Genomic DNA, 72,089 nt, shown 5'->3' on the forward strand with positions numbered 1-72,089 from the left:
TACTCTAGTAGATAGTAGAGGGTGCAATTTATAAGAAGTGTTAGTCATTAGTGTTAGTAGTTTGTAGCTAGTACGATGGGGTAAAATAACATGGCATGTGCACTCAAGGTGCATTACACGATTTATACAATGAAAAAAAGTAAGAGAAGGATAAGAATCTGCACAATTTGATGGAAACCAGAAGATGGAAAGGGAATTTTCTACCTATCTCATATAGTGAATGAAGTGGTTGTAGAACTCTGTTGGTGTGGTTTTTGTGATGGTACCACTTTTTACACCTTTTGGTGGTACCCTTTTAAAAAAGTGGAGACGGTAATTTTTTTGCAGTAAAACTAAAAACTTGTCGGACTTTATACTTTTAAATTCTACATGAAAAAATATATCCATTGGTATATAACATGGTATTTTATTTTACATGTAAAACATAAAGATGGGGCTTGTAAAGTGCTACCAAAGGAGTTTCCAAGACACCCCTTTTTGGTACCACCAATACATGCTTTGGCCCAATTGCAAGTATTTACGTAATTAATTAAAGATATTTATAAAAATAAATGCAATGAATGACAAAAATGTGTACATAGGCTCTTGAATAAAAATAGACTATACACACAAATAGGCGATAATATAGATCCACTTCCTTTTTTGGCTCTCCTAGCTAATAATAAGCTAGAAAAGGATTTAGATAAATATGAGGAAAAAAAATTCAACACAAACACACCTATGTATAGTGAAGAAAAGGTACTATTAAGGTGATTTTTCTTGGGTCAGGTGGCTCACTACGGCAATAATGGAGAGCTGAAAAATGGCTATCATTAGCCCTCCCCCAAGATGATGGTACATTCATGTAACGTCATGAGGAACCTTTTCCAAAGAGAGTGGTTCTGAGTACTCTGTGATATTTGGTCCCTTGAGAGGATTTTCATTGTGTGGCTTCTTGTCACACTCATGCTTCATGCAACAAAACTTACATTAGATAGTCGCTCTTTGACAGTTATTCGGTAGATCCTTTGGTAGAAGGCGACTCAAATAGGGATTCAGGTGATACCCGTTAACCTTCCTAGAGTTGTCTTTACCATTCAATTCCATAAGATGATAGTAACTTGAATTGAAAGCCTTCTTGACTATGTATGGCCCCTTCCATCTAGTTTCAAGCTTGGCATAGGAATGATTATCAAGTCGATTGTCATATCTTAGCACAAGATCTCCTTCCTTGATGCCTTTGTCCTTCGGTTTCTTGTCGATCTTTTCTTTTTCTGTATAGCTTTTCTCTTGTAGCATTCGTAAGCTGCTTCTCTTTTCCACTCAAGTTCTACTAAGGTAAGAAGTTGATACATCCATGCTTCTTGATTATCTTCTGTTGTTTTGCTATGAATTTGCATTGTTGGAATGTTGCGCTCGATTGGCTGCAAAGCCTCTTGACCATACACCAAGTGAAACGGCATAAACTCTGTCTCCTCCCTATATGTGGTTCAATATGCCCACAAGGCACCATCCAAGAAGTCATCCCACAATTCTATCTTGTTTTGCACCATCTTTCTAATGATGCTTGCAATGGTACCATTAGCCTTCTCCACCAAACCATTTGACTATGGGTAGCAGGGTGTGTTGTGACGATGTAGAATGTGAATCTCTTCACAAAATTCTATGAGTAAACCCTTCGTGAACCTTGGACCATTATCAGAAACAATCTCTAGAGGTGTGCCAGATTTACAAAAAATATAATTATTGACAAATCTTCTCACTATTTTTCCATTTACCCTTGCCACACTTTGAGCCTCTACCCACCTAGTGATGTAATATACAGCCACTAGATATACACCCGACAGTTGTGACAGCTTTTACACCAATGTTGGAGATCCACATGTAAGCTTGGCGAAACATATCCCGCAAGCAAAATCTTCTTCTAGGTTAGTTCCTGGGCAAAATGACCACCACATGCCTCTTCATGCAAACCTTTTAGAATGGCTGGAATTTCGTCGATAGTTGGTACTCTTCTGCACACTTGGTCCTTCCCTCTTTGATAGAGGGAGACTTCTAGGAAGAGATAGAAACTTGGCTTCTCATGAGTCTCCTCTTTTGAGCTTTTGTGAAGTCTTGTGAAAACTCGCCCTCCAAAATGTAGCCAATAATGGGAACCAATGACTCCAATCTTTGGTATCTTGGTTGCTTGATAGATGTTCCTACCATGATGACGTACCTTTTGTTCTTTCTCATCACACGTAACTGCTTGTTGTGCAAGTTAATGAGTATCTTCATTCTGCTTCCTAGGAATATGATACAATTATAGTTCTTCAAATTGATTAAACAACCTATGAATGGAGTGAAGTTTTGTCCTTAGGCTTTCATTATTGCATGCCCAAATGCCTAAGATTTGCTTCACAATGAGAAGTGCATCCCTCTTTATCATGAGGTGTTGTATACCTTGACTAATGCACATCTTCAAACTATGAAGTAGTATGTCGTACTCTGCTTCATTATTGCTAGTTGAACCTGGTGGTTTGACCTTCTCTTTCATGACCACCTCTCCACTTGGGTTGAGCAGCAACACACGAGCCCTCCCCCCTGCTTTTCCTATGGGTCTTTACTTTAGGAACCTTAATATCATTTTTATCGGGCACCCTATAAGTGAGAAGCCCTGCCAATTATGCATGCACATTATCTCCTACCTTGAAAGAGTATTGGAACTCTTCCAACTCCATAGTCCACTTAGAGATCCTAGTACTAAGATTAATTTGATATGACACCCAAGGGAAAAAAAAATTTGCAGTGAGAATTACAAAAGGTTTTGGTAGCAAGTAGGATCTAAAATTTCTCACTGCAAACATGAGAGAAAGCATCATGAGTTCTGCTTTTATGTAGCCTCTCTCCAAAGCATTGATGACCCTACTAACAAAGTAGATGGGTCGCAAAACATCACAAATTGTTTCTTGTTGTAGCAAAACAACACCAATTGTTTCTTTTCCAACACTAGAGCTAACAAAGAATGTGTACTCCCAACAAGGAGGCATAAGTGTTGGTAGTTCTAATAGAATGACTTTGATGTTAAAAAATTATTCTTCAAGCTTATCAAACCAAACAAACTCAACTTTTTGTGTCAATTTTTGCAAGGGGTGAAGTAACGCTGAGGCTAAATGAACAAAGCGTGAAATATGCTTCACCTTTTGAATGAATAAAATGAACTCCTTTAGACTATTGGGTGATGATAACTCAATAAGAGACTTTGCCTTTGAAGGATCCACTTTGATGCCTTTGTAAGAAACTTTATGACCAAGCAAGATCACTTCATCCTCACCTATGTGGCACTTGTCAAGGTTAAGTTGACCTCCCATGTCATAGAGTTTCTTCAAACCCTCTTCTACCTTTTGTAGATGCAATGATTTTGAGCTATAAATGCAAAAATCATCAATAAAAACCCTTCCAAATAATGCTTGAAACACCATGTTCATGAAGTTTTGGAAAGTTGCAGGAGCATTTGTCAGGCCAAATGGCATGACTATGAAAGCATAAGAACCCCAAAGAGTGATGAAGGTTGTTTTCAATTGATCCTCTAATGCAATACCCATTTGAAAGTAACCTAAATAGCCATCACACACAATGTACTTCTCGTAACCAGCTACCTCGTTTAGTATCTCATCCTAAAATGGGAGGGGAAAGTGATCTCCTTTAGTTGCCTCATTTAGTGGACGGTAATCCACACACACCCTCCACTTGCGGTTCTTCATAGGAGTGAAAACAACGGGAGAGACTCACTCTGAATTCTTCACTAGATAAATGAAACCTGTTGCTAGAAGATTTCTTACCTCCTTGAGTAGAGATTGTTCCTTGATGACTCCTAGCCTTTGTAGCTTTTGAGCCTTAGGTGTGGCCTCTGGCTTTAGCTCGATCATGTGCTAAACATCATCTACTCCATGCACGTCGATGTAGTAATTAGCAAAAATCCTAGGAAATTTCCTTAACACACCTTTGAACTCCTCTCTTTCATACTTTGTAAGTGTTGTAGACAACATAAATTCTGACATTCCTTTATCTTCCACATTATGGTTCTCTTGAGAACCTACCTCCTCCAATCCTTGAAAAGAGGTCTTTTGGTTGTTTGGATTAAACCTCACCCCCATGACTTCAATGGAAGACTCCTCTTTTGTAGTGGTAACTCTACCTTCTTCTTCTAAAGTGTAATCAGTCCACTCTTCCTCCATCTCACTTTGAGATGATTCTTCATGGAGCTCCTCTTGACATTGCTCCTTCATGTCAGAGAGAACCTTCTTATGATTTTCATTCCTGCAAATCAACTTTCCACTTTCCCAATACTGCAAAGCCCTCATCCTCGTTAGCCACGGTCTTCCTAGGATAAATCGATAGCCACTTCCCTTGGTCAACATAACATAAAAATTCACCACCTTCTTAATGCCAAAGGCCTCCACAAAGACATTTTTACAAATGCCTACGCACCTAGCCTTGCTACGTTTTTCCATCGTGACTTTGATTTCAGGTGTCTCATGGATGTGCATGCCTAGTCTTTGCATGAGTCCCTCTATCATGGTGCAAATTTATGCACCCCCATTCACTATACCTTTCCTAGCTAATCTTCCTTTGATGTAAAAATCTAGGAGAGGTGTAATATCCTCATTCATTTCAGCTTGTAAATTTTTACAACAGGCACACACTCTTTTACCTTTCTCCTAGTGCTAACTGCGTTTGTTAAATCCCTCCTAACTTGTGGACCAAGAAGCTGAGGCCATGAGATATCAAGAACCTTGCCTCTCATGTCTTCCATTAGGTTGTATGGAGCCATACGATGTCGAAGAGGAAATTCTTGGAGGTTGATACAGTGTCGAGCCCTTTTGGATTCCTTGGTCTCCTTCACCTTATTCTCTCATACATGGTCACTTTGTGACGTGACTCCTTCTTTCTCCATACCTTTTCCACGGCCACACTTGATGCCATTTTCTTCCATGTCAATCTCATTTGAATTTGTCATATCTACCACATGCACATTTAGATTTGGCAAAGGTGGAACTGCTTCCATTTCTCATGGCAGAGGTGGTCTTACTCCATTTGGCCTTTGTGGAAGCTGTGGTTGTTGACTAGTTCCTTCATTGCATTCATCTTCGCTGGGTAATTCAAGTTATGTCTCCCTGGCTCCCCACGGGGCCAAGAAAAATTAAACATCCCATGTTCAGATTATTCGCAATTCCAACATTGCAAAAGTCTCCTAGTTCATGGCTCTCACTCCTCAAATTTCTTTGTTTGTCCCTTGGGACCTACAGCTTGTGCAAGGTGGATTGACAAGTTGCTTAAGAATTCATCTAACTTTTCAATTACCTCCACGATTACCTCAGGAATCTCTCTAGATGTTAATGCTTGAAATTTTCCCTTAAATATAAGACCCTAGTTTCAGTTGCATCAAAGGTAGCAGGGGCACCACCTTGACTTTTATCTTGAGTGCAAAAAAGAGACCGACTATGAACCTCTCCTTCTTTAGGAACTTTGCACCATCACGAGGGTTAGCACATACAGCCCAAAGACGTATAAACTCTTGTTTATACATGTAGTAGTCATCTAAGTCTTTTTTGTTTGTGAGAAACAATGTCTTGCCATAGCTTTTGAGTGTTTTTGGGGTCAAAGAAACATCTCTTGAAATGATCAACAACTTCCATAAAGTTTTCCTTAACACGCTGAGATAGATAGTCAAACCAAGTGCTAGAATCTTTTCTAAAAACTACTTCAAACATTTCTAAGTATTTAATATCTCCTATCACTCTCTTTATGCAGCACACCATTTTGAAATTAGCTAGAAATAGCTTGGCATCCTTGCCAGGCTCTCCAAAAAGAGAGAATATCCTAACATTTGGCGTTGGGCCTCCATTGAATCAATTTCAAAGTGACAACACGTTTTGTTTTTCTTTCTCAAAAAGACTTACACAATATTTTTTCTAAATTTCAATCTATTCTACAACAAAATAAAAATATGCACATCAAATGATCTATGATAATCAAGAAGAGGTAGGATGACAGGATTTGGTGACGCAAGAATTTCTCCTACTCTTTGGGCACCAAACATGAACATCAAACGTTGTTGAAAATGGATTTTTCTACTAATTGCAATGTTTATTCTAATGTGTGGAGTGAAATGAAAGGGAAAACTCTCTATTCATAGGCCATTATCCATGGCCTATACATGTCCTAATGCTTAAAGTAACAAAAAAATATAGATCCAGCTAATATCGTACCTATTCAGAGGCAAAGTAAAAGGATTTACCAAAGTGTTTATCTCAGCCAACCTAAGAGGACCTAAAATCTTACAAATTACACGTTGAAATCCCAACTTAGTACTAACAATTACGTGTATCTTTTGCCTTGCAATGGGAATGAAAGGATCATACAAACTCTTGTGATTCATGCAAGCTACTTGATTATTCTAATGGCTAAGTATTCACAACAACATACACGAGCCCTCCTCCATGGGGGCACCAAAATTGAGGCGGTCCTCGGTGGGCAACAAGAGGGGCGACCTCTAAATACCCCTCAAGGCTCCTGTGCTGCTCTATTGGGGTTGAGGCAGCCACAAAAAATAGAAACCACAACAAACCCATAGCTAATAAGAAGTGAAGGGGCACCACCTAGTTAGAGAGCGAACTAGGACGCCGAAGAGGAGAGTCCCCAAGAAATACAAGCAAGAAGAAAGGGTACACTAACACTAATATCAAATGCTACAATACACACACCAAACACCTACAGAGAGAAATATTTGTGCACAAATTAAGCTTCAATTAAAATGATGGACACGGGTGTATAAACAACTTGGAGGACAGTCAAGAGACACAATAGGGTTTGATGATGTTGCGATCTACACATTATCTTAGGGTTATGGGAACCCTCTCACCATACAACCCTCTTATAATGTTTTCGCAAGCAAAAAAACAACCACAAGAGCTCTTGAGACACATACAGCCAAATACTACACAAGAATCTCAAAATGAAAACATGTCACCTTAAACCAAACGAGATGAAGTTTCCAAGCGTGAATTGGAGATACTCAAGAGATTTTTGAAATGCGGTCACACCCAACTTATTGATCCAATTGATGTGCAAGAGTAGATACAACTTTGATTGGAATTTATAAATATTACACAAGAATCTAGAAATGAAAACATGTCACCTTAAACCAAACGCGATGAAGTTGCCAAGCGTGAATGAGTAGATACAATTTTGATTGGAAGTTATGAATCATTCACTTCCTTGAAAGGCTACAACTAGCTCAAGAAGCTTTTCTATACACCACAAGCAATGGTGTATAGAGAGCTCTCTCTCTCTCCCTACAACAAAGATGGCAAATGGTACGCTCAAAGTAGTGATCAATAGTGTAGAGATCATTTTTACAAAGAGGAATGGGCTCTATTTATAGGTTTTTGAGAGCCTTGATTAGGATTAAACCTAATCAGTTTTATTGTCAATACAAAAGATCATGAAATATTTTTTATTTTCAAAATGGGAGTGGGTCTTCATTATCCCTTGAGTCACATGGATGTGGGCTCAAGGGGAAGAATTATTGAGAGAAAAGGAGAGAGAGGTGAGTAACTTGGAGGTGCCTACTCTAGTAGATAGAGGGTGCAATTTACAAGAAGCGTTAGTCATTAGTGTTAGTAGTTTGTAGTTAGTAGGATGGGGTAAAATTACATGGCATATGCACTCAAGGTGCATAACATGATTTATACAATGAGAAAAAGTAAGAGAAGGATGATAATATACACAATCTGATGGAAACCACAAGATGGAAAGGGAAATTTCCACCTATCTCCTCTAGTCAATGAAGCGGTTGTAGAACTTTGTCGGTGTAGCTCTTGTGACCATGGAAAAGTTGAATTCTCCATGATCAATCTCCTCCTTTGCTAGATGTTGATCTTGGTTATTTGTTGATATTTTTGTTTTTGTGAAAGGATGAAGAGTGTAACATTTAATGTACTAGTAACTTGTGTGTAGCAAAATTGTTAAAATAGTGAGAATTTCATTAATAACAAGTTCCTAATGAGCATAGAGAGAGTACTTAATTTTAGAAATCAACCTAGAAATTTATACCTAGATAATTTGTCATTGACAACACTTGAAAAGAGAGAGAAATAGAACAATTGACAACAGTTGAGGACCGGATTTACATGGAGCCAGTCTCCCCTCCATAGATGATTTGTATTATAGCTTGTCCCATCAAAGGAGACTTTTGTACAATACAATTCTTGTGTTTCTTGATAAAACTTGTTGGTATAATGAATATGGAAGCTTCATGCACTGAATATTCTTAAAAACACACCTAGTGTCCCTAGCCTCAGTCCCAAGACCTCACACACCTTTGAAAATGGTGAGAACTAGTAGGGAGTGAGGAAAGATTGAGAGGAAGAAGGTGTATCTTACGTGAAATAAGTATTCTCCTCACATAATCACTCTAATACAATAGCTTAGCTTAGTACTTAGCATGGTAGAGGAGATGTGCATGCCATTGAAGCTTGGCTCTTGGTTGGATTTTCATCCATAGCCAAGAGTTGCTGGTGTAGGCCTCTACTTCTCAATGCTTGGAGAAGGAGATGGAGTTCCTCTTGCACACATGAGTTGTGTGTGTGTGTATGTGGCATTGTGTTAGAGTAAAATGCAGCCCTCTCTCTCATCTTGGCCGACCCCTCTTGCTATTTGCTCATGATGGCCTCCCATTGGCTACTGTAAAGCTTAGCCAATTACAAATTAGATACATAATTGATAGCTCTTTGTCAGGTGTCCCCCTTTTCCCTTTTGTGAGAGCTTTAGGTAATTAAGTATTTCAATTAAACTCTTATTGGACCTCTTAGTCTTCTAGCCAATAGGAATCAGGCAAGACTTAAGTTGTTGGATGCTCATTGGATCCCTTGGTAGACTGTCCAACAGTCTTCTAGGGAGCTTAATTTCTAGTGGTTCTTTTATCAATCATTTTTTTAAATTGATTAGACTAACTTTACTCTATCCTAATTCTCATTGGTCCACCTCTATGTCCATCCAATAGGATTTGAGGGGAGAATGGGAGCAACTGGTCTAGGAGCTTGACATGTGTCCAGTATTCCCTTTGTGTAAAGCTGGAGCTTTGAAGTGTGTATGTGTGTTTCTCTCTCATCCCTTACTAAAAGGGCTCGCCCCCTCCTTCCTAGGGATGTGGGAAGACTTTTTAGTCTTCCCATGACCATTCAATTTTCCCTTTGCTTTGGCCATTGGATAAGTGAGTTAATTTTTGGAACCTTAGCCTATGGAAGTCTAAATGGAGCTTAACCTTAGGTCTATTAGGCCCCATTGAATCACATTGCTCTTTTGCATATTGTCCCCCTTTGGATCTCTATTTCCCCTCCTTTGAATCCCTTACAGAGACCGGTCTAGTAGCCTTACCAATATTATAGCTTTTACTCCCTTGGTACTTCCCCATATTAAATGACCAGTTTCACATGAGAAAATAATTTGGGAGTATAAGATATTAGTTTTTATGACATTACCTTTCTCTTGGAATCATAGTCGTCCTCGACTATACGGTAGAGAAGATAATTCTAGTCATTAGTCCATTCGATAGCGGGTAGAGGATCCCTATTTTACCCTACGATACCATTTTAGAATGGATGTCTAGTCCATTTGGTGCTTGAGAGCCTTGGCTTCCGCAAGCATGTCTACACTTTAGTCTATATCAATCTTCGATAGTAAATTGACAAACTCTACTTGGTGTTCAGGAGACGTCCTCCCCACAAACATGATCCTAAGCATGCATACTTATTAACATGTGCGCATAATAAAGAAAAAGAGAGTCTTGTAAGACAATTTTTTTTCATTTAAACATATTTACATTCGCTTACTCTAGGGAATCATTGTTACAACATTGACAAGGTTTAGGTTACCCTTTAATTGTATGCCTTGCATCCATCTAGCATCTTCAAAAGGATAATGTTTAAACTTGAGAAGATATCATCGGATAGTCTTACCACCTCATAATACCTTGTCTTTGTGTCGGCAAATGGACTGGGGCTATAACACCTAGTTGTGTGCTTTCAGCCATTCATGGTTCACACACAATGTTTGGCAAGTTCCCAACCTCCCACACATGTGACCTCTTCTTGGTCCTCGATCTCTGGTAGGTCTTCAATAATTTCTTCTTGAGGTGGCTCTCCTTTGTAATGTGACACGACAGGGGAGAGCGAAAAACATTGATATTGGTGAAAACAACAATTTTGACTACGTGCTTACTTTACAATCTATAGCCAAATGATATTTTATTCAATAATTATTACTAAATACATATTTAATGTATTTTGAAGAGAATATATTTTATGCCTCAATATCTCGAATTCATTTGTGTACGACTAATACTCTCTATTTCATAAACTATTCAGCAATCTTTTAAACCATAGTTAGCAAAAGATCTAACCTATAACATTCTTTCTAACTTTAAGAACTTGGAAAAATAGTCCTATTACATTCTCCCCTTATCAAAATTAGCTATGTACTCTGAGTTGGAAGGAGGGGGAATACATGGTAGGTCATCAAGAAAAACATTTTTGAACTCATCAAGAAGCTCTTCCACATACTCTGAATTTTTTTATTTTATTTTCTCCTTCCTTATTTTAGCTTCATCTTTTAACTCGTTTGTGAAAGTTATAAAAGTCTCACACTCTTATCTAAGTCACCTTATCAATTCCATGGCCAAAACTAGATTTAGAATCTTTTTTTTTCCACAAAGAGTGTGACGATCATCATCAAATGATTAAATATTGATTTTTCTTTCTTCACAATCAATAAAAACATGATTTTCAATCATCTAATTGATACCGATCATTACATCATGCATATCCATAATTATGATATAAAAATCGTCTTTATGCTTCCGACTGTTCCAAGAAAAAAAACAACAACTAGTTCTTTCGTGAAACTTTTTTTAGCACTAGTTAAGTCCACAAGTCTTTTAACTTCTCAATTTAATTTCAAGTTTAATTTCTCAGTCAACTTAGACGATAAAAAGCAAAGAATACTATCCAAATCAATTAAGAAATTCAAATTTAAATCTCAACTTTTACGCATAAATTCGATCACATAAGCTTTTAAAGGACGTACGAAAGGCATAAAGAATCATAAACAAGGGCTAGATGACTTACCTTTATCATTCACATCGCCAATAGTCTCCAATTGAGCCATCTTGGTAGGTATTTCCTTATAATCGGTCACTTTGCTCGAGCATTCAAAAGTCTAGTAGTCTTGTTCTCCATATTGAAAGCATATTGTGAAGATTTGATTTCAACACACTCTCTTAAATATTTGCATATCTTCCTTATGCCATCAAACTCATTGAGCTTGACTTTCATGAAGAATTATTTGATCATCGCTCCTCCAGCATCAGAATCCTCATCATCATCAACAATTCTTTTTTTGCTTCTTCTTCCTTTATCATTTACTTCCACTTTCATCTTTTTCTTTCTTCAATCATTTCTCGTATTCTTTCATCGATGTTGCAGAATCAAAACTACTTTGATACCACTTGTGAGGCGACAAGGGAGAGCGAAATACATTGATAATAAAAAATACAGAGTACACATAATAAATAGATGAAATAAAGAATCTGTATGGATGTAACATAATCATTACAAGAAGATCATAGCTCGTTTCATAACCTCTCGATCACCCCCGAGCTATCTTAATCACATTTTCACTCTCACTCTAAATCTCAATTTCATTCTCAATCTCAATCTTGTGCATAATCTCAATCTCAATCTCAATCACACTCTCACTCTCAATCTCAATCACAATCACACTCTCAATCTCAATCTCTTGATGGGAACAACTATCATAATTGGAATTGCAACACGATCACAATTGCAATATCATGACACCTTGCACAGATCCTGTTTCACACATTGGTTTTTCATCATCTACAAAATAGCCAAAAGAACATACCCGTGCAACCAAATCAACATGATAATCAAATTCGAAACATCCTTTGATATATAGATATGATGATTGAAATTAAGCATGCACTAGTGAGGAAAATCTATGGCTAAACTACTTTGATAAACTCAAAAATACAAAAAGCACAAACAGACTATAAACATTGAACTACACTATGGACCTAATAATTGTGTACAAATGTCATCCAGTTGTGCAAGCTATTGGACAATTTGAATCAAGCTGCAAAAAATAAATGTGAATAGTTGAACATATTGTCTTGCAATGAAACATCAAAGACTGAAACTGCAAAGTGTATAGTGCACGTCATGCAGAGGTACCATACAAAAGTATGGTGGAGAGTTGGCAATGTGGTCTCTCCAAAAATTATAAAAAATGAAAGTCGTGCCCTTCCCCTAGCGTCTATGTGTTGCACCAAGAAAATGCATAGTAATGGGGTGTTGGATACATATAACGAACCTTGTAGTATTGTCAAGCTGAAGTCGTGGTTGTACAATTGAAATGTCCACTGTTGTGAATATATATATGAGCTGTTTCCAACAAAATTTATTAATAGAAAAGAACACGTAATGCTGGAAACAGTGCACTTTAATTATGTAAAAAAAAATGGCAAGGGAATGGGGGATGTTGTCTGTTGATCTGCGTTTATACGTGTGCAGGTAGATGTTGAGTCTCAACTCAATCTCTCTACGCACACGTCCATGATCACGTAGCTTTGTCCCTTATAGCCATGATATCCTTTTTCAGTCTCCCTTGCACGCAAGTGTTATCCACCATCTCGGTTTGTCAAAAATTCTATGAGCAAAAAACTTTGTTTTCCATATCCGCAGAGAGAGAGAGAGAGAGAGAGAGAGAGAGAGAGAGAGAGAGAGAGAGAGAGAGAGAGAGAGAGAGAGAGAGAGAGAGAGAGAGAGAGAGAGAGAGAGAGAGAGAGAGAGAGAGAGAGAGAGAGAGAGAGAGAGAGAGAGAGAGAGACCTGTCGTTCGGTGCTTGTTGATTGAGAAGCCGAAGCCGAGGTGCAGCAGAGTGAAGCTGGTGCTTTTTCAGAGTGCTAGATTCTTTTTCACAGCATTGGATGCTCTTTTCATAGTGCTTGTTGTTGCCTTGGTGGAAGAGGAGGTACAGAAGGGCACGCAGCAAGGATCTAGGCTCACCAAGCAATAAGCAATAAAACAAAAAAAGGATCCGGTGTTGTGAAACTAGATCATCTGATTCTAGTGAAAAGCAATGGCCTGGATTGTGCAAAGCGGCTTGCTTGCTCCAGCCCTTCATGCTACTTGTTGATGATGATGATGCCCTTGTTTACTCTAGTGAGGTCCCTCTTGTACACCCTATGTCCAATCAAGCAGACCATGCTTCATCAAGACCATCCCTCCTTGTAGCCATGCTTGAGGCCCTTCAGAGTTGCTCACTTCCTAGGCATGATCTCCTTTTGCCATCTGATGCCCAATGTTGACCTAATTTCATCCCTCTAGTGGCTAGCTATCGTGCTGATGACGCCCCAATCTGCTATTGCTCTAGTGCACCCTTTGTTGTGCTAGTGAACCTTGTCCAAACGGGCCTACCTTGCAAGATGCCTCACCTTGCAGAACTTCCTCCAATAGACAAAATTGTGCCACGTGGTCGCTTGCGAGCTCAAAGAGTCAAAATAGGAAGTTTGGCTCACCAAGTAAATAAATAAATTAGATCTATGCTATGTTCAACACTCTACTTTTGTCCCGTGCTCTGATTTTTTCTTGAAGGCTTGATTAGATAGATTTTGGATGTCGATGTTTTGTTCTTGGACAAGCAAAAGAGAGACAAGAGACATTTGTAGGAATTGAGGGCTCATGATGAGTGGTCAAGGCCATGCCACATCAACCTGGTAGCCCTCTACTTGGAGCTCCTTCAAAGAATTCTTAAGACGTGTCGACAAATGTAGACCTTTTGTAACTGAATGCCACTTGAATAATTATTATTGTGCTGCCAGCAGGTGCAAGCTTGTTATCCAAGCTGATAGATGTATATGTGTCAAAACTACTCTTCAAATTACGCTCAATGGATATGTTATTTTTCTATTTGTTGTGCAGTATGACAAAGTGGTCACAAACTTCAACACCATACTATTCAAGGATATCAACAGAAATTATTTGCTTCTAACTCTTATGGGCGAGGGCAATGAGATGAACGCTATTAACACTTATTCAAAACAGTCGATGTTGGCTTCGAGCTCTATGCTCAAACTGACCCAATGCTGCATGCACGGAGTTCTCTGCCATCCATCATGTGCCATCTGAGACCATGTAATGTCACTATTTTTGCACTTAAGGAATGCATGTATAATATCCTCATAATCAACTAAATTGGATTACTTCTTGATGGGAAAGGTTTCCTGATATTGAGAGGGTAGCTCCACCATGGAAGGTCGTGATCCTAGTTTTAATTTTCAAGGGGGTTCAAATGTTGAGATGTCGAGCTCTACACCTTGAGCTAGTCTTAGCCGCTTACGGCATTTACTCACTGGCGCGTTAGGTGACCGACACGGAGGATCTCTACCAGTGATTCTACAGCTGGACTACACTTATAGTGCCAGCCTAGTACGCTTCTAGCGAGTTCACACTTAGTGACCGCATGTACATATGTGCTACTTTTCAGCTTTAGCACTTAGTCATTTTGTACTCTCTTTTTTGTGAAGAAGAAGAAGCAGCTTTCCATCTCTGTGTGCTTTGTGCTTGTATTGTGTAGCTCTCTTGCATCCTCATTCTTTACATGGTATCAGAGCCTGGTGCAGGCAAGAGAGGCTAAGAGAGAAAGAGCATCACAATCCCTTTGTTCGCACAAGTTTCTGAGCAGGTCTCCAAAGTGCAGTATATAGAGATTTACTATACAAGTACAGTGGTTGTATGTACGCTTGACTGTGGACACTCGTTGAGTGTAGAAAGCATTACAGGTACCACGATAGCAGGTTCAGCAGATTTGCAGGTTTTTGCAGATTGCAGCTATTTTGTCTTAGTGCTTCAAGATGTCTGACGGTTTCAGTCAGATTTTGACTAAGAAGATTGAGAAAAATAACTACCCTGCATGGAAGTTCAGAATAACAAATTTCCTAAAAGGAAAAGGTTATTGGGACTATGTAGAAGGAGACAATGAAAAGGAACCAGAGATTCCCGAGGCAAATGCTACAGTAGATTAAAGGAAAGCTTTGAGGGACTAGCAACAAGGCCAGAGAAAAGTGATGTATTGGCTTTCTATGAGCATCACAGATGGCATGATGGGCTATCTACAGGATGTTGAAACCCCCGCCATTGCATGGAAAAACTTAGGCAGGGTGTTCGAGGTGAACACCAAGGCCAGGAAGCTTCAACTAAAGTCGGAGCTAAATCAGGTTAAGAGGAACAACCTCTCAATCAATGATTATGCCTTGAAAATCAAGAGTATTATTGAGGCTCTTGGATCTATTAAAGTCTCAGTGGAAGACGATCACATTGTCCTTGCATGCTTGGATGGTCTAGGAGATGAGTATGTACATTTCAGGTCTTCCATGAATACAAGAGACGACATCCCCGTGTTCCAAGATTTGATTTCTATGCTTATTCTTGAGGAGAAGAACCTTGAAACATCTTCTTCTCATGGCAGAAATAATTCTGAACAGGCCTTCTATTCTAACTCCAACAGAGGTAGAGCTAGAGGTCGTGGTCGAGGCCCAAGGGGTTGCAGGGGCCAATTCCAAGAAGGTCAATCAAATCAAAACAATACAGGTGGCAGGGGAAACGAGTCTCAAGGCAGGGGGAGTCAAAGAGGTCGTGGTGCAGGATCAAGCAGGCAGCAACATACTCCAGATAGCAGAGAATGTTGGACTTGTGGTGAAAGAGGTCACATGTCACGTGACTGTCCAAAGGGAAAAGCAAGTGGAAAGAGAGAACAGGGCAACTATGCATCTACTAGCAGAGATGCAGATGACAGCAAAAACAAGCGTATGTTTTTTATGCAGCATGTAATGAATACAATGACTGCAGAGAATTCCACCCAAGATGATGTTTGGTATGTGGATTCAGGTGCCTCTAATCACATGACGTCTCGTGGAGAGTGGTTTAGAGATATGCGCAAACCAGATGTGTCAGGCTATGTGCAGACAGGAGATGACACAGCTCACCCCATTGCTCATGTAGGGGACATACCTCTAAATACGAAGAGTGGGAAATCAAAGTACTTAGCATATGTACTTCATGTCCCAAACATTACAAAGAATCTTGTTTCTGTTGGACAAATGGTTGAGCAGGGTTTGTAGGTTCGCTTCAATCCGAATGGCTGTTATGTAGAAGATTTTCAGAATGGCTGTAAGCTGATCATAGAGGGCAAATGTGTGGGCAGAATGTTTAAGCTGAATGTAGACATGCCTCAGGTAAAAGCTGCATTATTTGCATAGGGCACAGGTGTTGTGGCTGATGTTGACATTTGGCACAAACGCATTGGCCATGTCAATGAGCAGAGATTGCGCAGCATGCACTCAAAACAGATTGTAAAATGTTTGCCCAAATTCAAGGTGGATGGAATGCATAAAGTGTGTGCAGCATGCCAGTTTGGAAAACAGTAAAAGGGATCATTTCCACATGAGCGCAATGTATGTAAAAAGCCACTTGAGGTGGTGCACACAGATGTTTGGGGTCCAACCGATACTGCAAGTATACATGGTTGCAGGTATTATGTCTCTTTCATCGATGACCATACAAGGAAAGTATGGGTCTACTTCATGCGTAACAAAACTGAAGTGTTTGGTCACTTTCAAGACTTCAAAGTCATGATTGAGAAGGAGACAGATATGCAAATGAAGACGTTGAGGTCACATGGAGGGGGAGAGTACTTCTCCAATGATTTTTCAGATTTTTTGCGAATGCATGGTATACGCAGGCAGTTTACATGCAAATATACTCCACAACAGAATGAGGTCGCAGAAAGGAAAAACAGGCACATTGCAGAGGTTGCATGTTCATTGATGAATGAGAAGAACATGCCTCATCATTTCTGGGCTGAAGCCATAAATACAGCTGTGTACATTATGAACAAGACACCTACAGCTGCGGTGCATGATGTAACACCTGAGGAAAAGGTTACAGGTACAAAGCCTGATTTGGCACACTTGAAAGTGTTTGGCTGCATAGCTTACGTGCATGTACCAGATGAGTTGCGTAGGAAATTGGATCCTAAAGCAGAGAAATGTATTCTTGTGGGATATTCCCTTGAACAAAAGGGGTACAGGTGCTACAATCCTACTACACGAGAATTACGAGTGAGCAGAGATGTAGTCTTTGATGAGATGAGCAGCTGGTACAGTAATGCACATGGCACTATTAGGGCTGATGTAAAAGATGATGTGGCTGTACAAAATGTGAGGCCACAGTCACAGGTTTTGAGTGGACCACAAGAGTCCTCTTCTTGTGGCTCTGTTGAGAAACCATGGAATGGTAGACTACGTACGCAGGTTACTCCACCAACAGGTACAGGGAATGTATCACGAAAAGCAAAGGAAAAGGTTGATGAACCTCCCTTTATGGCTGATGCATCATCAGGTTTTTCACATGTAGACATGGATTCAGATGGTTCTGAACAAAGTCTTGATGAGGAATTTGGAATTCCGGCTGTCAAGACACCTGGTGTAAGGAAAGTACAAGAAGATGCTAGAGGGCAAAGGAGTGACCCAGGACCGCGCAGATCTAATCGAGTCAGAAATCCAGTTCAAAAATTGACTTATGATGGGTATCTAGCGCATCACCAAGCCTACATGGCTAAGGTGATACAGGATGTGGAGCCCACATGTTTTGAAGATGCAGTTGGAAATGTGCATTGGGATGATGCAATGAATGAGGAGATGGCTGCATTGGAAGCAAATGACACATGGGAGTTGGTGCCATTGCCAAGTGGCAAGAAAGCTATTGGCTGTAATTGGGTGTATAAAACCAAGCATAAGGCTGATGGTAACATTGAGCATCACAAGGCAAGGCTGGTCGCAAAGGGTTATGCATAGACGTATGGCATAGACTATGAGGAGACCTTTGCTCCAGTGGCAAAGATGACGACTGTGAGAGCTGTCATAGCAGTGGCTGCATCTAGAGGATGGATTATGCATCAAATGGATGTAAAGAATGCCTTCTTGAATGGTGAGTTGCAAGAGGAAGTGTATATGGATCAGCCACCTGGTTATGTCGTTCCAGGTTACCCAGATTATGTATGCAGTCTTCTCAAAGCTTTGTATGGTTTGAAGCAGGGCTCTAAAGCATGGTATGACAGGATTGCCAAGTATCTTGTCAGTATTGGGTTTAGGAGAGCTCATGCTGATCATTCACTCTATGTACGTGAGAGTGATGTGGGAATTGTGGTCATTACCATATATGTAGATGACCTTATTATTGTGGGTGACAATGCTATGGAGATTGACCATGTGAAGGGTCTTCTCAAACAGGAGTTTGAAATGAAAGATTTGGGCGTGTTGCGCTACTTTCTTGGCATTGAGGTGATCAGGACTCCAGAGGGTGTATGGCTGTCACAAAGACAATATGCTTTGGACATGTTGTCAAAGTATGGTATGGCTGATTGTAAGCCAATTTCTATTCCCTTGGATGTGAATGCAAAGTTCAGTGCAGAGAAGGGTGATGTTGTTGAGGATGTCAACATGTACAAGAATATTTTGGGTAGTCTAATCTACTTGACTATCACGAGGCCACACTTGAGCTACACAGTAGGCTTGGAGAGTCAGTTCATGCAGCTTCGAAGGAAGCCACATTTGGATGGAGTACGACGCACACTTCGGTATGTGCAAGGGACTCTTGACTACGCATTGTTCTATGCAGCAGATGCGCCATTAGCATTGTATGGGTATACAGATGCAGATTGGGCAGGTAGCATTGTTGATAGGAGATCTACGAGTGGCTTCATGTTCTCTTTTGGGAGTGCTGTTGTTACTTGGAGCAGAAAAAATCATCCTATGGTTGCTTTATCGAGCACAGAGGCCGAGTACAGAGGTGCAGCAGTTGCGGCGTGTGAGGTAGCTTGGCTACGCACATTACTTGAGGACTTGGGAGTGCAGGTGGACTAGCAAATTTTCATCCATTGTGACAACCTCAACAGCATGCAGTTGGCTAGGAACCCAGTGTTCCATGCCAGGACCAAGCACATATAGGTCCATTACCACTACGTTCGAGAGCGAGTGTTGGCGGGCGACATCGACTTGGTCTACGTCAGCACAGAGGAGCAGATAGAGGATATCTTTACCAAGGCCCTCGGAGCTGAGAAGCTTCGACGTTTCCAGACTATGCTTGGACTCTACGACATGTAGAGCTCGAGGGGGATTGTTGAGATGTTGAGCTCTACACCTTGAGCTGGCATCCACTACGGGTCTTGGCCGCTTACGGCATTTACTCACTTGTGCATTAGGTGACCGACACGGAGGATCTCTGCCAGTGATTCTACAGCTGGACTACACTTATAGTGCCAGCCTAGTACGCTTCTAGCGAGTTCACACCTAGTGACCGCATGTACATATGTGCTACTTTTCAGCTTTAGCACTTAGTCATTTTGTACTCTCTTTTTTGTGAAGAAGAAGAAGAAGCTTTCCATCTCTATGTGCTTTGTGCTTGCCTTGTGTATCTCTCTTGCATCCTCATTCTTTACATCAAAGGGCTTGAAGGTGCATGCCGAGCATATGAGACTGCAGTGCTGAACAATGAAGAAGCTTATAAAGCATATGTAGGAAAAGTGGTATTGGTTTTAATTTTGAAAGGGGTTCAAAGGGATTGTGGGTGCATGCCGATCGGATGAGGCATCAGCTTGAACAACGGAGGAGCATGCTAATCTGGAATGTAAAGTCCTAGGGCTTGCTCGCCATGCAAGATTTGGCATACATGTGGAGCAACAGAGTGCCAAGAATAATAGTTTTTTTTTTATAGCCCAGAGCTTCATGGCCCTCTTGTTGTTGAGCATATCCCGAAATAAGTGTCTTCCAAGAAATGACATTCTTGATAGAAGTACTTTTTGTGTTTTCTGAAGCACATCACATCTGGCATACATGTCCATCAACGCAGTGCCAAGCACGAAGCTCCCGTCTAACAATATCATTATTGCTCATATTGGAGTCCTATGTGGTGCCACATGCTTTCAAGATGCAAACATAGGTAGGTGATTATATCAAGATAAGTGCCCTCACTTTGCATCCTAAAAACAACTGGCCAGAGCTTTGTGGCCCTGTCCCTATTGGGCATATCCTACAATTAATTCATTTCAAGAGAAGACATTTCGTACATACATATCAACCAAGGCAGAGGCACATGCCATTAAGAGGAAAGCATAGATGATTGCATCTAGAGAGATGCCCTCGCTTCACATCGGTTGAAGACACCCCAAGCTTCCTGACTTGCCACGTTCAGCATACATGTTGGCCAAGGGAGTGCCAAGCATAGCTTTTTGTTGACAGCCCTTGACTAACATTATCATTGTGAGTTCTATTGCCCATGTCAACGTCTTTGGAATTTCCATATGCCTTCAAGATGCAAGTATATATGATTGCATATGGAGGGAGGCATTCACTTCACATCAATTCAAAACAATCCACAGCTTATTCTATGGAATGTTGATCAAGGTAATGCCAAGTACAACTCCTTTCGCTAAAAGCCCCTCTGACTAACAATATCCTCATGAATTTTTTGCTCATATCTGATTCTTGCACAATGCACCATGCCTTAAAGTTGAAAGCATAGGTGATTGCATCTAGAGTGATATCCTTGCTTTGCATCTGCTCAAAACAGCCCCAGGTTTTCCTGGCCAAACACATTTGGCATACATGTCGACCAAGGCAATGCCAAGCATAATTTTTCTTCAGTCCTGACTAACACACTAGTGATAGCACTTGAGGGCATACACTCGATGAAGGGAGAGGAACTAAAGTCTGTAGTGTGGGGACCCCTCAGTTAATGCCATTCACTTCTTTAGGCATCTGGTAAATGTTTCCTGCTTCTCACTATTCTGGGTGAGGCTACTGTTGCTTTTCAAAGTGTTGTGCATATTTAACGTGTTGTTGGATTTTGCAGTGATGGACACTTAAAGCTTTCCGATTTGAGTGAATGTATCATTTATTCCATCTTTATCTAGTATGTTAACTCACCGATGTGTGCTGCTGTGTTGCACATCTCATACCCAAGCATGACCACATTCTTGCGCTTCGCCTTCCACACAGCCACCGAACCAACCGCATCTGCTGGCGTTTGCCCTGCAATAGCCTTCATCTCATTCACAAAAATCAATTAGTTTGCATTTGATGGCATGTCTGGCATCTGCGGTGTGTCAACCAATCACACAACCAAGGTTCTGTGCTCGCAAGCTTTTCCTTGTCCTGTGGTTATGTTGGGGCCGATTTCTTATTTTTTTACCAAGTTTTTACCAGGTTTCGATAACATGCTTTATTAACTGCTTCCTATGTGCCACGCCACGTGGTCAGTTGTGGGCTCAAAGAGTCCAAAAAGTACCTTTGGCTCACCAAGTAAATACATAAAAATAAAACATTGATATTGATGAAAACAACAATTTTGACTACATGCTTACTTTACAATTTATAACCGAATGATCTTTTATTCAATAATTATTACTAAATACATATTGATAGCCGTTTTTCGGCTCTCTGTAATTGCCATAGTGAGTTATCTCACCCTATCCAATCACTCAAACACTGTGGTTACCCTCACCCTTTCACTGTATATAGGTGCGTGTGAGTTAGGGGACTTTTCCCATATCTCCTTACTGAAATAAAAAAACCCTCAATTAGCTAGTCATTGGGCTAGTTGAGCCAAAAAAATAAAAAATATAAGTATATTATGGCCCATGCGTATGTAAATATTTCTTTGTATATAGGGCCTAAATAAAAGATTTTTTCATAATTATTTTGGTATTTATTTAAATATTTCTACCTAGGTGTGTGTTATTTATGCTCTGTACATTGCCTCACCATTACCACAATTTTTCTTACCATTTTTCATACTCTTTATTCCATATAGAAATATTTTCATGTAAGCTTCTCTTATATTTGGTGTAACTCCACCCCAACAAAAATCCAAAAAAACTAGTTTTATTTATGTGTATATTTTTTCACTATTGTGATTTTTCCCTTCCTACATCTATTTTGTTTTTTTTCTAAAAAATTAGAACACCAAAAATATTTATTTTTTTATGGTAGCCTCATAATGAGAGATATTTCTTTTGACCCCTTTATATTTTTTCCACTTATATTATTTATATTTGACATGTACATATTTTTTAGACCCCTCAATATTTGATTTTCTTAGTTGTACTATTCACTTATATCATGATCTCAACAATATCTTCAATTATAGACCTACCAAATAAGTTCAAGGGTAGGTGGCATGCATACATGCACTATGGAGGGCTCACTCTTGGAGGTATTCAAAAGAATCATCCAAACAAGGACCCCACAAGGACCTTGTGCAGTGGAAAAAAACGGTCGGTTTCGCTGAATTTTAAAAGTTCACTTGCTCTCCTAATTTGAAAAGGTGATACAAACAAAAGTTGTAGCTCGTGGGCTGAACTTTTGCCTCAAATTTTTTCATATTTTTTTGAGCTACGAGCTGTGAGATATGATTTTATTAGTGGACCCGAGTTTTCCCATGCTATGCAGCCACACTCTCTCTTCCACTTTATCATTTTCCACTTTCACACACACTTCTCCACTCATCATCCCCACCTCTCTCACCACTCCTCTCTGCACCCTACTCACCTTCTCCTCAACCTTGAAGAATAAGAGAAACCATGGTGAACTCATACCTCCCACACACAATTCCATTCCAAAATTGACCACCTAATCTCATTTTTCCTCCTCCAATTTACCCATATCTATCAAAAAAACCACAAAATTCAGCCTCTTCTCTTAAAAGACAGCATCATGGTAGTTGATTACTCGCTTCAATTACCTTGTCTCTCAAGGAAGGTCAAGAGTGGAGAAAAAATGTACCGTCAAAGCTAGTGGACCGTCAACAAGCGTCAAAATTGGCCCTACTCAAGACACTTGGAGCATCAACCTTGTATGAAATCCACCTTTTATTACCTCTTAAGAGTTTTTCTTCCTTATTTGTATCCTACATGGATACTCCCATTGTAAATATCCAATTCCATTTGTAAATTAATACTAACTCTACTAACACTAACCCACTATGAAAAGTCCTATCACCTCCATTTCTCTCCTCTCTCTTTCCCCACCAACTTCTTGATAATTCCAAGCAAAAGAAAATAGATAAATTGCTGAAAATCTAACCCAACCATGGTTAGAGGAGTAACCCTAGCCTTCGAAACTGCTATAAAAGGAGGGTGTAGCTAGCACAACAAGGGGGAGCCATAAGCAAGAGCACTATGCTATAGCTTGAGAAGCCAAGCTCAACCTCTCTAGAAGGAGCTCTTGAGTGGAAGCTCATTGCCTTATGCATGTGCATGTGTTGTAATAGGGGATTAGCAAGGGAACTCTATGCCATTGTAAGAGAGAGAGTGATCATTTAATTGAGAGTAGGAAATCTATCATTTCTCCTACTAGTGTAAGCCCAACATTTGTTGAATCAAGGAGGGTGGATTTGGACTAAGCTTGGATACTTTGTCTCCCTTCCAACGTGAAGTAATGGACAACAATGATGCGTAAGTGTCTTGGTGTTTTTTGTTAAGTTCTTGATAGCTTGTCTCTGGTATTGTCATCAATCTAGCTATAAATCCCACATACTGTAAGAGGGCGACAGGGTGGAGAGGACTCCCCTGGCCTTAAGACAGTGATTGGGGTGGCTTTTCTTGTGATGTGTTGTGGTGAAATTTATGCAAGCTATGTTGAACAAATACTAATCTCACTTTGATTTGTCATGACAGATTTGTAAGAAGGTATTAATGCAACAAGCACCCCCTCCCCCTTTCTCTCTCTTTCTTACATATATAATTGTGCTTGCTTGATCATTGCCGATACGTTTCAAAGCAGCCCGAGCACTATCTCTCTCCCTCTCTCTCTCTCTCTCTCTCTCTCTCTCTCTCTCTCTCTCTCTCTCTCTCTCTCTCTCTCTCTCTCTCTCTCGTGTTTTAGTGTGTGAGAGTGTTCCATTGGTGTTAGGGTTAGTGTAAATTCCTTGCTTGTTTGTGGGTTGCTCTAACGATTCTCCTCTTTTGCATCCTAGTTCGCTCTTAAACTAGGTGTTGCCCCTTGTGTAGTTGGGATTTGGCTGGGGGTTTGTTGTGCCCCAGCCCCATTGAGCAGCACGGGAGCCTTGAAGGGTGTCTAGAGGTTGCTCTTCTTGTTGCCCGCCCTGGACCGCCTTAAATTGGTGCCCCCACGGAGGAATGAATTGTGTATTTTTGTGTGAAATCAACCTTTAGCATAGTCAAGTAGTTTGCATGAATCACGAAAATTTGTATGATTCCTTCATTCCCATTGCAAGGCAAAAGGTACACATAATTGTTAGTAGTAAGTTGCAATTTCAACGTATCATTCGTAGAATTTTAGGTCCTCTTAGGTTGGCCGAGATAAACGCTTCAGTAAATCCTTTTATTTTGCCTCTCATTAGGTACGACCTTAGTTTGGACGTCTATATTTTTGTTTTGCTTTAAGCATTAGGTCATGCATAGACCATGGATAATGGCCCAGGAATAGAGGTTTTCCCCTTCCATTTCACTCCACACATTAGAATAAACATTGCAATTAGTAGGAAAATCCATTTTCAACAACGTATGGTGTTCATGTTTGGTGCCCAAAGAGTAGGAGAAATTCTTGCATCACCAAACCTTGTCATCCTACCTCTTATTGATTATCATAGGTCGTTTGATGTGAATATCTTTATTTTGTTGTAGAATAGATTGCAAGCTAGAAAACATTATTGTGTAAATCTTTTTAAGAAAGAAAAACAAAACGGGTGTCACTTTGAAATCAATTCAATGGAAAGCCAACGCCAAATGTCTGGGTATCCTCTTTTCTTTGGAGAGCCTGGAGAGGATGCAGAATTATTTTTAGCGAATTTCAAGATGTCTTGCCGTATCAAGAGGATAATAACTGATCAAGAACGTGTAGAAATGTTTGAGGTGGTCCTTAGGAAAGATGCTAGCACTTGGTTTGACTCTTTGCCTGAGGAAGTTAAGGGGAATTACACAGAAGTTTTGAATCGTTTCAAGAAATACTTCTTTGATCCCCAAAACACTCAAAAATTATGGCAAGACATTGTTTCTCATAAGCAAAAAGACTTAGATGACTACTACTTGTACAAGCAAGAGTTTCTACGTGTTTGGGCTCTATGGATATGAAATGTTGCTAACCCTGGTGATGGTGCAGAATTTCTAAAGAAGGAGAGGTTCATAGCCGGACTCTTTCCTGACCTTAAGGTAAAAGTTGAGGCGGGTGCACCTGCTACCTTTGATGCAGCTGAAACTAGGGCTGCTGAGAAATATAGGAAACTCAAGTGCTTAAGGGAAGAGGTTCCAATAGAAGGTCTTAGACCCAAAGGTAAGTCACAAGCATCAACATCGAGGGAGCTTCCTGAGGTAACAGCGGAAGTAATTGAGAAGTTAAACGAATCTTTAAGCAGCCTGTCAATTCACCTTGCACAAGCTGTAGGTCCAAAGGGACAAGCAAAGAAGTCTGAAGAGCGAGATCCACGACCTAGGAGAGTCTTGCAATGTTGGAATTGCGGAGAGTCTGGACATGGGATGTATAATTGTCCTTGGCCCCGTGGGGAGCCAGGGAGACCTAACTTGAATTACCCAGTGATGAATGCAGGTGAAGGAACTGGTCAACAACCAAGGCTTCTACAAAGGCCAAATGGACCAAGACCACCTCCACAAGGGGTAGAAGGAGTTCCACCCTTGCCAGATCCAAATGTGCATGTGGTAGAGGTGACAAACTCAAATGAGGTTGACATGGAAGCAAATGGCATTAAGCGTGGCCGAGGAAAAGGTAAAGAGAAAGAGGGTGTCCCATCACAAGGCAAGAAGGCAAAGGAGACCAAGGAAGCTAAGAGGACTCGACGTCGTATCAATCTCCAAGACTTCCCTCTTGGACATGGTATGGCTCCATACAACCTGTTGGAAGACATGCGAGGTAAGGGTCCTGATATCTCATGGCCTCAATTTCTTGCATTATGCCCACAAGTAAGGAGGGATTTAACAAAGGCAGTTAGCACTAGGAGAAAGGTAAAAGAGAGTTTTCCTGTTGTAAAAATTGCACATGATGAAATGAACGAGGATATTACACCTGTGCTAGATTTTTACATAAAAGGAAGATTGGTTAGGAAAGTTCTAGTGGATGGGGGTGCACAAATTTGCATCATGACAGAAGGGCTCATGCAAAGACTAGGCATGCACATCCATGAGACACCTGAAATCAAAGTGAAAACGGCAAACAATAGCAAGGCTAGGTGCGTACGCATTTGTAAAAATGTTTTTGTGGAGGCCTTTGGCATTAAGAAGGCAGTGGATTTCTATGTCATGTCTACCAAGGGAAATGGTTACCCATTTATCCTAGAAAGACCATGGCTAATGAAAATGCGAGCTTTGCAGGATTGGGAGAGTGGAAAGATAATTTGCAGGAATGACAATTACAAGAAGTTTGTCTTTGACATGAAGGAGCAACGCCAAGAGGAGCTCCATGAAGAATCATCTCGAAGTGAGACGGAAGAAGATTGGACTGAAAACACTTCAGAAGAAGAAAGTAGCGGCAGCATTACTGAAGAGGAGTCCTCCATTGAAGTCATGGGGGTAAGGTTTAATCCAAGCAACCAAGAGACCTCTTGTCAAGGCTTGGAGGAGGTAGGTCCTCAAGAGAACGAAGGTGTTCAAGATGAAGGGATGCTGGAAGGTATGCTATCAACAACACTTACAAAGGATGAAAGAGAGGAGTTCAAATGTGTGCTAAGGAAATTTCCTAGGCTTTTTTCTAAAGACTACACCGATGTGCGTGGAGTAGATGCTGTTCAACACAAAATTGAGTTGAAGCCAGAAGCCACACCTAAGGCTCAGAAGCTACGAAGGCTAGGAGTCATCAAGGAGTAGGCTTTACTCAAGGAGGTAAGAAAGCTTCTAGCAGCAAGTTTCATTTATCCAGTGGAGAATTCAGAGTGGGTCTCTCCCGTTGGTGTCACTCCTAAGAAAAACGGAAAGTGGAGGGTGTGTGTGGATTACCGTCCACTCAATGAGGCAACAAAAAGAGATCACTTTCCCCTCCCATTTCAGGATGAGATACTAAATGAGGTAGTTGGTCATGAGAAGTACACTGTGTGCGATGGTTACTCAGGTTACTTTCAAATAGGGACTGCATTGGAGGATCAATTGAAAACAACCTTTATCACTCCTTGGGGTTGTTATGCTTTTAGAGTCATGCCATTTGGTCTGACAAATGCTCCTACAACATTCCAGCGTTTCATGAATATGGTGTTTCAAGAATTCTTTGGAAAGTCAATTAGGGTGTTCATTGATGATTTCTATATTTATAGCTCAAAATCATTGCATCTACAAAGGGTAGAAGAAGGTTTAAAGAAGCTCTACGACATGGGAGGTCAGCTCATCCCCGACAAGTGCCACATAGGTGAGGATGAAGTGATCTTGCTCAGTCACAAGGTTCCCTATCAAGGCATTGAGGTGGATCCTTCAAAGGCAAAGGCTCTTATTGAGCTCCCATCACCGAAGAGTCTTAACACTAGGTTGGTAACCTAACAGGACATAAAAGTGTCCTTTCAGGGTTTTGAAAAAAACCTCCAAAACCATAGTAGATCCACTCATTTTGTAAAATCCTTTAATGAGGTTATAGTTCAAGGCCTACTACACATGGAAAAAATAAGAAACTTGTAAAATTTCTCATCTTTTGGTCACACCAAGCCTCCAAAGTTGGTGGACCAGTGCATTTTCATAAAAACAGTAATTTCTTACGTTTTGTTGCATAAAAATAAGATTATGGATTTTTGTAGGACTTGAGATAAATTCCCTAGTTAACTTCAATGGGTTGGTGATCAGAACATATGATTGCTTCTCACTCACTATTTTTTGTTTTTCCAAAATAAATAGGTACAAAAAAGTTGAATTTTTACCATTCTGCAAACCTATCATCAAAGTTTCTATAGCCACGCTCAATACAAGTAATATATACATGTTTTCTTACTTCCCTATTGTCCTTTATGTTCATAAGGAGCCATGGAGCATGTCAAAATAATAATACATCTCTTACCAAGGGGAATCTTGGGGACAAAGATGAAGTGCTAAATACAGCAAACATGAAAAAACTGGGTTCAACATTATGAGTTGTAGAATCCCATAGAAACTATTCAATATCTAGCGAAATTTGATCCTTATGACTAGATATGGTTACTACCTACAAAATTCATGTAGTTGTCACAAGAAACTAACAATATTGAAAAAGCTATACTTGATATACTAGAATGTTTAGTTTTCTTCTATAATTGAAAAAATCAACCATCGTTGTATACTATGCAAAATAGGGTATTAGGTGCCCCAAAACTCAAGGAATATTAGCTTTATGTTACAATATGCGACATAGAAAATAAAAAATGCATTTGGATATCATGAAATCCACCAAAAAAATCATAGAAGGGCTAAAATTGGCTAAAAAATAGGATTTGACAATTTTTGTAATTTGGTCATAACTTACAACTTTAATATTTATTTCTCTCTAGAAGCATCAAGACATGTTGAGGACTACTAAAGATAGTTCTCTAGCATTATAGACCTCACAAAAATGAATTCTAGAGTGGTATAGTTGCAAAAAGTTGAAAAAAGCCAAAAACAGGACCCGTTTTTTCACACAGTTTAGGTTGTGAAATGTTGTGCAAGAACAAGGTTAAAGATGGAATTGATATTCCAAAAAAATGTCGAGTTTTTTTCAGCTCATGAGACAACTTTCTAGATAGATAGCACCTCAAAATCCATTTTGAAACTCTTGACATAATTCAAGGAAAATAGTCACTTAACAGGACATAAAAGTGTCCCAGGACATAAAAGTGTCCCAGGACATAAAAGTGTCCCATTACCAACCTAGTGTTAAGGAGGTCATCGCTTTCATTCAGAAGGTGAAGTATATGTCACGCTTCATTCACTTAGCCTTGGAGTTGCTTCATCCTTTGCAAAAGTTGACACAACAAGTAGAATTTGCATGGTCTGATGAGCTTGAAGAGTACTTTTGTAACATTAAAGTCATTTTGTCAGAGCTACCAACACTCATGCCTCCTTGTTGGGAGTACACATTCTTTGTTAGCTCTAGTGTTGGAAGGGAAACAATTGGTGCTGTGTTGCTACAACAAGATCCCCACAGTACAAGGATGCGACCCATCTACTTTGCTAGTAGGGTCATGAATGCTTTAGAGAGAGGCTACACGGAGGCAGAACTCATGATGCTTTCTCTCATGTTTGCGATAAGGAAGTTTAGATCCTACTTGCTCCCAAAACCTTTTGTAATCCTCACCGCAGAGAATTTGTTCCCTTGGGTGTCATCTCAAATGAATCTTAGTACTAGGATCTCAAAGTGGATTATGGAGTTGCAAGAGTTTCAATACTCTTTCAAGGTAGAAGATAGTGTGCGTGCACAATTGGCAGGGATTCTCACGTATAGGGTGCATGAAAAGGAGATTAAGGTGCCTGAAGTAAAGACCCTACCATTGCCACCACCAAAAAGTATTCCTAATGCTTTTACCTTGTTCTTTGATGGAGCTTTTCGTCGAGCCACAGGAAAAGCAGGGGGAGGGCTAGTGTTGCTCAACCCAAGTGGAGAGGTGGTCATGAAAGAGAAGTTCAATCTACCAAGTTCAGCTAGCAACAATGAAGCAGATATATGACACACTACTTCATGGTTTAAAAATATGCATTGGCCATGGTATACAACATCTCATGGTAAAAGGGGATGCACTTCTCATTGTGAAGCAGATTTTAGGCATTTGGGCATGCAAAAATGAAAGACTAAGGGCCAAAGTTCATACCATCCGTAGGCTATTTAATCAGCTTGAAAAAGTGCAACTATATCATATTCCGAGGAAACAAAATGAAGATGCCGATTTACTTGCACAACAAGCAGTTACATGTGTTGAGAGAGAAGTGCAGGTCATCATGGTGGCAGCAGTTGTCAAGCAACCGAGATACCAGGGATTGGAGTCATTGGCTCCCATTATTGGCTACATTTTGGAGGGTGAGTTTCCACAAGACTTCACGAAGGCTCAGAAGAGGAGACTCATGAAGAAGGCAAGTTTCTATCTCTTCCTAGAAGGCTCCCTCTATCAAAAAGGGAAGGATCAAGTGTGCAGAAGAGTACCAACTATCGAGGAAATTCCAGCCATTCTAAAAGGTTTGCATGAAGAGGCATATGGTGGTCATTTTGCCCAAGAATCAACTGTGAAGAAGATTTTGCTTGCGGGGTATGTTTGGCCAAGCTTGCATGTGGATGTTCAACATTGGTGTAATAGCTGTCACAATTGTCAGATAAATGGAAATAGAAGGTTGGTGCATGGCCCGAGGCAAATAGTGCTTGCAAATGGACCCTTTGAAAAGTGGGTCATTAATGCTATGGGTCCTCTTCCTAGGACAAAAAATGGTAAACTCTACATTCTAGTGGCTGTAGACTATATGACTAGGTGGGTGGAAGCTCAAAGTGTGGCAAGAGTGAATGAGAGGACAGTTAGCAAGTTTGTGTACAATCACATTTGTTGCAGATTTGGCACACCTTTGGAGATCGTTTCTGATAATGGTCCAGGGTTTAGGAAGGGCTTGCTCACAGAAGTTTGTGAAGAGCTTCACATTCTACATCGTCATAGCTTCACATTCTACATCTTCATAGCACACCATACTACCCACAGTCAAATGGTTTGGTGGAGAAGGCTAATGGTGTCATTGCAGGAATCATTAGAAAGATGGTGCAAAACAAAACAAAATTATGGGATGACTTCTTGGATGGTGCCTTGTGGGCATATTGAACCACATATAGGGAAGCCACGGAGTTCACACCATTTCACTTGGTCTATGGTCAAGAGGCTTTGCAGCCTATCGAGCTCAACATTCCAACAATGCGACTTCATGGCAAAGGAGCAGAAGATGATCAAGAGGTATGGATGGATCGACTTCTTACGCTAGTGAAGCTTGAGTGGAAAAGAGAAGCAGCATATGAGTGCTACAAGAGGAAAGCCACACAAGCGAAAGAAACCCACGACAAGAAACTAGAGGACAAAGGCATCAAGGAAGGAGAGCTTGTGCTAAGGTATGACAATCGACTTGACAATCGTTTTGATGCCAAATTTGAAACAAGATGGCAGGGGCCATACATAGTCAAGAAGGCTTTCAATTCTAGTTACAATTAGCTTATGGACTTGAATGGTAAAGAGCACTCCAGGAAGGTAAACGGGTATCGCTTGAAGCCCTATTTAAGTCACCTTCTACCAAAGGATCTACCAAAGATCTGTCCAAAGGCCGCTGTCTCACGTAAGTATTGTTACATGAAGCATGAGTGTGACTCCAGCCAAAATTCTGAGGGGCCAAACAATGAAGATCTTGTCAAGGACTCTGAAGCACTCTCTTTGCAAAAGATGCTTTATGATGGTACATGAATATACCATCATCCTGGGGGAGGGCTAATGATAGCCGTTTTTCGGCTCTCTGTAATTGCCATAGTGAGTTATCTCACCCTATCAAATCACTCAAACACTGTGGTTACCCTCACCCTTCAATGTATATAGGTGCGTGTGAGTTAGGGGACTTTTCCCATATCTCCTTACTGAAATAAAAAAACCCTCAATTAACTAGTCATTGGGCTAGTTGAGCCAAAAAAATAAAAAATATAAGTATATTATGGCCCATGCGTATGTAAATATTTCTTTGTATATAGGGCCTAAATAAAAGATTTTTTCATAATTATTTTGGTATTTATTTAAATATTTCTACCTAGGTGTGTGTTATTTATGCTCTGTACATTGCCTCACCATTACCACAATTTTTCTTACCATTTTTCATACTCTTTATTCCATATAGAAATATTTTCATGTAAGCTTCTCTTATATTTGGTGTAACTCCACCCCAACAAAAATCCAAAAAAACTAGTTTTATTTATGTGTATATTTTTTCACTATTGTGATTTTTCCCTTCCTACATCTATTTTGTTTTTCTTCTAAAAAATTAGAACACCAAAAATATTTATTTTTTTATGGTAGCCTCATAATGAGAGAGATTTCTTTTGACCCCTTTATATTTTTTCCACTTATATTATTTATATTTGACATGTACATATTTTTTAGACCCCTCAATATTTGATTTTCTTAGTTGTACTATTCACTTATATCATGATCTCAACAATATCTTCAATTATAGACCTACCAAATAAGGTCAAGGGTAGGTGGCATGCATACATGCACTATGGAGGGCTCACTCTTGGAGGTATTCAAAAGAATCATCCAAAGAAGGACCCCACAAGGACCTTGTGCAGTGGAAAAAAACGGTCGGTTTCGCTGAATTTTTAAAGTTCACTTGCTCTCCGAATTTGAAAAGGTGATACAAACAAAAGTTGTAGCTCGTGGGCTGAACTTTTGCCTCAAAGTTTTTCATATTTTTTTGAGCTACGAGCTGTGAGCTATGATTTTATTAGTGGACCCAAGTTTTCCCATGCTATGCAGCCACACTCTCTCTTCCACTTTATCATTTTCCACTTTCACACACACTTCTCCACTCATCATCCCCACCTCTCTCACCACTCCTCTCTGCACCCTACTCACCTTCTCCTCAACCTTGAAGAATAAGAGAAACCATGGTGAACTCATACCTCCCACACACAATTCCATTCCAAAATTGACCACCTAATCTCATTTTTCCTCCTCCAATTTACCCATATCTATCAAAAAAACCACAAAATTTAGCCTCTTCTCTTAAAAGACAGCATCATGGTGGTTGATTACTCAGCTCCAATTACCTTGTCTCTCAAGGAAGGTCAAGAGTGGAGAAAAAATGTACCGTCAAAGCTAGTGGACCGTCAACAAGCGTCAAAATTGGTCCTACTCAAGACACTTGGAGCATCAACCTTGTAAGAAATCCACCTTTTCTTACCTCTTAAGAGTTTTTCTTCCTTATTTGTATCCTACATGGATACTCCCATTGTAAATATCCAATTCCATTTGTAAATTAATACTAACTCTACTAACACTAACCCACTATGAAAAGTCCTATCACCTCCATTTCTCTCCTCTCTCTTTCCCCACCAACTTCTTGATAATTCCAAGCAAAAGAAATTAGATAAATTGCTGAAAATCTAACCCAACCATGGTTAGAGGAGTAACCCTAGCCTTCAAAATTGCTATAAAAGGAGGGTGTAGCTAGCACAACAAGGGGGAGCCATAAGCAAGAGCACTATGCTATAGCTTGAGAAGCCAAGCTCAACCTCTCTAGAAGGAGCTCTTGAGTGGAAGCTCATTGTCTTATGCATGTGCATGTGTTGTAATAGGGGATTAGCAAGGGAACTCTATGCCATTGTAAGAGAGAGAGTGATCATTCGATTGAGAGTAGGAAATCTATCATTTCTCCTACTAGTGTAAGCCCAACATTTGCTGAATCAAGGAGGGTAGATTTGGACTAAGCTTGGATACTTTGTCTCCCTTCCAATGTGAAGTAATGGACAACAATGATGCGTAAGTGTCTTGGTGTTTTTTGTTAAGTTCTTGATAGCTTGTCTCTGGTATTGTCATCAATCTAGCCATAAATCCCACATACTGTAAGAGGGCGACAGGGTGGAGAGGACTCCCCTGGCCTTAAGACAGTGATTGGGGTGGCTTTTCTTGTGATGTGTTGTGGTGAAATTTACGCAAGCTATGTTGAACAAATACTAATCTCAATTTGATTTGTCATGACAGATTTGTAAGAAGGTATTAATGCAACAAGCACCCCCTCCCCCTTTCTCTCTCTTCCTTACATATATAATTGTGCTTGCTTGATCATTGCCGATAGGTTTCAAAGCAGCCTGAGCACTATCTCTCTCCCTCTCTCTCTCTCTCTCTCTCTCTCTCTCTCTCTCTCTCTCTCTCTCTCTCTCTCTCTCTCTCTCTCTCTCTCTCGTGTTTTAGTGTGTGAGAGTGTTCCATTGGTGTTAGGGTTAGTGTAAATTCCTTGCTTGTTTGTGGGTTGCTCTAACGATTCTCCTCTTTTGCGTCCTAGTTCGCTCTTAAACTAGGTGGTGCCCCTTGTGTAGTTGGGATTTGGCTGGGGGTTTGTTGTGCCCCAGCCCCATTGAGCAGCACGGGAGCCTTGAAGTGTGTCTAGAGGTTGCTCTTCTTGTTGCCCGCCCCGGACCGCCTCAAATTGGTGCCCCCACAGAGGAACGGCTTGTGTATTTTTGTGTAGAATCAACCTTTAGCATATATATGTATTGTGAAGAGAATATATTTTATCCCTCAATATCTCAAACTCATCTGTGTACGACTAATACTCTCTATCTCATAAACTATTCAAAAATCTTTTAAACCATATTTAACAAAAGATCTAACCTATAACATTCTTTCTAACTTTATATCGTCTTTTGGGTTCTTAATGATTACCCCACCACTTGACTTTTTAATAATTTTCATGTATGCACCATTGAACATCATCGTGTACACATTCACAATATCCACATCCTCTTCATGATCATCCTTCTCAATTCTAGGGTAAGATGACAACCCCCCTCCCTTGTGCACCGCTATGTTCTTCAAATGAGCTTTAACAAAATGATCCACTTTAAACTCAAGCTCATTCTCTTGAATCTCCATAGTCCTCTTTAAGATGCGCTTGCTAGGACTCAAATGCTGTACAACATCCGGCAAAAGGTTTGATGTTGTGAGCACATAGAACTTCTGGGGCAACAAATATGTTTTGAACTTGTGACAAGCAAGAACCAAGGTGAATACCCACTGTTCCATTTTTGTGTATGAGAACTCGCTTACATTCTTCACCTTGCATTCAAGATATACTAGATTGAAGTTCCTTCCCTGCTTTTGTAAGAGCACCGACCCAAAATCTACTCACCCCACACTAATAGATACATAGAAAATTGATTGGGTGGAAGCATGTTAGCGTGCACAAAAAATGTTGTCTCGGACAATGCTAGTTAGTAGTGCTTGCTAGAATACATTTAAGAGCCAAGATTAATGTTGAATTTACTTGGTGCCAAGTTCAAACGTGGCATCTTTTTGAGTTACTGAAGTCATGGTGTAGTGGATGACCGCTCTGTGTGTGTGTGTGTGTGTGTGTGTGTGTGTGTGTGTGTGTGTGTGTGTGTGTGTGTGTGTGTGTGTGTGTGTGTGTGTATCTCTCTCTCCCTCTCCCTCTCATGACATTCTCCATGCTCTATGTAAGCGAAGATCTCTCTTTCTCTCTCTCTCTCTCTCTCTCTCTCTCTCTCTCTCTCTCTCTCTCTCTCTCTCTCTCTCAAACAGTCTCACCCTCTCCCATTGCCTCCCATTCTCCCCGTGTATCCCACTTCCTCCCCATCTCATACAGTTATGGAAAACTCTACCTTACAATTTGATCTAGTAGGTTTACTTGCGTATTCAATGGAAGCAAATGGAGGTAGCAAAAGGGATCCTTTACAGAAAATGAATCCGAACTTGGAAGACCCAACTTCTACTGTCATTAAGGATTATGAGAGACAAAGAAATAGGAAACAACGAGAGAAGATAAAAATTAAGAAGGTTCAGGTTTAAGAGCTTGCATTTGAGGAGGAAAAGAAGAAGAAAATTTCGTTTGAGATTGTGGCACTCTTCAAGAGGAGTACTGAAGGAATTAATACTACAGAATACAAGCAAGAAATTTGGAATCTAGTATCTCGTCATCTTGTTGTGCAAGCAGTGTGTCTAGAGGAGTCTACTATTCAAAGTGCGATCATCTACAATTTTCATAACATCTTGGCTCTTGTGAAGCAGCCAAGATATAATGAGGAGCTGTATTTGAAGCATACATCATTGTCCATGATGTTGAATTCAAAAGAGAACATGCATATGTCAAAAGTCTCAAGACTTCTTAAATTTCCACGTCAATACTTGTACAGGTGACATCAAATGCTGATAGTGGAATGTTTTCATTGGTTGCATGTCAAAAACATGCTTGTTGTAGCACAATCACAAATGAAATGAAAGAGCGAGTTTACACATTTTGGAGGGAAGAGACATGTGTATCCCCCAAGAAAAAAGATGTTTGTTGAAAGAGGATGGGGAGAAAAATTTACATAGAGCACGTTGTACACCTCCTTGATGAACCTCAGGTAATTGATCTTACCAAAGCACCATTATTCGAGTACACTAAAAAGCATGTGAAACTTTACATTTAGAATACTAGTTTTTATTTACACTGTGGTTGTTTATGGTTTATGCTAGCTAGAACATGTTATACAGTATATGCTAGTTCAAATCTTCAATATGTTGATCACCTTAAATTGTGTGTTATTTATTATATTAGTAATGCTAATTAGTATACAAGCCATATCGGGAGGCACACTGTAAATGCTAGTTAGCATATAGTAGGTGCTGATTAGCATATAGTAGGTGCTGATTAGCATATTGTAAGTTCTAGTTAGCATACTCTAAGTTTAATTCCACCTTGTACTCAAGGTGATAGTTAGCATAGTATAAGTGCATCTTAGCATATTGTAATGCTATATAGCAATTTGTATGTGCTTACTAGCATATTGTAAGTGCATCTTAGCATACTGTAAGTGCTAGTTAGCATATTCTAAGTTTAAGTCCCCTTTGTACTCAAGGTGCTAGTAGTTAGCGTAATGTAAGTGCATCTTAGCATACTCTAAGTGCTAGTTAGCATATTCTAAGTTTAAGTCCCCTTTGTACTCAAGGTGCTAGTTAGCATAATGGAAGTACATCTTAGCATAGTATAATGCTAGTTGTCACTTTTTATGTGCTTACTAGCATACTATGAGTGATAATTATCATACTTTAAGTGCTAGTGAGCATACTATAAGTGCTACTTAGTATACTAAATGTGCTAGTTAGCATAATGAATGTGCTTGTGAGCATAATTTCCGCTAGTTAGCACTATTTGTGCTAATTAGCATCCTAAATGTGCTAATTAGCACAGTGAATGTACCAATTAGCTAACTCAAAGTGCTACTTAGCAAAGTGGATGTACCAATTACCCTATTGAATGTGCTAGTTAGCATACTGTCAGTGCTAGTTAGCATACTCTAAGTGCTAGTTAGCATATTCTAAGTGCTAGTTAGCATACTCAAGGTGCTAGTTAGCATAATGTAAGTGCATCTTAGCATACTGTAAGTGCTAGTTAGCATATGATTAGTTCTAGTTAGAACTTTGTATGTGCTTATTAGCATACTTTAAGTGCTACTTAGCATACTACATGTGCTAGTTAACATAATGAATGTGCTTGTTAGCATACTATTAGTGCTAGTTAGCATACTAAATGTGCTAATTAGCACATTGAATGTAACAATTATCTTACTAGATGTGCTAATTAGCATACTATAAGTGCTAGTTAGCAAACTATAAGTGTTGGTTACATACAGTATGCTTCTTTGCATGACCTGTATAGTAATTAGCATAAGTAACTGAATAACTTCCTTCTAACTCTCATATTTGTAGGTTGAGCTCTTCTACAGATTCAAAGAAAAGAATCCAAATTGCAAAATAGGTATGAGAATGTTTGAGATGATGAAGCCATTTTTTGTACGGAGGTTGAAAGATAGATACACATGCTGTTGCAAATATCACGTGCAAATGTGCCTTTTAAAGGACACATTTAAATATATGCGGTCTCAATCATTCGGGTTGCATGGAGCCCAATGCAGATGTACATGAAGAATTTGCGTTAGAGGTGATGAAACTAGCATGGGTTGCATGGCTTTATTTCAAACTTTCAAATGTGTCACACATCTGTGGGAGTTAGCTATATGGCCGAAGAAGATAGATGTTGGTCACCACAACAGTGAGTGTTTGATGGGAGAATGTAACAAATGTGGTGTGAAAAAATATAGAAACATGCGACTTAGAGACACAAAGCCCAGGTAATAATATCTTGGTAAAATCATTTGCATATGTAGAGGCAACTGGTAAGCACAAAGATAGAAAAAAGAGAAAAGATCTTGTGACTACAGAAATGTAGTGGTGAGAGTTTCTTCAACTCTTATAGACCAAGATGAAGGTTTTTATCAAACATAACTATATCGCTCGATGGAAAGCATAAAAGTTCAAGGATTATATTCTTATATTTCCTAACGATGTCGCTATGTCAATTGTAGACTTTGCAAAAAACTATGCATTCAAGAAGCAAAATGAGAATCAATCCATACATCGATACTCAAGTCAAGTAGCATTTTTGTGCACATAACATATTACTGCAGGTAAGGAGAAGTATTCCAGACAATCCACTTCTTCATATCACATGACAAAGTGCATGACACATTGTTTGTCCAACATTGTTTTATGTTGCATTTTGGCTACTTATAGAGAGAAGGTGTCACTTCAAAACGTGAGTTGTTGACTTACATTCCACTCTTGTCATGTGCTCTAGTTTCGTCTCAATTCTTATGACCACTTTCTCAGCAGTTTTACATAGTTCTCTGATGCATAAGATGCATGGTGAGATCCTGAACGAGTACGACTAGACAAAGGTGCATCCAATTTACTGTCACGCAAAGTGTGCACCAACCATTTTGGCATACCTCTAGCCTGCTCATTTTGAGCCCTTTCCTCATCAAGTACATCATGTACATCTGCATCAATAGGCTGATCTAAAACATTTTCAGAAACCCCCATAGGCTGTACATTTGCCTCATTGGAACTTACATTCGTATTTCCACCACTGAAAAGAGGCAACAAAGTGTCATAAATGTCCTGTGAGCTTACATTACTGTCTCTAGTACATGAGAGCAAGGGTTGAACATAATTTTCCACAAACACTACATCCCGAGAAACCAGAATACATTTTGGTTGCGGATGATACAACCTATAACCTTTGCTTTCAGCACTATAACCAACAAAAATACATTTGACAGCCTTATCATCCAATTTTTTGTGCTGCACTTGTGGCACCAAAGCATATGCCAGACAGCCAAAAACATGCATGTGCTCAATAGAAGGCTTTCTATCATGCCATGCTTCATATGGAGTAATAGACTACAAAGCTTTCGTAGGACACGTGTTAAGTACATAAGTGGCACACATGATGGCCTCAAGCCAAAAAGAATGCGGCAAAGCCTGACTTTTGACCATACATCGTGCCATTTCCGTCAATGACCTGTTTTTCCTCTCAGCAACACCATTTTTCTGAGGTGTATGAGGCACTGTACATTGGTGTTTTATCCCACGACTAGCTAGAAATGCACTAAATTCATGAGACATACACTCCCACCCTCGATCGGAGGAGGGTGCCCATAGTACATTTCGAGACATTTTCAGCCATAGCCAGAAATTGTTTGAAGCACATAAAAACTTCGGACTTCTCTTTAAGAAGAAATACCCATGCATGCCTGGAGTAATCATCAATGAAAGTCATGAAGTACAGGTAATTTCCCAAGGACGGAGTTTGCATGGGCCCACAAACATCACTATGCACAAGCTGCAACCTTCATGTGGCCCGAATTGAACCATCCTTTGGAAATTTAGAACGCTGCATCTTACCCAAAATACAGCCTTCACAAATATGTTTGATAGGTGCTTCAAGAGGCGGCAAAGAAGAAACCATATCAGATTTCTGCAAAACGCAGCAAACTGGCAAAATTCAGATGAACAAAATGTGCATGCCAAATTTTTGCACCTGAACTAGCCCTTGAATCTGCAACAGCATTTGCAAAATTTTTTCCACACTTGTCATACAAAGTGAGCTTATACAGCCCACGGCACAAAAGCCTAGATGCAACAATTTCATCACCAAAACTGAGATCAAGAACTGTACATCTGTCATCCACATTTTTTACTACAAGTCCAAGTCTAGCAAGTGCGGATACAGACAAGAGATTCTTCTTGATCCTATGTACATAAAGTGCATCAACAAGTGTGAAGGAACTGCCATTAGCAGCAGTGAGCACAATCTTTCCAACTCCCTGAACTGGATAAGGGGCGTTGTTGGCACAAGTGACTGAATTCCCATGAGGGACATACTCGAGAGAGGTAAACAATTCACGATGTGAGGTAATGTGCTTTGTAGCACCACTGTCGAAATACCACACATGTGAATCTGCAGCAACTGACAAGCATGCATCATGGACAGCAGGATTGTAAGTGCACTCTACGCTAAAAGCCCATTCTGCATCAACATCAGCAACACACTCTCCTTTCACAGAAGACTCAACAATGGCTGCATTTGTAGTGGAACCAGCATTTGCAGTGGAACCACCCTCTTTCTTCTTAGCCTCTTTGGCCTTCAACTTAGGACACAACTTGATCAAGTGATCATTGGCTTTACAATAATGGAAACACATCTTCTTTTTGCTCTTATCACCAAATTTTTGAGACGAATTTTTTCCAACATAAGCATTAGGAACAAAATTTTCCACTCGCAGCAGAACCATAAGAAGTGGCTACATTGCTGTTACCACCCTTTCTTTGAGAAGCAATAAAAGCATGTTCAACTGCATAACGCTGTCTAGTTCTGTTTTTTTCTGGAAAGTGACTCTTGCAACAGCAATGTGCATAATGCTGCAAACTTGACAACTTCTGGATTTCCTTGGGTCATAAGTCTCCAAGTACTAGCAAAAGTCTGGTAAGAATCTGGTAAGGCATCAAGAAACGTCTACACAAGGGAACTGTCTGAAATGACTTCACCTGTAGAAATAAATTGGTCATTGATATCCTTGACACTAGCAAGGAAAGTGTCCATATCATATTCCTCATGCATAATCTTTGACTCCAACTCTTTACGCAGCAAAGCAATTTTAGCGTCATTGAGACTTGCATAAAGACCAGCCAAAATATCCCAAGCCTGTTTTGAAGATTTCGCTGAACGGATGTGAGGAACAATGGTGCGCTTCACAGACAATGCAATCAATGCATGAGCCTGCGCATCCTTAACATCCCAACGAGCTTGCTCTGTCGTAGGCAAACAGCTGCAATCCTTGCAGCAAGACGTGCAACATCTTCAACATCGCCTACATCCTCAGAACCAGGACGTACATCAATGCCCTGCACAATGTTCCAGACACCCCTTGACACAAGAAGGTGTTGCATCATATAAGCGCACATAGGGTAGTTGTCCCCATCCAACCTGTCCTCAGCCTAGCAAACATCTTGAACACATCTGTGTTGTTGTTGTCAGCCATGGTAAATGCTGCACCTGATGTGAAAACTTCCCAAAAATAGGAGAAACAGAGCAGGAACAACCTGTGCTATATAGCACAAGCCATAGAGACTATAAGGCACCTGTTATGCAAAAAACGGCACTAACAGATATTCTACACAAAATGACGAAATAGCATGTGCAGTACTGCTTGTAGTGGAAATGGAGGCCGAAATGAGCACAAAATGACGAAATAGCCTGTGCAGTATTGCCTGTGAACACTCACCAAAGCTCACTGAAATCAGAGAAAGTGAGCAGGCGTGTGCTGGAGAAGCTGGCGACTAAGCCCGGGAGGACGTGACCTGCTCTGATACCAATTGTTGGAATTAGGGTTGCAGAGAAACGCACACAGCTTTGAGAAGACGAAGGAATCTCAAGGCACACAATAGAGAGTGTATAACTTAGTGTGCAATGGAAAGATAGATAGCCCTAGAGTGATGGGCGTATATACAATGCACGGGGGAAAAAACCTTCTAAAGAGGGAAAAAATGCCCCGGCGGTCCTAGTGTGTTCACACACATCACTACCACATGTATATGGTAACACTTTGCTATTCTTTTTCCTAGCTCCGAAGTTTATTTCTAGTGCTTCCCATGTAGCTGATGAGGTATCACAATCGTCTATAAAATGTACATAATTGTCATGCAGTGTAGTTATTATTATTTCTAATTCCTGCTCGTCCTTGGCTTGATTTTATGCACTCATAACGTGTGTCAGTACGTGAGCAACAATAGTAGGTGTCAGATTAGCAAGCATTGGCTTGACTACTCCTCACAACTGCTTTTTCATTAAATAGCCTTTCAACTTATTTTGCCAAGTATGAAAACCCTCCCCGTTAAATTTCCCAAGCTCCTTCTCTTCCATTGCGCTAATAGAGGGGTCTTAGCTCAGGAGACTCTCCTAACCAGTGTCTACCTCTTTACACGAGCACAAATAACCTTTAAGAGATGATAGAAGTTTTATCTGCAAGTTATTGTGCTTGGCTACAATATTTTGAAGTTTTTAATAGAGAGAGAGAGAGAGAGAGAGAGAGAGAGAGATTTTTGTGAAGCTCCTCTTCACAAAGTGTTTTGAATGCTTTTTGAAAAAATAAATCTCAATGAGTTGCCTTTTAAAAAAAGCCTTGAAGCTTTGATCCTTTGGCGTTGCTTTATCCAAGGTTTTGATTACCTATAGCAGGAATGCCTGCTTAATAGAGAATAGCACTAGAACTTTCTTTGTGTTCTTCTAGGGCGAAAATATCCTTGATGCAAGGGGTGGTTAAGGGATTTGGCCGTGAGCACAGAACATAGGCCTAACGTGCCTGAAATGAGCAATAGAGGGGATTGGAGGCGCAGTTTGGAGTTCAATTGCGGGTTGTGGAGTGTGCAGGAACCCTTGTCTAGGGAGCCAAAAAATCTCTCAATCTACTTCACCGTCGGGTTGAGGTACACGCCCGGTTGGGCTTGCGCACTATGGCGCGTGGGAATGACCCCCTGGTGGATCCAAATGAAGAGAATTATAGCTCACCACGTGGATGAAATCCACCCAATGTGTGCCATAAGGCGTAGTTGACCCCACGACCCCACCACACCATGAATAACTTGACCAAGTTGAGATAGCCAACAAGCCTCATGGGCTTGCTTGTGAGAAGCTTTCGAAATAATGTAGATAACTAATTTTCAATAGGGAGAAGCCTCTCTCTCTCTCTCTCTCTCTCTCTCTCTCTCTCTCACACACACACACACACACACACACACACACACACACACACACACACACACACACACACACAATGCACACACCTTTTTTTAGCATAAAATTTGGAATGATCATTAGGGAGCTCCAGGGCTCAGAATCCAGAGGTTGAGGGCATGTTAGAGAGATTGCATTGAGCGCTTTGAGATTATGTGAATATTTTTAGGTTATTTCTAAGGTGGAGAGATTGATTGAAGATGCAAACTAGGAGAAAATAGACACACAAAAAAACTTGGAAAAACAATAATGGGTCTAATATTCTCCCTAATAAGTCTACCTAGCCATGGAGGGTAGTGGCCTCTTGTGAGAGATGTAAATAGTTAGGGAAATGCCAATGGATCGTAACAATGATTAAGAAATACTAATCACTCTAATAGAGATGCTAACCACTAACACACAAAACTGTAACAAAAAACCTAGCTAGCAAACCATGGTGCTCTTATACCACTTGATGGAAATGGGATTTTGCTAGCAATGGTGGATGAAAGAGAAACATTGTGCACACAAGTGAGTGTGTGTTGGCTAGATTATCACTCAAGCGAATTAGGTTCCTAGATCAATTAACTTGGACTCAAAAACAAGATCTTGAGTTGTTGCTTAAGCCATCACAAGCTCACCGTAAACAAGAGAGATGTAACACAAATAGACTTGTGTTTATTCATTCATGAAATCAGCTTTAAGTAGCTCTACAGCTTTGCACCACTCCATGTGGTATAATTCCACTCTTATCTCCTTGACTCACACTTTAGGACAACTTGCTCACAATCTACAATAACCTAGTGGTGGAATTGAAGCATATGAACTCATTGAGGCAAGTGTTGGGACTCTCTGAAGATGAAGAAAAATCTGAGTGCAAGATTTGAAAAAGAGGGGGGGGGGGGTCTTAGTCTTCATGTGGGTTCCGAAATGAGGCATAATCTTTTTGCGGAATAAGACTTTTTAACGCAGGACACACTGCTTTGATTTTACTTGGTGCCACCTCATATGAACGAGTCCTTAAAAGTTCATATTTAAATATTATTTTTTGTACAAAGCTATATACAACAAGAATATATTTTGGATTCCTTAAGCTAGTCATTTCCCACTCTCTAGAGAATTTCCCACTCTCTCTCAGCAAGTGTAGAAGCATGCCAAATGGAGTATTGACTAGCCCCCCCCCACCCCTCGCACGGCCCCACAGGCTCTCCCTTCCCATTCATCTGCTAGTGACATACAATGGACTTAGGATTTCTCTCTCTCTAGCGCACTTACAAACAAAAAGAAGTTTTTTATGAGTTTTTAACTCAAGAAGTGCTATTTAAGAAACGGCTAAGGTGTGTGTGTGTGTGTGTGTGTGTGTGTGTGCATGCACGCTCGTAAACACATGTGTGGATATGTCACACACACACACACACACACATAGAGAGAGGGAGAGAGAGAGAGAGAACTGGTGAAAGAGGGGATTGGAATAAACTGTCTACCACACTATTGGGAAAAATATAGAAAGGTTGTAACCTTTTTTCCATCTTTATTCCCACCCACACAACTTTGTAATGCAAGTCCTTGGCTACATGTCATTAGAGATTTGTTGATATTCAAGCACATTTGTGCCTCTACTAGTTAAGACACGCATTGCCGGCATACTGATACTATTATCACATGGATATTTCTACCATTAGGTCTCCCCAATCTCAAAAAAATATTTTTTTAAAAAAAACATATTAAGTGCATAAGTGAAGGGTGAGTTTAGGAAATGAAAAGACAGATGAAGGTGGAAAGTCAAAAGACCTTTTGTGTCTATATAAGAGGTGTTTCTCTTCTCCTTTATTTTCCCTTTAGCTAGATTCCACCTTTAATGTAGGCAATCTCTATAAGCTGTTTGTCTCCCCCCTTACCTCTTTTGTATGTAACTTGGTTCGTGGCTTTTTATCATTATCATGTTGTTATGGTGGTACTGTTGAGCTATATATAGTATCTCTATATATAGCACCCTCGTCCCCTCTAGATAAACTCATCTCGTGTAGTCATTGGACACACTTTGGGGCCTATACATGTTGGTGCCTTCTCTCTGTCCTCTCGTCTACATGCGCTCTCTCCCTCCGGTTCAACATGGTATCAAAGCTATGGAGAGCATAGACATGACAGATAAGTTTTCATGTGATTTTGTTTTCTTAAGCTAGATCAGTTGTGTTGATGGTTTAGAGAGAAGCACAATCGACATCTTGGATGCAAGTGCAACTGCAAGACTGAGTGTAAATCAACGCTATGACTATGGATATTTAATCACAAAAGCCGTATGGAATAGGCTTACAGTTCTTGCTACTATGAAGTTTCTAGATAATTAGCATGCATTTAGGGTGTGTGAACAGAAGAGTAGCGACTACAATATGAGTGTATGAGTGTATGGCATGGCACTTTAGGACTCTGCCAAACATCACAAGCAACGGTTTTTGAAAATTTTCTGGAATTCTGGTTGGTTATAGTTTTGCATGTCGGCCCTGCACTACCTTCTTGCTGGCCTTGTTCTGCTTCTGCTCTCGTCAGCTTGTTCTTAATGCCTTAAGGCACTAGCACCTCCTGTCTACTCGCCAGTTCAGGAAACAAAGCTTCAGATAGTGCTGCCTATATAATCACGACGAACCGTGTTGTCTCTGCAATTACGGCTATGGCCGACCGGGGGTGTGACGAGCAGGTAACTTCAACCAATCCTAGCTGGCATGCTTTCTTTTTAAAGATAATATAACGTTATTTTTATAGCTTATTTTGTGCTACCCCATATATAGACTCTACTATAATTAGCGCTTATATGTCTTCTAACCTCTGCAACTCGTACAACTTTGATCTAGTAGGTGCTGCAGTCTGAGCACACAACCCTTTAAGCGACCAGGTGTGTGTGTGCAACGACCGGAATGGTCACATTCCATCCCGTAGGCTGCCTGCAATAGTGTGCATGGTACCGCGCATGTTGTTGGAAAGAAAAGCACAGAAACTAGGAGATGGTGAACGACATGGAGACGTAGATGGGACTGCAAAAGCACTTTTACAAAATCTGTCTACTACGTTCATGATAGAATAGCATTAAAATAAAATATGATGTTGTTTTTAGAGTATGTATCCCTTGATTTAGCACAACTTGCTCGTGTGTGTGCGAGACGGCGCTGCCTGCTATTTTCTTTGGCTCGTAATGCTGTGAAGGATAGCAAGACAACGGCTTGTCCTAAGAGCCATCTTTAACACATTTCTTGATTGGCTATGTTGTTCTTCATCATAAGAGGTCGGGAAGTCACGGCTTGACCTTCTTTCGCACTCAGCCATATTTAGTGCTCATCTTCGCTTGTGCTTTCTCCTCTTTTATGTTCACTTCATAGTGGTATGTAGATGATTTGATGCGAGCAATAGACTCGGACTGAGACACAGATATTTCTGGCCTTCGTCCTCACTAGGGACTGCCCTGTAGCCACCTCCACCTTGCCATATTTAGATTGGAAATTTTAGGCATTAGTTCTTGTAATTTGTTGCTATTGATCTCATTGCAATTTGTCATAAAATACTTCACGTCATTTTATGATCGTTTTATGTGATCGTATACTAACTGTGTGATGGTTTTCACGAGAATCATCGATGTAGAGATGACAAGATTTAACAAGCCATTATCTACTGACTAGTCATTGTCTTGAGGTTTTGCAGATTTTGCACAAAACTAGCATCTCTTATGCCATGGTACGTAAAGTCATGACAGTGATTACTATTTTATAATTTTTATTTGATTTGAACAAAACGTTTTTGATGCCATGGTACGTAAAACCATGATGATTATTCCTATTTCAAAGTTCTTTTAGCGTCTCTAATTCCATAAAGAATGTCGTGATTCCATGGAGCGTAATGCCATGATGATTATTGTTATTTCAATGTTTTTTGAAATCATCTCCCGGTGCCTGTTGGGGTATAAAGCCCAATGTGGTCGCCCAGGTAAGTGGGCGGGCCACCACGTATGTACACATATTCTTTTGTTAAAACCTAATAAGAACTCACTATGCTCTACACATTACAGTAGAGCGAGTTTACCATATCGTCGTGCTCTTCTTCTCGCACTCTCTCTCGCGTCGCACTTCTGCTCACACTCCTTCAATTGGTATCAGAGCTCAGATCGAGGCTCGGGGAAGCATTTTCAGGTAGCCAGAGTCAACTGCTCAGATTGGAGTGAGATTTGACAGGCGAAGACACGGCCCAAATCCTGTGGGAGAGCATGAAGGGCTTGGTGTTCTTAGAATTTCATTCTAAGGTCATCTCGGCCACCAATTGGCTTCGACAAAGCTCTGCGCAGGCCATTTTCGACTACGTGGTCTTGGCGGTGTCGTGCTGTGACATGTACATAGTGGGAACGCATGCTACAAGATCTATCTTGTTACTTTTTAGATACATAATTATCTTTCCTATAATGTACATATGCATATTTAACACTAGGTTGGTAATGGGACACTTTTATGTCCTGTTAAGTGACCATTTTTCTTGAATTATGTCAAGAGTTTCAAAATTGATTTTGAGGTGCTATCTATCTATAAAGTTGTCTCATGAGCTGAAAAAAACTCGACATTTTTTTGGAGTATCAATTCCATCTTTAACCTTGTCCCTGCACAACATTTCACAACCTAAACTGTGTGAAAAAACGGGTCCTGTTTTTGCCTTTTTTTCAACTTTTTGCAACTATACCACTCTAGAATTCATGTTTGTGAGGTCTATAATGCTAGAGAACTATCTTTAGTAGTCCTCAACATGTCCTGATGCTTCTAGGGAGAAATAAATGTTACAGTTGTAAGTTATGACCAAATTACAAAAATTGTCAAATCCTGTTTTTTAGCCAATTTTAGCTCTTCTATTATTTTTTTGGTGGATTTCATGATATCCAAATGCATTTTTGATTGTCTATGTCGCATATTGTAACATAAAGCTAATATTCCTTAAGTTTTGGGGCACCTAATACCCTATTTTTCATAGTACACAACGATGGTTGATTTTTTCAATTATAGAAGAAAACGAAACATTCTAGTATATCAAGTATAGCTTTTTCAATATTGTTAGTTTCTTGTGACAATCACATGCATTTTGTAGGTAGTAACCATATCTAGTCAAAAGGATCAAATTTGGCTAGATACTAAATAGTTTCTATGGGATTCTACAACTCATAATGTTGAACCCAATTTTTTCATGTTTGCTGTATTTAGCACTTCATCTTTGTCCCGAAGATTCCCCTTGGTAAGAGATGTATTATTCTTTTGACATGCTCCATGGCTCCTTATGAACATAAAGGACAATAGGGAACTAAGAAAACATGCATATATTATTTGTATTGAGCGTGGCTATAGAAACTTTGATGATAGGTTTGCAGAATGGTAAAAATTCAACTTTTTGTACCTATTTATTTTGGCAAAACAAAAAATAGTGAGTGAGAAGCAATCATATGTTCTAATCACCAACCCATTGAAGTTAACTAGGGAATTATATCAAGTCCTACAAAAATCCCTAATCTTATTTTTATGCAACAAACCGTAAGAAATGACTGTTTTGATGAAAATGCACTGGTCCATCAACTTTGGAGGCTTGGTGTGACCAAAAGATGAGAAATTTTACAAGTTTCTTATTTTTCCCATGTGTAGTAGGCCTTGAACTATAACCTCATGAAAGGATTTTACAAAATGAGTGGATCTACTATGGTTTTGGAGGTTTTTTTTCAAAGCCCTGAAAGGACACTTTTATGTCCTGTTAGGTTACCAACCTAGTGTTGAGTATAACAATAAGCCTTCTATCTCATCCTATTATTTTTCTCAAGGGTAACCTATTCTTACTTTACCATCAAAAAATACTATGGGAAAAGCTCAATAGCTCCGCCTCTTTAATTTGGGGCAAAAAGCATTGATTCTTTATTTCTACTATCTCATTATCATCTCACACCCTAGCTAGATCCTATATCTAGGGTAAACTCCAATATATATATTCTATGTATTTTTTATACTTTTCTTATATTTATTTTTAAATAGCTACTAGGAGGGAATCAAATCCTAGTGGGACACTAGGTGGCATGATTTCAAAGATACACTTATTTTAATGCATTATTGCAAGCATGATTACAAAAATTTTTCAAGGAGCAATGTCATGCTTTCATATGGCATGAGGTGTCCTTTGGAATTAAATGAAAGTCTAGGGTAAGGGGACCACGGGAAGACTTTTGCTGCCAGAAATGGACCCTATTTCCAATCCGAATTGGAAAATGATTTTAAAATGAAAATTGGAGCTAATGAGCTGAAGTTTCTGCCCATATTTTTACGTTTTTATTTGGAGCCACGGTTGAGGAGATATGATCAAAATATTGGACCCCAGTCTGCCCACATCATGCAGGGACAGCTCATTTCCAACTTTTTCAATTCCTATTCACACTGGCTCCTCTCTTCTTGTGTAAACCCTTGGGGGTTCCCTTCACCTATAAAAGGGGACCTCTTCTTCCTTGAAAAGGAACTCAAGCATTCAAGCCATTGATGAGAGGAACTCTTGAGGGAGGGAGTAGTAATGCCTAATTGTACTTAGCCCCATTAACATAAGCCCAAGCCTACACTTTCTCCTAAAGGAAGACTAGCCATTCTTGTACGCTATCCTTGGAAGATCAACTCTAATCAAAGAAGGTGTTGTACTTGGCGTATCAATCAACGTTGAATTCTCCACTCTTCTTCTCTCTCCCATCAATAATGGTGCCGAAGGGTTTCAATTTTTTTGAAGTTCTCTCATAAACTCTCACAGCCATAAGCCCGGTGCTTTCCCGGCAAGACCGCAAATTTCTCGACAGCGGGTGCAGATCCGACTCTGCAAATTTGGAGTTTCGGCCTACGATTGCAGGTTCTGAGGATATCGGCACTCCTAGAGTGATGATTTGTGCCTGTCTACACATCGAAGGACGGCTCACAGTTCTTGGAGGAGTGTCACATACGACACGGGCGCATCTACACACAGACTGTAGGCGACATCCACTAGTTCATCAGGTAGCTTGTGTTTGCAGCTTGATATTCCAGATTTCATCCTGACATTGCAGGTACTTCGACATGGGATGTATTGTCAGAGATGATGTATGTCTGTTGAGGGTTTGCTGGTTGTGAGTCACGCAGCAAACAACCGCCGCAGCAGTAACAACATATAGTGGGAAATTTGTGGATGTATGACTTTGTGAGAAGTCCATGTATTGTCAGATTTACTGCAGCCTTTGTTGAGGGTCGAGTGAGGTTTTATTGAGCTGGGGGATTCTCGAATGTTGAGATCCTTTCGGTGATACAGGTCTTGGAGCGATCCCTCGAGCACCCTTAGATAGGCAGCTAGGATGTATTGACTGTGAGTTAGACAGTTGGGATTGCATCTTTGCTTTACTTCCATTGAGGCATTGTCGCAGTCTATGCTTACAGGACAGTGAGAGACCGTACATGTGCAGGACATGTTTACCCACAGCTTACAGTGTTAGAGAGACAATGGTTTTAGAAGCTGTTTTTTGGTCTATTTTTTGAGTACACCAGAGCCATTTTACAAAGGAGACTCTGCCAAAATTTCTGCAGAATCTGAAGCTTTCTTGGTTCATTTGAGAGGTTGATATTGGTTTAGAGGTCAGTTTACAGGGGAAACTCTGCCGAATTTTTCCTAGGAAAGTAAACTACTGTGAAGCGTAGCTATGGCTGGATCACAGGACACTGCTCTTTACAATATCATGAAGCTGGATGGAACCAATTTCCCATTGTGGAAGAAGCAGATTTGGCACGTGTTGGTACAAAAGAAGCAGATAAAACCTATAAAGCTCAAGGGGATAAAACCAGAAGATATGGACGAAGATGAATGGAGCGAAATAGATGAATTGGCACTTTCTACCATTATGCTGACTTTGGCAGAAAGCGTTTACTTCAATGTAGCAGACGAGATGTCGTCTTATTAAGCATGGACAAAGCTGAGTGATCTTTATGAGAAGCAGAGTGCAGCTTCACAGGTATACTGGCTTAAGAAGCTTGTTGACTTGAAGATGAAAGAAGGGACACCTATGTCCAATCATCTGAATGAATTCAACACCATCTACAGTCAGTTGTCAGCTCAAGGTGTCAAGTTTGATGAACCTGTTAGAGCTATGTTCCTGTTGATCACATTGCCGGAAAGTTGGGACACTTTTCTCACAGCTTTGAGTAATTCTGCACCTCCAAATGGTTTGACCATAACAGGTGTAGAAGGCAGTCTGCTTAGTGAAGAAACCAACGGAAAGACAATGGACAAAGGCAAAGGAATAGCCTTAGTTGTCAGGGGAAGGACCAAAGAAAAGGACAAAGGTGGAAAGAGGAATCAGTCTCATAGCAAGTCCCGCAGTGCTAAAGGCAAGAGTGACATAGAATGCTACCGTTGTGGCAAGAAGGGTCACATGAAAAGAGACTGCAGAGAATGGAAAGCAGAAAAAGGCAAAGAGAAAGCTGAAGACCATGGTGAGAAGAACAAGTCCTCAGTGAAGATTCAAGAAATAAATGTGACAAACACTATTGCAGAGGATGACAATCTAGTGTCAGGAGACATCTACTTCTTGAAAAATACAATGGACTCAGCTCTTCTTACAGCATCTGATGGAAATGCACTGAGTGACTGGATTATAGACTCAGGGGCATCACTTCATGTGTCTCCAAACAAAGAGTGGTTTACCTCTTATGTGACCACTAAAGATCATGTTCGGCTAGGCAATGGGCAGACATGTGAGATCTTAGGTGTTGGAGATGTTCAATTGAAGTTTCAGAATGGCTCTTCTTTCACGCTGAAGAATGTGACACATGTTCCCGCAATTACAAAGAGCTTGATCAACACAGGTTTACTTGATGATGTTGGCTACGTCACCACTTTTGGACAGAACATGTGGAAGATATCCAAGGGTTCTATGACAGTAGCACATGGAGTAAAGTCTGGAGGACTTTACATGATTTATCAAATGTCTCTAAAAATGTAATCAATGTAACCGAGCAGCTGAACGTTTCTTTGTGGCATAGCCGGTTAGGACATATGTCCAAGAAGGGAATGGAAATCTTGTCTCGTTTTGGTTATTTGCCTGGCTTGTCATTTAATGATTTTGAATTTTGTGAACATTGTTTGTATGGTAAGAAAACACAGCAACCACATAAGCATAGAAGCAGTAGAAGAGATACATAGTTGGCACTTGTTCATAGTGATTTGTGTGGACCTATGCCTAACCTATCTCTAGGGGGAGCTTCTTAATTTATGACATTTATAGATGATTACTCGAGGAAAGTATGGGTTTACTTTCTCAAGCACAAGGATGAAGCGTTTAGTGTTTTCAGAACATTTGTGACACTTGCGGAGAATCAGAGTGGCAAGAAGCTTAAATGCTTACGCACTGACAATGGTGGAGAGTATGTTTCAAAGGCCTTTCAGGACTCTTGTGAGTCAAAAGGTATAAAACGTGAACTTACTGCTCCTTACAATCCTCCTCAAAATGGTGTTGCTGAGAGGATGAATAGGACCATACAAGAGAAGTTCAGAAGTATGTTGTCTAATGCACAACTGCCAAATGGGTTTTGGGATGAAGCTATATCAACAGTCGTTCATCTTATAAATAGATCTCCTAGCCAGGTTTTGCAGAAGGATTCAGTGGCAGAGATGGTATGGTCAGGCAAAATGCCCTCATACAAGCATCTTAGAGTCTTTGGCTGTGAGGCGTATACTCACGTTCCAAAGGAATTTAGGAACAAACTTGAGCCAAAGAGTAGAAAGTGCATCTTTCTAGGCTATGGTAATTCTGGTGAGATGGGGTATAGACTTTGGGATCCCGAATCCAGAAAGGTTATCCGCAGCAATGATGTTCACTTTAATGAAGCCAAATATCATTCTAAACCAGAGAGGGTTGAGGAGATTAGAAGAGTTGTCTTCCAAGAAGATGGACCTGCACGTGCAAGAAAAAATGTCAGGGCTCAAGAGGAGCAAGGACAAGATAGAGTGGAACCACAGGTTGTGGCTGAGCCTCAGCCACCTATTTTGCGTAAATCGGGACATATCTCACGACCTCCTGATCGGTTTGTTCCATCTATGAACTATGTCATGTTTACTGATTGCAATGAGCCTTCATGTTACAAGGAAGCAGTGCAAATGAAGGACTCCGGGAATTGGCAATTGGCCATGCAGTCAGAGATGACAGCTCTGCATAAAAACCAGACATGGAAGCTAGTTAAATTACCACAGGGCAAAAAGGCTATACCTTGTAAATGGGTTTACAGGTATAAGATCACCACTCATGATAGTCAGCCAAAGTACAAAGCAAGGCTTGTTGCCAAGGGATTTAAGCAAGAACAAGGCATTGACTTTGATGAAGTCTTCTCTCCGGTGGTCAAGATGACTACATTGAGATGCTTTCTTGCATTGGTTGCCATATTAGATTTGGTGTTGCACCAAATGGATGTCAAGACAGCGTTCTTGCATGGTGATTTAGATGTGGAAATTTACATGCAGCAGCCATAAGGGTTTGTTGAGAAAGGCAAGGAAGATTTGGTATGCCAATTGTTAAAGAGTCTTTATGGTTAAAACAATCACCGAGGGCATGGTACCATAAGTTCCACAAGTTTATGCTTTCTCAAGGCTACAAATGTAGTGAGTTTGATCATTGTCTATATACAAAGAAAGCTAAGGATGGCAGTTGGCTGATCCTTATTTTGTATGTGGATGACATGTTGATTGCTGGCAAACACTTGGAAGAAATTTCAGCTTTGAAATCAAGGATGGCAAAATTGTTTGACATGAAAGACATGTGTGAGGCAAGTCATATACTTGGTATGCGCATTGAGAGAGACAGATTAAATAAGTTGATTTGGTTATCTCAAACAGAGCATATTGACAAGGTTTTGCAACGTTTCAATATGGAGAAGGGAAAGGCATTGAGTGTTCCATTGCCACCATATGTGAAACTTAGCAAACAAGATTGTCCTGTGTCTGAGGAAGAACAGGCTGAAATGGATAAGATTCCATATGCGTCTGCAGTGGGTAGTTTGATGTATGCAATGAATACTACTCGCCCATAAATTGCATTTGCAGTGGCAGTAGTAAGTCGATACATGTCAAACCCAGGCAAGAAACATTGGGAGGCAGTGAAAGGAATATTGAGATACCTGAAAGCTACAAAGAGTATGCGTATATGCTATGGGAGTCAGGAGCTAAGTGTAAAGGGTTTTAAAGACTCAGATTATGTAGGTGACTTAGACAACCAAAGGTCTACGTCAGGGTATGTCTTTACATTGGCTGGTGGAGGAGTATCACAGCGTTCTAGATTACAAGATTGTGTTACTCAGTCTACTACAGAGGCTGAATATGTTGCAGCATCAGAGGCATGCAAAGAATCAATTTGGCTTAATCGACTAGTAACAGATTTGGGAATCAAAGAAGAGATGCCTGTGTTATATTTTGATAGTCAAAGTGCTATACAATTGGCTCAAAGACAAAGACAAAGCATGTGGATGTGAAGTACCATTTCATCAGGGAAATGCTCGAGGATAAGTACCTTCAGCTTGTCAAAGTTCACACCACTGAAAATCCTGTTGATCTACTTACAAAAGGACTTCCCTCAGAAAGCTTTGCGCATTTTTGCAAGCAGTTAGGTCTAGGGTAGTACATCACTTCTCTACGTCTCTTGTATATTAGCTTGTATAGTAGCTTCTCTCACACTTAAAGTACCACATTGGACTTTAAGTGGGAGGTTGTTGGGGTATAAAGCCCAATGTGGTCGCCCAGGTAAGTGGGTGGGCCGCCAGGTATGTACACATATTCTTTTGTTAAAACCTAATAAGAACTCACTATGCTCTACACATTACAGTAGAGCGAGTTAACCATATCATAGTGCTCGTCTTCTCGAACTCTCTCTCTCTCTCGCGTCGCACTTCCGCTCGTACTCCTTCAGAGCCATGGTATGTGAATCCATGATGACTATTCCTATTTCAATGTTTTTATAAGTGTCTCTTATGCCATGGTGAATACAGTGATGCCATGGTACGTAAAGCCATGATGATTGGTATTTCATAGTTTTTACTTGTTGAAAGCGTCTCTGATGCCATGGTACGTAAAGCCATGATGATTGTTATTTCAAAAAATTTCTAAGCGTTTTAATGCCATGGTGAACACCGTGATGCCATGGTACGTAAAGCCATGATGATGATAGCTATTAGTTGAGATCTTGGGGACCCCAATGTGTTTATTACATGCCGTCATTGTATATATTTGTGCACATGTGTTTACATTGATGTTACGTTTGTTTCTATGTCATCTATACATGTGATTGCATCGGCATTATGTTTGTTTCTATGTCATCTCTAGAGCGGCATCGCGAACCGTCTCTAAGGATAATGTGATGTATTTATTTCTCACTATAGATCTTAGAGTAAATTGATCAAAATGGTTTCCAACGGCCCACATTCTGGTCAGTTTTGAAAAAACGTTGTTTAAGGCCTCAAAATGCATCCGGAAGTCAGGGGTGTCTAAAACCGACAATTTGAGAGAATTGTGAGAAAACGCTCATGGTTTTGGACATAGTTTTGGATTTTCCCTAACCAAAACACTTGAACACACTGAGAGAGGTATTACTACAGCAAGCTAGAGCTATTAGCCTAGAAGTCATGTCTACATCAGACTCAGACTCAGACTCAGCTTATACAAGCACATGGATTGCAGGGATAGATGAGCAACCGCCTAGAATAGATCTTCCAAACCTACAATACATAAAGACCAATTTTGTGGAGAGAGTTTGGACGTATAACCATGAAATTGAAGGACTATATAGGTATAATAATGGAAATCAATTCAACCTTTACAGTTTCTTAGAGCCTTACCCAGATGAGCTCACAGAGTACAAGCTCTTATATGTCTATACATACGAGGTCGACCGACAATGGACATCTTTATTTGTTGACAAGTATGGACGAGAATATAGAGCTGTAGAAAGCACAAATCCGTGAACCAAATTAGAGATGAGTGGATATTTGGTCAATGAAGGACCTCAGATACATCCACCAAACACAGGAACCTCTAAGAGAATTCCAAAGAGGGGACCACCACCTAGATTTCCCCCTAGAGCATTAACGAGAGATGAAACGATACCAGAGAGGAGTATGGTTCCATACTTTGCACCCCAAAGTATAAGACCATCTCAGCTAAGAAAATGGGTAAATATAAAGTACAATGGCATAGGAGACCCATACGCCCATGTCTCGGCTTTCAAGCAAGTCCTACGAGTAGAACGAGTAGAGGAATTCCACACGCAGTATGAGGGTTTTGGACTTACATTGGAAGACAATGCACAAGCATGGTTTGAACTATTGAACCGGAGAGAGTTCACAACCATTGAGAAAATGTTGGATGAATTTGTTCAAGAATTCACCAAGAGGGGCATAAAACATAACACCCTTCCTAAGATTCAGGAATTCAAACAAGGAGAAACAAAAACATTGAGACATGCAATACTGCGTTTCAAGCAATATGTTGCTAGATGTCCTACCCAAGAGTTACCCATGCCAGAACGTCAGATCCTATGCTTCATCTGAGGACTTATGAATGAGAATCTCCAAAAGGACCTATACGTGAAAAGATACCAAACCTTAGAGGAGGTGACCAAAGCGGCAGTTGACCTAGTTGACAATTGCAAATTCTATGACGATGGTCAGAAGAAGATGAGTGATGCGAGTGAGAAAAAGAAAACCGTTGATCTTAAGGATCAAAGAGGGGATCTAGGACAAAACCAAGTAAATTTTGAGGAGCAAATCATAGAGAATGTGATGCAATGCATCAACCACTCTGACAGAGTACCAGCCTATAGAGTTCCTCAACGACATAGGTGCATGACATGTGGAGGGGACCATTCGACGCAATATTGTCCGGAATATAGACCTAAGACTCCACCAAGTTTTGAGCATGTTATGTCTCAACCGCCTAGATATCATCCTGTAGCGGAACAAGTGTTCTTAAGTGAAAGACCCATAACTGCTAGAAATGCATGTGTGAGTCATGAGCTTCAAATAGAAAGATGTGTGGTAGACCAGAGGCCACTTCAAGGTCAATATCTAGTATTGCCACAACAACCAATACGTCCATGTGACAGATGTGGTAGTAGTGATCACTTGATTAAGGATTGTCCACACCATGATATCATGATAAATGTATATTGTAATGAGTGTGCAATCACACATATGATTTTAGATTGTCCTAAGAATCCAAGAAAGAAAGGTAAAATGCAACCACATGTTGTCTTTCCTTCTACAAGTAAATCAGACAAAGAACGAGCCGCAACAAAAGGAGAGGTGAAAACAACAATAGAGCAAGAAACCATTGCAAAAGAACAGGTGCTTAAACAACAAGAAGATGAAAGTAAGCAAGTTGCTCCAGTAAACGTTGTCACAAGAGCACAAGCAAAAGTGCAAGAGCAGAAGCCTACAGATGGAGAGACTAGTAAGAGTTCCAAAAGCCGTAGAAACTCTAGACGAGCAAGAAGGACTAGAATGAAAGCGAGACTAGAAAGGGAGAAAGGAGAAGAAAAGGCTGTTACAGCTGAGTTGGAAACAACTCAAGAGCAACAGACACAGCAAAGGGAATTTGAAACCCTTAAACCAGCTGAAGCACCCAAGAGTGCTAGTTCAGGAGGATCTATCCTAGTGGACAAAGTGAATGAGCCTTTAGATGCGATTTTATAGGCTTATGAGGCTATATTGGCAAATAGACAGACCTTAGAACAAATATGGATGACCCATCCTTATCCTGAACTAGAGAAGCTGAGGCTAGAAATGTGTAAGCGGCTCATTATAACTGCTCAAGCATTGCTAGAACCACCTCCACCAGAATTGAAGGATAGGATAGTCACCCCAGTGCACAAAGATGAGAGCATTAAAGTAGACGAATTTCCTAGAGAAGAGGTGGATCATAGGGAAGAACCATTGCCAAGGTCGCAAGACTCGAGGGTAGTCCAAAATACAACAGATGAATCAATGAGGGATTTCCCACCCTATGTTCCTATAGTTGAGGAGCAGTGGCCAGAGGAGTTATGGAAGGCTGTCCGAGATGCCCAAAAAAGAGAAGAGGATGCTGGACCAGCACCATTTCCTGAAATCACATTAGATAGACCGCAAATGAGTGTTGATGTGAGGTCATATTATGGTGATGTAGGATCGATAGCCAAGCTTCAAGTTAATATTTTTCTGTGGTCTATGAGTCTAGCTAATAGGTATAAGCTCAAGCTGGAGAGCTGAGCATACATAAAGTCATGTCGCTCATGCTGGAAGAGGTGAGCATAACAGTCAAAATCCATATAATATATAAGGTGGAGAAGGCGGAGTAGTCCAAAAAAAAAACATTCACGCACTTGACACATTGAGGAAGAGTGGAGAAACCTCGACAACAAAAACCCTTCTTGTGAGTAGTGAAAGCTTTTGAAGCACGCATGCTCTATGTTTTGCTTGCTACACTAACTCCATGAAGAACCCTTCAATACTCTTCTCTCGCACCGCATCTTGTTTAACATGCATAACTTTGTGCAAGCATATAGATGTCCCGTCATTGGACATATGCATTAGGCACTCTTTTTTATTCCACCCATGCACTTGCACAAACAAATGACGATGACCAAGCGGAAACAGGTTTTATAAGTCTTTGCTCAATAGCAATGACTCTGACTTCAAGCTACTAACACTTATCCATGTATATCAAGTCCATACTAGTAGCCATATGGCCATATGTACTTTAACTCAGCATAACCCTATAACATCAGAACCTAAGTACATATAGCCTCGCATTTAATTATGACTAAAGATATTTTTTCCCACTGGGTTTTTCCCTTTAGTCTTATCCAGGTATCCAAGACCTTCATTTTGTATATACGCTATATTTTACTTTTACTCTTTTATTTTTTATAACAACAAAAACAAGAAGAACCACGCTATCCCCACACTACTAATTGCAAATCTGCTGACAAGTCAAAAGGGAGAGGCCAAAAAACAGCTTGACAAAGCTTCAAGTCAACTTACAGGTATGACTGCGAGATAACAACCACAGGAAAAGAAAACTAGAGCTACAATGACAACGACCTGCTGCACCAACAAGTCGATACAACCTCATGCAATTCAAGATACAACAACCAATCGGAGGGGGAGAGTTCCAGGCTTCAGATACACTACAGGTACAACTTTAAGGCAGCTTTAACATCACACAAAGCAACCAACTACAGAAGAGGCTGCCACAACAACTTCAACCAACACCAAGACATCAAGAACTTGTCAAGGCCAGCAAAGACATAGGGTCTTGTCGGGGACGACAAGAATTCGGAGGGGGAGAGTGTTGAAAGGACGCCCTTTCAAAAATGTTTCCACAAAGATTCCATTAAGATTCCTCAAAGATTCTAAAGATTCCACATGAAGATGGTGATGGAGTAATGAAGATGAAGATGGATGCTGCAACATGAAGATACGAGTTCATGGACGTCATTGAATATCCCATTATTATTATTTTGAGCCATTATGGCCACTTTTGTAATGTTTACGAGAACCTCATATTTTAAATCGGCACTTGTATTTTTGCCGCATATGCTTGTATAATGAGTAAAGCCAACTCAGTTTCTTGTAATGAAGCTCTGTAGAAGCCTAGGGACAATTCACGTCATTTGGCCGGACATTAGGTTTGAAGGCTTGGTATATAAGCTGAAACCTAAGGCTTTGTAAAAAAGACATTACGTTATCTCAATTAATATACAGTTGTGGGTTCTGCAGCACACAGTAGTGAGCTTCACGCACACACACCATCGCGCACACTAATCACATTGCAGATATGAGAGTAGGAGCTTGTTAGCATCGAGGAGCTCTCCGTGTCGACGCAAGCAATGCAAGTCGAGGACCACATCGCGAGCCCGCCTTTGGTCGTAAGTACTTCAAACGACATCCGTTATTAATGAACAAGTAGTCATTAGAATCAGGGCAAGAAGCTCTTTGTGTTGATGTCTTCGTAGATCAGTTCCAGACACTTTGGAAATTCCTATTTTGAGTCTATTGCGATAGCGATTAGAGGTCTTATAATTATGGTTTTCAGGGTTTAGGTGTTTGGCCATATAGGATATGTCCTTGTGAGTCTTGCCCTCCAATTTCGAGTCATTCCAATATGATTTGAGACTGTTTTGAGCTTGTAGTGTTTCGTAGGATGCGTTGTCTGTTTCTTTGCTTTATGGTAGTGTTGTGGTAGGATTAGTGACTGTAGAGTGTTGTTAGTGTCTAGCTCAGGGTTGACAACCCAGAGATTGCCTCCATGCCCTAGTCGGGTCAGCTACGTCCTCGGATTGACAGCTTGTTGGTCTGTGTTCTCACTGTGCTCCATCGTCCGTCGCGGCGTACCTGCTAACAGTCTGATACATTTATGGAGCTACCAACAGGGAAGCTAAACCTCACACTAGATGAAGAAGGCAATGCCTTTTGTGGTGCACCTAAGAGGCACATAAACTTTTGTGGTTTCCTGGTTTCACTCCACACTCAAGAAGGGAAAATCATAATAGATTGTTTTGCTGGGGTCGGAAATATAGCCAAAGTGTGTGATGTATTAGACCGGTATTGCGTGAGTATTGAGATTGATGAGAGGTGCCATGAACATCGCCTCTCTGAGATAGGCGATCTATTAGAGGTTTAAATGGCATGAGACATCAATTTCGTTGACTTTATAAGACAAATATGATTGTTTTTTGCTCATTTATTTTGTATGTGAGTATGTATCTTTGAATTGTGATTGATGGACACGACCTGTTTCTATTGAATTTCAATTTGTGTATTTGAAGAGTAGTTGAATACATTTTGTTTCCATTTTTTTAAATCAGCGTACCAAGCAAAGTGAAAAGATTGTGTATGTGTATGTGATATAGGACTAATGGAGCCATGTGTTGAGGATAGCGATCAAGTATTGGCATGTTCATCCTCAAAGAGAGGCCCCCTTTTGCAGGGTGAGCTTGAGAGCTTGGTGTTGAGCCTACAATCTAATCTGGATGGTTTTCATTCACCTTTGCTTGAACAATATGCAATATTGAGAATGATATTCCCCCCAAATAGAAAGGGAAAGGGAAAACAGGCTATGAAAAAAAGGCAGAATAGGTCACTCTGAGAAATTGTCACGTATAAAGACTTTCCAGGAGTAGACACCCCTTACCACAAACTTTTACGCACGTGTTTGCTTGATATAAAGAGAAGGGACTTTTAAAAACTGCATAGTGGAAACTTTGCATAGGCAACGATGAGAAACAGCACAAGCCCACTCTTTTCCGCCAGATGTAGAGGATATATACGTGGGAAATGTTTTACCATGTACATGTTCTCCTTCCTCTTCAAAGAATAAGCACAAGAGAAATTGTGAGACATGTTGTGGACGTTGTGATGTCTATGGCAAGGAGAGAAAAAACATGGTGTGGTTTGAGTACATTTGGTTTATCAAGCAAATGCGTCTTTTATGTCAGTGAGAGGAGTTTTGTCATGATTTCCTTACAATGCGGTGGGCAAGAAGCAGTTGGCAAGAGGACAGTTCAACCTCTACCAATTTTATCAATGATTACTGGGATGGGGACAAAATAAGAATGTGCAAAGACATTTGGAACCCACAGAAAGAGTTGGAGATTCTAGTTAAGTTCCCCAATAGTTTTTGTGCCATGTATTATCGGACTCTTCCAACCACCTTGCGTAGTCCGGAGCTAAACAAAAATTGGAATGAGATTACCAAGGAATATCAGTTCTTATGCTCACATTGTGCAACAAATATCAAAGTGCCAAGAAGAATGGTCAAGGTGAGACAACATTGCAATCAATTTGAATAGGCTTCATCTTAGCAATGTTTATCATGCCCGTACTTTCATGTTTTTTTAGGGGGATCCTCGGAACTTTGCACTAATGTTCCATTGGGATGGCTTTCAAATGGATTCAAACAAGCCAAAAGATAGTGGGGTTGTTGAAGTGGTGGTCCTTAACGGTGGCAAAAACTCAATTATTGGCACTTTGCCAGTGCTATTTTTTCCACTCAGCTTATTGAAGTTAGAAAAGAAATATGGCGATATTCTTCCATACCTTTTAGAGCCTTTAAAATGTGAACTTGAGTTGGCTTTTGTTTATGGGTTCTCCATCAATTTTAACTATCCACCAACTGCCATATTTGACAACTCTTTGGACATAGCATATCATTCTTGCATTTTAAGGGCAATTCTCATGTCATGGACAGGCGATCACCCAACCCAATGTAAACTAGGGTGTTTGAAGGATGGGGGCAAGAACGGGTGTAGACGGGATAAGCCTCCCATGAATCAAATAACTCAAGGGGTATGCATTCCAAAGCACATATACACAAAGAATAAATATATTACTTGCTACCCACCAGAAAAGAGGACTGCAATAGATATGTTTGAAGCTTTAAGACTTTCAAGACAAAAACAAACAAAGGAGGAGTATAACACTACTCTATCCAATGTAGGGTTAGCAAGAGAATCACCACTCTGGAGGTTGTACCATCTCTATGGCTTTGACATTAGTTTGGATCTTGTGTATCATGTGGTGTACATTCTCACTAAGTACACTAAACAGCTATTTTGAACATTTTCAAGAAGTACACTAAACAACTATTTTTAAAGGATAACAATGGCATGAAAACATCCATCACTCATGCAATGAATGAAGTTACTGTTGCAATTCCCCAAACACTTCGCAGAAGTGGACAATGGCCGCTGCATGCTACTAGACACCACAGAAATTTTATTGCAGAAGAGCATCAAAACTTTATTCAATGGTGTTTAGCACACATTTTAAATAATGTTCCAGACATTGAGAAGACATTGAGAGATGTGGGAATGATTTTGGTTGACGTAGCTCATATCTTCTACAACTACACACGTACTCATGGTTGGACTTTGGATACCATCAATGCTACCCGAAAACTAATTTCAACATGGAGAATTATTATGGATGAAGAGGAAGGAGAAATTGTTTCTCCTCTAGAGCACGTGGCATGTGTGTATGCTTCTATTGACCACAAATATAATAAGCACTCCTTATATTACATGGAGACCTAAAATAACATCAATCCTTGTATATAGATTTTGGAAAGTTGTTTGATGACATAATATGCCACAGTAGCCATGATGGACTTTGGTGCTACTAGTTTGAGAGAAATGTGTTGGGGATTGTAGAGATTCCAACAGATATCAAGTTCAATGAGTTAATGTACACTCATTATCACACTTGAGTTCTTTTATCATGAACCTTGCAGCAGTTGGAGATTGAGAAGGATGGATTGTCACCTTCAGAGCAAGGTTTTTCTAAGGCTAGCATGGAGCTAAGAACTTGTGAGAGATGGCCTATATTGTGCTTAGCAATTGATCCTCTCTGAAGTTCAAGCAACACAATTGTACAAGAGTGCTCAAAGGCTTGGTCCCATGTCATTGCTTGAGCATGATTCAGAGAAAGGGAATCGCTCTACATGGTTTGAAAGCAGCAAAGAGGATTGTTGAAGGTTGGGAGATCATTTCTTTGAAGAATTATTGGGGAAAACATTATATTCATCTAGAGGATTTTCTTACTCAAAAGTATACGTATGTGACGAGCGATATAAAGCGAAAGACAATGTGGTGATCACTTTAAGCAGAAATATTAATTTAGACATCAAAATAAAGCAAGGGGTGTATGCAAGATCACAGGTTTCTTGTCACATGAGCACAACACGGGCATTGAGTTGTTCTTGATTGGGGAGTTTATAAATGGAGGCAATGGAATAGATGCTCTTCAACTTGATAAGGTGACTGGAATGAGAGTGATTAGTGATGTGGATTTTTCTCTAAAAAAGAAGTGTCTTTTACCAACATATGTCATACTACATGAGTGCTTCTTTCTACCCTTGCACAATACCCAGAACAAGGTGATATATGAAATGGGAAACGCCATTTTTTGAACTTGGTTGCTAAAATCTGGCAAGGTTGGATATGCACGGCCATGGGTGGAAATAGGGGATGTAGTATTGGTTGTAAGCAACTCCTCCATGTCTACTCCATCTTTCAAGGTTGCTGTCATTTTCAATATAAATACAAAACAAAAAGCAGTCGACCTAGGGTTTTTGAGGAGAGATCCAACCACAGATTATTGGAATGTTCAAGGAGAAAACAAGTGGCAGGATTTGGAAACATGTTTGGAGGCGCGTCATGGATGGTCGCCAATTCAAAATGCCAATGATGCAAATGCCATGCCTACTTGTTTTAAGAAAGGAATAAGAAATTCTTGATAGGGTCACTCATTGGAGTGCTCAATTTTTCAACTTTTAAAGACTTTTTCAGTTTAGAAACCTCAGCTCAACGAGTGATTTTGTAGATACCAGGTGGATACTCATTTTGGTGAAAGCGGTCCACATTTTTCCTAACTTGTATTTCTTGTGTTATGGTTATAATGGGAAGCCATTTCTTGAACCATAAAATTAAGTATCCATACTTATCGCTTTGGTGTCACATGAGCCTTTTGATTGTAATATAGCACCAAAATTCCATGTGTAGTATATCATTCCCTCTCTCTCTCTCTCTCTCTCTCTCTCTCTCTCTCTCTCTCTCTCTCTCTCTCTCTCTCTCTCTCTCGTAATTGGAGAGACAAAGAGAGAGAGATTTGTGCTCACTTAAAAGTAGAAAGATTTGAAGCTATGAAAAGTAGACAAAGAGGAGATATATATGTCATTATTGCTTGTGGTAATTATTTAGAATTGGAAAACACAAGCCATGAAAAATAGATTGTGCAAGTCTTGAATTTGGTGTTTTTAAGCCCCAAAACATTATTATCTCTTTACATTGCCCACCCGTATGAAGGATAGCCACCCCAACAAAGTTGCACACCCTATGGTGGCCACATGAGGTCATGTCGAAGCTCTCTACCACATCATCAAGAAATGTGAAGATGACTTAATCATGTTGACATACACTCTATTCACATGTTGAGGTAGAAGCCCTTTTGACATGGTGTCCTCAAGAAATTGAGAGATCTGTGCATGTGCCAAGCCGTTCCCACAGCTACAAGATGGTGGGGGGAGCATAGCTTCAGAAGCACATATGAACGGGCATTGGTATAAAGAGAGACGTCATTCCACGAAGAAACCACACTGGAAGCAGCAGCAGCCACCTTAAACATCCACCTTGGAAGGAGAAAAAAATCGTGCTCTTGATCTCCAATATGGGTGTTGGTATGTTCATAGGTTTTAGTTACACACAATCCTCAATAAAAAAAATTAGATGGTGAGAAAAATAGCTATTGTGAAAGATAGTTTCTTATAATTATTTAAGTGGGGCTCAAATAAGAGTGACAAATTTTTGCATATGAAAATATATGAAGAGTATGAATGTGTGAAAAAATTTCAGAGTGTTTTTATTTGTATTAAAAATTACCCTTGAAATGCTACTGGAAGGTAAGAAAATATACTCATTGCAAACAAAACACATGGACTTGCTTAACATATAAATATTTACACATAAGAAAGTTACAAAATTTACCTGGAAATTCTTTTTTCATTGCTATAAAAAAGCATATGTAATTTTTTTACTGAAAAAAAGAGATGTAGAAAAATTTCATGTGTAAAAACCACAATGTTTACATTCAAATTGCAATTTTTTGAGTCTAAAAAATGTTATTCACACTCTAGAGTGAGAAAGTGATATTTACACTCGATTTTCATAGGTGTAAAAATGTTTAAAACTTGTAGTGATATAGCTACCTACTGATAGCCGTTTTTCGGCTCTCCGTAATTGCCATAGTGAGTTAACCCACCCTACCAAAATCATTCAAACACTGTGGCTATCCCTACCATTTCACTGTATATAGGTGTGTGTGAGTTAGGGGACTTTTCCCATATCTTCTTAAAACCCCTTAATTAGCTAGTCACTGAGCTAGTTGAGCCAAAATAATAATAATAAATAATAAATAATATAAGTATATTATGGTCCATTTGTGTGTAAATATTTCATTGTATATAGGGCCTAAATAAAAGGATTTTTCATAATTATTTTGGTATTTATTTAAATATTTCTACCTATGGTGTGTTATTTATGTTATGTACATTGACTCAACATTACCATATTTTTTCTTACCATTTTGCGTACTCTTTATTCTATATAAAAATAATTTCATGCAAGCTTCTCTTATTTTTGGTGTAACTCCATCCCAACAAAAATCCAAAAAAACTAGTTTATTTATGTGTATATTTTTTCACTATTATCATTTTTTCCTTCCTACATCTATTCTCTATTACTCTCATAAATTAGACCACCAAAAATATTCATCTTTCTATGGTAGACTTATAATGAGAGAGATTTATTTTGACCCCATTATATTTTTTCCATCTATATTATTTATATTTGACATGTACATATTTTTTTAGACCCCTCAATATTTGATTTTCTTAGTTGTACTATTCACTTATATCATGATCTCAATAATATCTTCAAATATAGACCTACCAAATAAGGTCAAGAGTATGTGGCATGCATGCATGCACTATGGGGGGCTCACTCTTGGAGGTATTCAAAAGAATCATCCAAAGAAGGACCTCACAAGGACTTTGTGCAGTGGAAAAAACAGTCGGTTTTGCTGATTTTTTAAAGATCACATGCTCCCCGAATTTGAAAAGGTGATACACACAAACGTTGTAGCTCGTGAGCTGAACTTTTACCTCAAATTTTTTCATATTTTTTTGAGCTACGAGTTGTGAGCTATGATTTTATTGGTGGACCCCAGTGTGCCCATGCTATGCAGCCACACTCCCTCTTCCACTTTATCATTTTCCTCTTTCACACACACTTCTCCACTCATCATCCCCACCTCTCTCACCACTCCTCTCTGCACCCTACTCATCTTCTTCTCAACCTTGAATAATAAGAGAAACCATGGTGAACTCATGTCTCCTACACACACTTCCATTCCAAAATTGACCACCTAGTCTCATTTTTTCTCATCCATATTACCCATATCTGTCAAAAAAACCACAAAATTCAGCCTCTTCTCTTGAAAGACAGCATCATGGTGATTGATGACTCATGTTCACTTACCTTGGCTTCCAAGGAAGGTCAAGAGTGGAGAAAAAACGTACCGTCAAAGCTAGTGGACCGTCAACAAGCATCAAAATTGACCCTACTCAAGACACTTGGAGCATCAACATTGTAAGAAATCCATGTTTTCTTACCTATTAAGAGTTTTTTCTTCCTTATTTGTATCATACATGGATACTCCCATTGTAAATATCCAATTCCATTTGTAAATCAATAAAAATACTAACTCTACTAATTTACTAACACTAACCTACTATGAAAAGTCCTATCACCTCCACTTCTCTCCTCTCTCTCTTCTTCATCAATCCACACCAACTTCTTGATAATTCCAAGCAAAATAAATTAGATAAGTGCTGAAAATCTAACCCAACCATGGTTAGAGGAGTAACCCTAGTCTTCAAAATTTCTATAAAGGGTTTAGCTAGCACAAATGGGAGCCATAAGCAAGAGCAGTATGCTATAGCTTGAGAATCCAAGCTCAACCTCTCTAGAAGGAGCTCTTGAGTGGAAGCTCATTGTCTTATGCATATGCATGTGTTGTATTAGGGGTAATTAGCAAGGGAACTCTATGCCATTGTAAGAGAGAGTGATCATTCAATTGAGAGTAGGAAATCTATCATTTCTCCTACTAGTGTAAGCCCAACATTTGCTGAATCAAGGAGGGTGGATTTGGAGTAAGCTTGGATACCTTGTCTCTCTTCCAACGTAAAGTAATGGACAACATTGATGTGTAACTGTCTTGGTGTTTTTTTTTTAAAGTTCTTGATAGCTTGTCTCTGGGTGTTGTCATCAATTTAGCCATACATCTCACATATTGTAAGAGGGCGACAGGGTGGAGAGGACTCCCCTGGCTTTAAGATAGTGATTGGGGTGGCTTTTCTTGTGATGTATTGTGGTGTAATTTACTCAAGCTATGTTGAACAAATACTAATCTCACTTTCATTGTTCATGACAGATTTGTAAGAAGGTATTAGTGCAACAATCACCCCCTCCCCCTTCCCTCTTTTTCTTACATATATAATTGTGTTTGCTTGATCACTGTTGAACATTTCAAAGTAGCCCGAGCACTATCTCTCTCTCTCTCTCTCTCTCTCTCTCTCTCTCTCTCTCTCTCTCTCTCTCTCTCTCTCTCTCTCTCTCTCTCTCTCTCTCTCTCTCTCTCTCTCTCTCTCTCTCTCTCTCGCTACGCGTCCTAGTTCGCATCCAAAACTAGGTGGTGCCCCAAATTTGTGTAGGGTTAGGTTGCGGGTTTGTGTGTGTGTTTGCTATTTTTTCCAACCCCAACCCAATTGAGCAGCACTGGAGCCTAGAAAAGTGCTTAGAGGCCACTCTTCTTGTTGCCCGCCCCGGACCGCCTCACTACTAAGAGGTACACCTCAGGCTGCACATTGCAGGGTGGCAATTAACGCATGACCTTAATTCTAATTAGAGGCTCACAGGCTGATAGCATGAGTGTTTTCATCATAGCTAACGTCTCTCTCTCTCTCTCTCTCTCTCTCTCTCTCTCTCTCTCTCTCTCTCTCTCTCTCTCTCTCTCTCTCTCTCTCTCTCTCTCTCTCTTCCGTAGTGGAAATGGTTGGAGTAGCTGGTGATGACGGCCGGCACCAATCGATCGCAGCAGCGGCGCTACCAGGCCTCTATTACATCTGCCAGATCCCAGTCACCTGACTGGTACCGCCCATTGTCCTCTCTCACGAAGGCGGCTTGCTTCCTTTCCATCCGATACTCCACCTCCTAGTACTTTCCTCCCACCACGATGTTGTCGAAGTGTTGCTCCTCGTACAGGAGCTTCTCCCTAGCTAGGGAGCTAAAGCTCTACCTACATCTACTTTTGTATAACTTAAGGCTCTCCATGTGGAAAATTCTTACACCGGCCAAAGTGGCACAACGCTAGCACCTTTCGAGTTCGGTGTTGCTCGTCTTGCCACCGCGCTCGCCCCTTTAGCTAGGTGCTCCGCCTCTGCTGAGACAGATGCAGAGGAAGTCTCTCTCTCTCTCTCTCTCTCTCTCTCTCTCTCTCTCTCTCTCTCTCTCTCTCTCTCTCTCTCTCCCCCCCCCCCCCCCCATCTCTGGTCATTTTTCGTGGTGCAGCGTTCCATGTCATCATCATTGATGATGTGGCATGCGTGGCGCTTGCCACAACACTTTTCCCAGGAAAATAAGGGCACCCTTCAGATGCTGTCGATGAAAAGTTGAATCATTTGTCTATAAGTTGTTAGATTTAGCGAGTTTTGCAATTATATCCAGTTAAAAATATACTAAACCCCGGTTTTTAATGAACACCATAGGTCATAGTTTTGGAGTCTATTAGTGCATCTACTTAACATAATATGGCGGAGGGAAATTCCCTTTACACGTGGCGCAAGCTACGAGATGAAGGCTACTTTCCAAAAGAGGGAGAGAGAAAGAGAGAGAGGACATGCGAGAGAGAGAGAGAGAGAGAGAGAGAGAGAGAGAGAGAGAGAGAGAGAGAGAGAGAGAGAGAGCGACGTGCCCAATAGGATTCAAAGTTCAACGGTTGCGTGCTCTTTTGTCGCTATGGCGGAGCCTTTGCACCATCTTCCTCGCTATCAATGTTGTTGCTTGCCCACCCCACATGGAGAAGGTCACCCCCTCTTTCCCCATCCTACCATGGTACATCTCATCAACCCCACCCAAGAAAACCCCTCGCTTTCTTCACAGCTCTAATCGGATGTCCCCTCTTCTATCCGAGCTCATACCTCCAATAGCTCCCTTCTCTCCTCACAAGATCATCAAAGCTCATCTCTCTAAAGATGTAAAATCCTCCTCCCTCATCGGCAACGCTCATCTTTGCGACGACGACACCCGCTCTCCCTCCACAAAATTTCACAGCTCCAATGGAGAGCTCAGATGAGGAAGTGGGGTACTTTGAATTCATGATCAAGGTGTGCTTCAAGGTAGTTTATTCCAAGTTTCCAATTGGCGGCTTCATGTCTCAGCATTTGGATTCATTGAAGTGGGGGTAGCTGTTGTGGATGTGAAGGGGCCATTGGGACATGTTGCAGAATACATGGGGAGTGTGAAATACCATATTGAAGGGAAATCCTGCCATATGAGGAAATGTGCAATGGTGGCAGGACGGATTACTTCATTATTGTCAATCATGTGCGGACCACCTCCAATGATTCAGTTTGGTTGCTTACCCAGTCTCAACAAGATGGTTACGACAAGAGCCTTTTGGGAGATATATTGGGGTTTCCAGATGCTTAACTTGCAATTTCAAGAGCTCTAGCTTATTTAAAGACTGTGTATGTGGCATACGCTCATGTGGACCTTGCAATTATAGCCATGTGTGTGTAATTATGTGATGACATGGTCTCTTACATTGTATGCACAAAAGAATGTAATAAGTTATCTATACTATACACTACAAGGGGATTACTTCATTATTGTCAAGAATGTGAGGCATGGCCACCTATATGTAGTTATGATCCCTCTCGTGCCTGAGCTTACGTGCATGAGTGCAATGGGATGGCTAGCAAAGTTGTTGACATGAAGGAGTACCCCAATTCATAGCTAGCCTCAAATCCTCAGACATTAAGGTGACTATGGAGAGTGGAAATGTATTGCTACTCTCATGGGAGCAGAAGGATGAGGAGCAACCAGTAGATGTGAAGGTGAAGTACTTATTGTTGGAGCGGAAAACTCTCAAATACATGACAAAATTCAATTTTCCAAGTAATGCAATTGTGGAGAAAATCTCAGGTGCATGCCTGCTCTCAAGCGAGTGGAAAGAGGAGGAGGAAGCAGCAGATGTAAAGATTAAGTACTTATCGATGGAGTGGAGAACTCTCCAATTCATTAGGAAATTCACTTTTCCAAGTGATGCAAATGTGAAGAACATCTGAGCTATGTGCCAAGATGCACTCCTCACGATGACTGTCCCTAAAATCCCTCCACCTGCTCAACGAGTCATCTCTATCAGTGTCAAGGAGTAGTTTTCTGACGGCCTCCTTTTATCAGCTTAAAGACCTAGAAGACGGCGTTTGTCTCAGACTTTCAACTTTATAGGTTCCTTTCATCAATGTTGTCTAGATGCAATCATAGATGCTCTGGGCTATTTTCAGTTGATGCAAAGAGAGGGTGTCTCTCTAGATGAAACATTGTCTCGTGGAGTGCATTGATCGATAGATATGTGGAGCAGGATCAAGTCAAGAAGAGAGTTGTTTTTAGCTCATGCAAAACGAGGTGTCTCTCTAGATGGAGTGGAACATCTGCCAATGGGATCCTAGGAAGTAGCTACATTCATGTGTGGACCACCTCCATTGATTCAGTTTGCATGCTTGCCCAATCTTGATAAGATGAGCTCAGATCAAGACGTGGGGTGCTCTGAACTGCTGATCAATGTGTGATATAGTGAAAAAAGCTCTAGAGAATTGGAAGTAAAGTGTTGGATTTATAACAGAGAGTGTTTTGAGAGAACATTTACCAATGGGATTGCCGGACGGAGCTCCATTCATGGCGGACCACCTTCGATGATAAACTTTGCATGCTATCAGTTTTGTGAAATTTTTTGACAAAATTTCTAGACGATAGATTGGGGCTTCGAGATTCTTGATCTGCAATTTGAAGAGCTCTAGATTATATTAGAGACTGTGTATGTGGCGTCCACTCATGTGGACTTTGCAATTATAGCCATGCGTGTGTAATTATGCGATGATATGGTCTCTTGCATTGTATGCACAAAATACTGCAATACGTTGACAATAGCTGATGCAAAGCGAGGGTGTCTCTCTAGATGCAACATTATCTCATGGAGTGCATTGATTGGCAGATATTTCCAACAGGGTCACATGAAGAAGAGAGTTGTTTTCAGCTGATGCAAAGCGAGGTGTCTCTCTAGATGCAATGGAACATCTACCAATGGGATCCTAGGATGTAGCTACATTCATGTGTCGACCACCTCCATCGATTTAGTTTGCATGCTTGCCCAATCTTGACAAGATGAGCTCAGATCAAGAGATGGGATGCTCTGAACTGCTGATCAATTGTGATATAGTGAGAA

The sequence above is a fragment of the Adiantum capillus-veneris genome, chromosome 9 (genome assembly GCF_014529385.1).
Source record: "Adiantum capillus-veneris isolate H3 chromosome 9, ASM1452938v2, whole genome shotgun sequence".
In the NCBI taxonomy this organism is placed as follows: domain Eukaryota; kingdom Viridiplantae; phylum Streptophyta; class Polypodiopsida; order Polypodiales; family Pteridaceae; genus Adiantum; species Adiantum capillus-veneris.